Raw genomic sequence first — 72,089 nt, forward strand, 5'->3', positions numbered from 1 at the left:
GCACTACCTTTTTCTCAAAGGCACTAGGGTGAAGAGATCAACGGATTTAGATGAAATCGAAGAAAGAAGGTGAGTTTTAGAGAGAGAGAGACTCAAGATTTAGGTTTTTGAAAAGTTTTAGAGAGAGAGACGAATGAAAAAGGGATTTGAAATCTGATCTTCACGGATTGTTATACACGCGGTCCACTCAAGTGTGGAAAGTGACGCTTGAGCGTCAGAAACAAAGGTCCGCTCGAGTGTAAAAGTGGCGCTCGAGCGTGAGATATGCTTTTCTAGAAGTTTTGCAGATGAATGACCCCGTTCAAGCATGAGACTAGACGCTTGAGCGTCCAATGCACTCTTCCAGTATTTCCAGAACTGCAAAAATGCTGAAAGTTGACAATTCCCGCTCAAGCGCAAGATTTGCTGCTCGAGCAAAGGAGCAAATTTGTGAAGCCCGGTCGAGCGCAAGAATGCCCACTCGAGTGGAAGAGCCAAAATCTGGGCATCACAGGCTTGGAAAAAACACGCAACCAACCTGTTCCAAACACACAACCACAACCTGATAACCAAAATAAAGGGGAGACAAGGGAAACAAGATATGAATCACTATTTAAAACTATACAACCCGAGTTCGGAACACAACAAGTGATGAGCCAAAAACTGGAATCGCTATATCCCCAAAAGCTTTCTATTGTAAGAGAAAGTTCTTACAAATTTCCTCTTTGAAAAAAAAAAAAAATTGTATATATGGATCAATATATTCATCATTTAAAATTTGAACTACGATCAAATTGATTTACTAGCAAGTTAGCAACTTGATGGGAAATTAGGTCTTTATGGTCAGCCAGATCAACCAGCCAAAACGCCACCTGAATTTTTATCATTTATTGAGAAAAATGGGGTCACCTTAATTTATTGGCTAAATTACACTTATCATTTTGGAGATTTATAAAAAAATACGTCAAATTTCATAATTTTAGGGCTATTTTAGAAAGAGGATTAAAAATCAGTTTTTGGCTTTTAACTCATTTTGGGTCATATCATTTCTCACATTTTTTACACGTTTTTTCAAAAAAAGTCGAAAAAAATCAACAAGCCTGTTTTTAATCATCTTTTCAAAACAACCCATATGTTACATTTTTTTAATATTTTAATTCACATGACATTTTACTCTATTTTTTTTTCCAATAATTTGTTAGTCATAATATGATATGTCATCTCTGTTACATTGAATTTTATTTATTTATTTATTATTGTATCTTGCGATGAATTTTTTTTGTTAATCGAGAAAATATATTTATTGATTATTGTATTTTGTGATGAAAATTAAGAAATTTGTGGTGTACGTTATGTCACTCATTTTATGGTAAAAGTTACAAATGGTGAATCTATGATGCGCACACCTAAAGCAAAATTTATAACCATTGTGATTATGTATGTTACAAATAATTTATGATGAGAAATGTTAGAAATAATTTTGGTTATAAAATTACAACATATTATTTAGTGTTTGATTTGAAACGTTATAATTATATTATGCATATTGTAATAGAATACATATGATATGCATCTTGTGAAGGAGGCGCATTGTTGAGAAAATATTATTTTGCCCCCAAAGCTATTACTTAAAAATCAAATCAATTTTTGTTCTTTTAATAAAATCAATTTTACATATAAACAATTTAATTTTGCATCAATTTTATCCTCACTATCAATTGTCGTCTATATTCAAACAGAAGTTGCTGATATGGCCCTTAAACTTCATTTGAAATTTCATTTTATCTTCCAAACTATTTCTAAAATATCAATTAGACCCCTGGACAAAATGAAATTTGAGGGTCTAATTAATATTTTATAGATAATTTGAGGGATAAAATGAGGTTCTAAATGAAACACATGATGCCAAGTCAACAAATTCTGTCTGATCATAGATGACAATTGACAGCAGGGTGAAATTGATCCAAAATTGAATGGTTTATGTGTAAAATTTATACAATCGAAAGAATGGATATTGAATTGATTTTGAGTGATAATATGGGAGCAAAGTAAAACTTCCTCCGCATTGTTTAAAAGAGGGTTGAGCTTCTTGGTGGAATCCATTACAAGTTCCATTTCAATAATCCTAATTATTTATTTTGTAGGGGCTTCACCGTATATTATTTATGGAGAAAAATTAAGTTGAACCGATAATTGTAACATTTTTATTTTATTACTTTTGTTTTCAAAAAATTGAACAATTATATATATATATATATATATATTTAAGATAGACTATTTATTTTTTTTGAATAAAATAAAAATATTACAACTATCTAATCAATTTAAATTTTTTTTATAAATAATATACATAAAAACTTATAAAAACGAACAGAGAGGGCGAGGCAACCGGCCGACATGACTTCTTCAATAAATTCATATTCGACGCCTTTCATTTTCAGAGCAATCTCAACTCTGCGAACAAAAGGGCTTCCCCAAACACCAAACAACTTCACTTGTTTTGCCATTCGAACACTTGTTATTTAGAGCTCTTACTCTCAAGAGTGTGTTTGTATGTGTTTGAAACTTTGAAGTTGATTATGTGTCTGGATTTGATGAGTTCTTATAAAGGAACTTTGCTATTAGTTACTTAGTCAGCAGGCGTATATGTCTATTTTGATGACTTCATTTATTATTTTAAGCAAACTAGTGGTAACCTGTGCTATGCATGGGATTTTATAAATTAAAAAAATTATTATAATTATCTTGAAATAATTTAATATTTGTCTTGTGGTATACATAAAATTTATAAGTTAACTTTTATATTTATAACTTTTTAAATTATTAGTTTAAAAAAATTAAAATATATATATAAGTCTAAAATGTAATTTTGATAATTTGTATTAAAAAAAGGTTAAATCTGATTAAATGAGTTATGAAATACATTTTCTTGTTATGAAAATATATAAATTTGAAAGTTATAATCAAGACAAATATACAATTTTATTATTAAATGTGAAGTGAAATGATATTTAACAATAATTAATATGATGTTTCTATTATTAATCCAATAATTTAAGGTACATTTCTTTTAATTTCAATTTCATAACTAAAAATACTATATGAATATAATACACACATGGATTTCTAGTCTTTAATAATAAGAAGGTTTCAAAATATTTTCAAACTTTTATTATTTTCTTTTAATTTTTTTTTATCTAATTTGATTTTAAATTTGAATAAATTTTTTGATTTTATATGAATTACTCTAACTTTTTCATTAAATTTTTATCATTTTTAAAAAGAATTTCATTCTTATCCCATTTTTTTTTCTTTTCACCAATTTTGATGGAAAAAACAATAATTCTCAACATTTCATCTTTTTAAATTTTTATCGAATTATAATTTGATAAAAAAATATATTAAGGGTTGAAGATTCTCTTAATTGGAATTATAGTGAAATAACATCTTGAAATAGTCAAAGTTTGAGTATGTGGTTGGTTGAAATATATAATTTCATTAATTCTCTTATCATATTTGTATAAAAATTGACACTTATGATTACATCATTATAAGTCAGATTATGAAATTTTTTTTGAGGTGTCAAACATTTTTTATCTGTAAATATCCTACATATTAAAAAAAAAAAGTGTAGCTTTTGGATATGTATTTATTAGTTTTGTTTTACGGACATAAACAATTGATGTTTCAATTTAAAAATTAAGAAGTAAAAAAAATATTAGATTGGGTTTTTTTTAGAGATAAAAGAAGCCATCTAATTTTTCTATATACTATTTAAGATGGACTATTTAATCACATAAAAAAATAAAAATTATATTTAGAGATTATCCCTATATATTATGCTAGTAGATACAACTATAGCTGTAACAAATTAACTATAATATATATGAAAAGTTATATTAAGCTTTTATTTTCAATTAATTGAATTATAATTAACAAACTAACAAATAGCTATAATTGTATAATGGGATAGAAAGAGGATAAAAATAAATAACACAATGATATTTAAAAGTTTTAAATTTACCTAATGTTACAGTAAAATCTTGAATTCTCAATAAATTTTCACATTTTCTATAAAATAAAATGACAATAAAAAATAAAAAATTTTGATACCCATTTTTTTTTATTTCAATTTTATGGTCTTCATTGAAGAAAATAAAATCCGATCAAAATTCTTGGTACAGAACGGACATAGATACTTTGATTCCAACCATAATTACCAATAATTCTTCTCTAATATGCAAACCTGTACACAAACACATAAACCTTACTAAAACCGAAATCGAAACCGAAACTGAAACCGAAACCGAACCAAAACCAAAACCAAAACCAAAACCAAACCAACAGAGAAAAAGAATCACACATGAAAAAAATAAAATTAAAAAAAAATAAATTTATGGAATGAGAGAATGTTACCTCCAACAACTTAAACCTCACCTAACCCAATCCGTTAGCTCATCTGTCAATGCCCGCGAAGTCTAGGAGTTCGGATGACTAATCAGATTATTCTTTAAATAAGACTTAAAAATTGATTAATTTATCCCATTAAGTGATTTAAAATTTGGATAGATATACATAAGAAAAATAGATAATTATATTACTAAATCATAATTCAAATTTAGATATTGTCATATTTTTTTTTGAGATCCGTGTCTAAATTCTTATCTTTTTATTTTTTTTTATTTTTGTGTGGTTTCTATTTGTTTTTTTTTTTTGTTTTTTGTTTTTTGTCTTTTGTTTTAAGATAGAGTTGTGGGTTTCTATTTTTTTCCAATTTAATTTATCTATGGTTTCTATTTATTTTTAATTATTATTATTTATGTAAGTTATGATGTGAGTTAGCTATGTGATCGATATGTGGGTTTTATTGATTTAAAGTATGATGGTGGGAGATATTTTCAAATTAGATTTGTTTAAATAAATTTTAAAGATTTTTACAATTTAAAATTGGATATGGAGATGCAAAAGAAATATTTTAACTGAATAAATAAAAATTAAATTTACTAATTTTATCTATTTGAATATCTGATGTTTAGTTTTGGTTATGTTATAATATAATATATAAGATATAGATAGATATTCACAACTTTTATGATAGTATTATCTGATTTTTTGGGGAAGAGAGAAAGCAGATAAGTTTTAATATTTTTTTTTTCAAAATCGGTGAGAGAGATTAGGATGGAGAGATTATGAAATATTTTTGATATATTTCCATTTGAAATTCATAAATTAAAGGATAATTATTATTTCTAAAATAATGAAATAAATAAATAAGCCAATATTTTTTTAAAAAATCTATTTTATAAATTGAAAAATCAACAATTTTAGAAAATTAATTATTTTGTCCTATTAAGTGATATAAAATTCTGATAGACATACATCAAAAAAAGAGATAATTATATTATTAAATCATAATTCAAATTTATATCTTTTTGAGATCCATATCTAAATTCTTATCTTCTTTATTTTTGTGTGGTTTCTATTTTTTTCTTTCAATTTATTTTAGATGGGGTTGTGGGTTTTTATTTATTTTTTTAAAATTTAATTTATTTGTTGTTTGTTTTTGTTTTTAATTATTGTTATTTAGGTAAGTTATGATGCGAGTTAAATATGTGATAGATATGTGATTTTTAATGATTTAAAGTATAATAGTGAGAGATATTTTCAAATCAAATTTGTTTAGATAGACTTTCTAGATTTTTAAAATTTAAAATTGGATATTGAGAGACAAAAGAAATATTTTAACTGAATAAATAAAAATATAATTTATTAATTTTATCTGTTTGTATATCTGATGTTTAATTTTTTTTTTTGTTATGTTATAATATATAAGATATAGATAGTTACCCACAACTTTCATGAAAAATATTATCTGATTGAGGAGAGAAAAGGAATGCAAGTTTTAATTTTTTTTTTGAAAATTGATGAGAGAGATTATGATGGAGAGATTATAAAATATTTTTAAAATAATTAAATAAATAATTAGCCAATAGGTTATTTTAATCTATTTTATAAATTGAAAGTTCAATAATTTTAAAATGAGAGTTTGGAGTTCTTAGGAGGCTTCTTATTAGAAACCCCATTTTTCTTATATAATACATAGATAGATATAAATATTGATATTTGTTTTAGATATTTTTTTAATATACAAATTATTTTTTAAAGATTTTTTTATAAAAATAATTTAACAATCCCATCACTAACCATAGTGTATGAGAGAAGTTGAAAACGGTGCTGCAGTAACTATGAGAGAAGTCAAGAAGGTTAATAGGTTGGGAGAAGTCAATAAATGCTGAAGTTATTTATTTTTTTAAATTAAAAAGTTAGAAAATTAGGATTGAGATATTAGAGCTCTCACAAAGGTTGTGAATTAAAAACTTTATTTTCCTTGTATAATATACTAGCATATCACTCGTGCTATGCACAGAATTATTTTTTTTTAAAAAAAAACCATTCATAGTTATGTCAAACATATTTTGAAATTATTAGCATAAAATATATGTAATTTTAAAAGAAAATATTGACATTGCATAATTAAAGTAATAAAAATAAGAATTTATTACATTTGTTCGAAATTCATTGAATAAGTAAAACAAAAAATAATTAAAATCTAAATTATTGTGGGCCTTCCATCAGCATTCCTACATTGTCAACATGATAATTAGTATTATAATTAATGAACAACACATATATTATGTATTTATAAAATGTTATAAAGTAAAAATGTTATACTTACATGTTTTTTTTTTTTTTTTTTTTTTTAACTTTATGAAAGGTATAGACATTCTTCAGACCAATCTATATTTAAAACAACGGTTACGCATGGTGTACAATCTAGTTGACGTGGCATTGTTGGTATAGGTATGATAAATGCATAGGCACGGTCTTGGCATGACGCAATATAATCTTTAATCATTCTAACGCCATTATCTTATAAAATTTTGGAATTATAACTTTGTGTTTGAAAAAGTAAGAATAAAGATATTTATAATAAATTTTATAATTTCCTATCTTTGATCTCATATTCTTCAAATATGATGATTGACATCACAAAATAGACTCTGCCCATTTATCTTGAACAGTGAGATTTATTGAACCAGTACTGTCTTTAACCACAAGGTTAACATTGTATCTTATCAACCAAAAAAAAAAAAAGGACACTTGTTAAAAGGAAATATTGTACCTAATAAAAAATTAAAACACTTGTTAAGTTTGAATTATTATTGTACATAGTAATTATTTACCTAAGAAAATTACCTTGTTATAATATCAATATTATCATGTAGGCAGTGACTACAAATAATGTGACCATAATGATATTCAACTTTTTGATAGCAACTTTTGCACAAATCAATCCAAAGGTTGTCAATATCAATTTGTTCGATGTACCTAGTATTTGAAAATATGAAACCTACAAAATATTTGAAAAAACATAAATTAATCTCTCTATAAACAAATTATATACATATCGTTTAATTTTCATTAATTGGGATGATAACAATTATATTAAAAAATTATATTAAAAAAAATCAAATTATAAACAAAATGAGATAACTTCAATCATACAAATCACATTTTTTTTAATGCTATCTAACTACAATCACATTTTTCTCATAATAAAAAAAAAATAATTGAAAAAAAGAACCATTAAAATAGTAAATAAAAAGATTATTTAGAAGCATTGAACAAACTAAAATCACATTTTTTCTTTTTGTGAGTGTTTATATTTATCTAACTTTAATCATATTAAAAAATAAAATTACAAACAAAAGGAGATAACTTCAATCATACAAATCACAATTTTTTTAATGCTATCTAATCATCATTAACAATTAAAAAAATTAATTACAAATTAAGTCAATTGATAATTAAAAAATACAATAATTAATTTTTCAAAAAACATAGTGAGTTAAAAAGATCAATTACAATTTTTTTTTGTCAAAATACAATCTAATCATCATCAATAATTGGTACATTATGTGACCCTAATGAGTACAATCCATTTTGTTTTTCAAAAAACACAGTGAGTGAAAAATCAAATCACAAATTAAGTGAATTGATAGTTAAAAAAGCACAATAATTTTTTTTTCAAAAAACACAATGAGTTAAAAAAATCAATTACAATTTTTTTTTTCTTCAAAATACAATCTAATCATTATCAATAATTGGTACTTTAAAAATCAAATCAGAAAAAAAAAATCAAATCAAATCACACATATTTTTATGCTATCTAACTACAATCATATTTTTTTCATAAATAATTGTAAAGAAAAACCATTAAAACAGTAAATAAAGATTAAATCACATTAAAAAAAGAACCATTGAACAAACTACAACCACATCACATTTTTCCCATAATAAATAAAATAAATAAATGAAAAAAAGAACCATTGACTAACTACAATCACATTAAAAAAAAAAGAATCATTGAACTAACTACAATCACATTTTTTTTCTTTGTGAGTTTTATGTTTATCTAACTTCAATCATATTAAAAATAAAATTAAAATAGTAAATAAAAAGATTAAATAACATTTAAAAAAAAATCATTGAACTAACTACAACAATCATATTAAAAAAAAAAAAGCCATTGAACAAACTACAATCACATCACATTTTTCCATAATAAAATAAATAAATGAAAAAAAAGAACTATTAAACTAACTACAATCACATTAAAAAAAAGAATCATTCAACTAATTATAATCACATTTTTCTCTTTGTGAGGGTTTATATTTATCTAATTTCAATCATATTAAAAAATTAAAAATAAAATTAAAATAACAAATAAAAAGATTAAATAACATTAAAAAAAAAAACTCATTGAACTAACTACAACAATCATATTAAAACAAAAGAATCATTGAACAAACTACAATCACATCACATTTTTCACATAATAAAATAAATAAATGAAAAAAAAGAGCTATTAAACTAACTACAATCACATTAAAAAAAAAGAATCATTCAACTAATTATAATCACATTTTTCTCTTTGTGAGGGTTTATATTTATTTAACTTCAATCATATTAAAAAATCAAATTATAATTTTTTATTCGCTAGACAAATCACAAATATTTTTATGCGCTATCTAACTACAATATTAAAACAGTAAACAAAAGGAAAAGTCAAGAATGAGAAAATAAAAAGAAGACTTACTGTTTGCATATGTGATCACAGAAGTTGAAAGTGTAAAAGTGAGAAGTCAAGACGGAGAAAACAAAAAGGAGACTCATTGTTTGCAATAGGTATGTAAAAAGTTAAAAAGAGTGTAACGCCCTCAAAATAATACATAGAAACCCACATCATTGACATGCATAGACATAAGAGAAATAAACATCTTTCTATTCATCAGAGTATTCATTACAAATGTATTACATGTTGACAACAAAAGTAAATGCCCAACGACTTACAACTTTCCAAGCCAATACTTGGTCACACAATAGAGTACTAACTCAATTACACTTTAAGCCCTTGGCTTGAATTTACATGTAATACAACAAAATATAACACAAAAAGTCTGTCAGCCTCTAGCCTCCCAAGCTACGTCCTTGGAGGTGGTATACCATCTGTACCTGAAAATGATGTCCCATATAGGGTGAGCAACAGCCCAGTAGAAATATACTAAATCAACTATAAGCAATGACTAAAATTATAGCATTTGATGGATGGTCAACACTTATAAACCAATCTATATCATATTACAGTTCCATGACAATCATGTCCATGCTACATTTCACTTTACTTTACTTATCAACTTATTCCATAAACGTGGCTCAGAACCTGGCCAGATAATTTAAATGAGATTATATCTCATATTAATAGTACATCCATTTCAATTGGGATAACAATTCATATTAAACACTTCTTACTTTACAATAGATATACATAATCGCTGTATCAATCTCAAACAAAACACTCCCATACTTCATATATGATATACAGATTTGCTATCTCAATACTACAATAGATACACATATTTGCTGCATCAATGGAGTACATCCCCTATCTTCTCCCAAACAATGTCCGGTTTAGGAGTCCATCCCCTATCTTTTCCTAAACCGTGGAGTACATCCCCTATCTCCTCCCACACAACACAATGTATATAAACACATATCATATACAAGGTCAATCAATACATACATTTGATGTATTATTTCAACCATCATATTCGATGACATATTCAATTGATTAGTTTTAGTTTGTCTAATCATCATGCATTATCTACAACATTCAAGACTATCCTCCACCGATAGCCCAAAGCAGTTATTTCTAAACAGAAAATAAATGCATCAAATGGATATAATATTAACATTTTCACAGGTGAGTGATAAATTGATCCAACTACACCATTCAATCCCATAATTTTCCAATTTCAATATTCTCAACTCAATTTCTTATTTCCCAAAATTAATTATACAAATTAATTTTATCATGGTAATTAGGGCATTTTCCATATTTCACATGTCAACCCTAAGGTTTGATTTCACCAATCTAACAACAATAATTCCATTTTTCAACAACTCACACACACATAGGTTTTAATATTTCACAACCCCTCTTTCATAAATTGCATAACAACCTTAACTTTCTCAATATTACCCAACATCACCAACTATTCAAAATAACCAAAATTAAAGACAAAACTCATAAGATGGAGTAGGGTATCCCTACCTCGAAATGAAGAGCTCAAATGGGGAAGATGGTGAAAAACCAAAGTGCTCCAAATCCAAGATTTTTCAGATTAAAAGGAAGCCCTCAACACCCTCTATCTTTCTTACAAAGAACTTAGGGTAGAAACACACTAAAGATAGATGAAACCCTAGAGAGAAGGTAAGTGTAGAGAGAGGAGCAGCCGGATCTAGGGTTTATACAAAAGAGGACATGAAAAAGTGAAGTGTAATCCCGCTGCTGTCTACTGATATAACACAAGCTTGCTCGAGCGAAGGATTGGTCGCTCGAGCGACTAGACACAAAGAACCCTCGCTCGAGCGAAGAAAGTCTCGCTCGAGCCCACAATTCGACGCTTCAGGTCTGCAACCCAGAAGCACGCTCGAGCGACAGAATGCTCGCTCGAGCGAAGAAACTCAAAACATACACCTTGCTCGCTCGAGCGAAGGAAAGCTTGCTCGAGCCAAGAAATGCAACTCTTAGGTCCAGAACCAGATGCAGATGCAAGATTGAGCGAAGGACTTCTCGCTCGAGCCACCAGATACAAAACTCAACTCTCGCTCGAGCGAACGAACCCTAGCTCGAGCGAAGGATCTAAAACAAAGAGCTCGCTCGAGCGACAAAGTTCTAGCTCGAGTGAAGACACCAAAATCTGGGCAGCAACCATTTGCTCGCAATCACACCCAACCTGTAACAAATCTGCCCAACACATCCTACAACTCAAAAATAAGGAATTTAAGGATGTCAACAAGATATAACCACAACCAGTAGTACGGAACCTAAGTCCAGAACACTGTACACAAAGGGATAAAACCCGGGATCGCTATAAAGAGTGTGTGTATTGGAGAAGTCAAAAAAAATCAAAAAAATTAAGAAATTAAGATTCAGATATTGGAACTCCCACAAAACTTGTGGGTTAGAGATAGATATAAATATATAGATAGATATAGATATAGATATAAATATTTATATTTGTTTTAAATTTTTTTTAATATACAAATTATTTGTTTTGGAAAAAGTACTGCAATAATTATGAGAGAAATTAAAAAGTCTTGTGGGTTGAGAGAAGTTAATAATTTTTTTTAATATACAAATTATTTGTTTTGGAAAAGGTACTACAATAATTATGAGAGAAGTCAAAAAGTCTTGTGAGTTGAGAGAAGTTAATAAATGCTGAGGTTAATTTTTTTTTTAAAAAAATAAAAAATTAGAAAATTAGGATTGGCATATTGAAGCTCCTGCCTTGGGGGTTAAAAATCCCCTTTTGCTTAATATATAGTATAGATAAAAGATAGATATGCAGTTTGTAATTCGAAACCTCTGGTAGACTAGGCAGAGGATATAAAATGATGGAAAAATGGGATAGTTAAAGACTCTCATTTCTGTATTTTCATGTCCATTTACTATATTGATCAAATATGTTGATGATTGGAAACCTCCAGTGGTCTAAGCAGAGGATATAAAAATATGAAAAAATGGGAAAGAGTCAATGAATAGGAATTTTTTTATCAATTTCTTTATGATTTCCGTTACATCCCTATAATTTCTTTATCAATTTCTTTATGATTTCTAGATCGAGATGGTGGCTCGTCATTGGTGGCGAGATCGAGAGAGAGAGAGAGAGAGAGAGCCAGAAAAAGAAGAAGATGAAGGGAAGGAAGGTTCTGCTCTACTGCTCTATTTTATTTTTTTATTTTGAAATTTTGCCCGCAGGAACCGCCGCAGTGAAGGGCGGCAGATGATCCGGAATCCCCGCATCTCATCTCATCAATTGTTGCCTCAGTAAACATCTGTAGTAGGCCACACCCTCTTCCTTATCTTTTCTGCACCTTTTCTTAGTTTCACAGCGTTTCCTCTCTCTCATGATCCATCTCTCTCTTTGAAACAGAAAAAAAGTGTTCACTCTCTCTCATGATCCATTTTTCTCTTTGAAACCCAGGCTAGACCATCAAAGAAAAAATGTGTTCACCCACACTCTCTCTCTCTCTCTCTCAACTCTGGCCAAGACTCCAACACGACCCTGTTTTGGAAGTAGTTCCTTTCAAGGCCATGGACAGTAGTATCTCCCAACCAAATCCACCTAACAACCACCACCACAAAGCTACCACCGCCACAAATAACAATGACAACTACCAGGTTGCATTGCTGGAAAATTTACTTTTAGCGGTGTTTAAAAGCACTAAAAACGGTGCTATTTCTATTTGTGACGTTTAGTACCAAACGCCGACGACGCGGCCGTCGCTATAACTATATGGCGTTTGAAAAACGTCGTTATATTACTATAGGCGGCGTTTTTAAAAACGCCGCCAAATGTCCTTCCTAGCTGGCAATGACGTCACTGTGACATTTAGCGACGTTTTTGAAAACGCCGTCATAGACGTTCATACATTTTAAAAATCTATTCGTTGGGATGGGATATGGTGACGTTTTTTAAACGCCGCCATAGCCTTTTTTTTAATTTTTAAATTGTGCTAATTTTATATGGTTGAACAAAAAAAATACTTTTCAAACAATTATCAAGACCTAATAATTGATATTTATTAAAATAATAAATAACCTAAGCTTGAAAAATACCTGTCAAATAATTATCAAGAACTAATAATTGATGTTTACTAAAATAATAAATAAACTAAGCTTGAAAACAAAATTAAAAATAAGAAACAATGCATTGCATACCTAAGAATATAAACAATTCAAACTTTAAATACATCAATTAAAATCAAAATGGTCAAGAAGTATAATTTCTCCAAAAAAAAATTAAAAAGGAATAGAAAGCACACTAATATGGCTTATAATATTAAAAATACCACTTGTCTTCCAACTATATCCAAAGATGAGCCTAAACTATATGCAACAGATGATACATTTGGAACCATACAGTACGCTATAATCCAATTAAACAAGATAAAAAGAATTAGAGGGAGGGAAAAGTAAAAGAACAAGAACAAATAAAAAAAACTCCATCATATTCCCTCTTTGCCTGAAACATTTTCTTCTTTGCCTGAAACAACCCATCTTCAAATTTATTATTAATTTCTCATAATAGTGTAAAATAAGAAAAATAAAGAAATTAATGTGACTATATAATTAACTTGCCTGTAATGACGTGTGGAGTCTACTTCCAGGTATGAACGGGGCTCCCAGCTGTAAAGGTAGAGACAGACTGATTAGAATATCCAGTGGTGAATACTTAAAACAATGAAAATCCATTCTCTGTTTGATCTTTTCAAGCCAAAATACCTAAAGACAGAAAATAATACTTGAGTTATGTATGGTTAACATTTGCTAAATACCTAAAGACAGAAAACAATGAAAATCCATTCTCTGTTTGGGGATAAGTCCTTCAAAAGTACCAAGCAGAAAATACCTAACATGAGTTGACCATGTCAAGGTCACAACACAATTTGCTTCCTATTTGCACTATTCTCTTGAGTTTCTTGAGTTATGTATGGTTAACATTTTTCCCAAAATTTAAAGTCTAAATGTTCACTTTGTCATTTTTTATATTAGCAACATAGAGTGAAAGAAACAATAACTCTCATCACCAATTTAGTGTAGGCCCCATATTTCGAATTGTGCAAACTGGATCACAAATCGCTTGCTAGCAGATGATAACACGGATAAACCTTTTAGAATGGACAATTATGTATCTTATCTTCCTAACCTCTCAGTTTGTTTTTATATAATTCATAACTAATCTTCATTCATTAAGCAAAATTATAGGGCAAACTTACACATTTTAGCTAACAAGAGTCAATATTGATTAAATATGAAGAAAACAAAATCAAGTTATAAAAATTCATCCTACCTGTTCTGTAGCTTTGCTCTTGAAAGGTCCATATAAAGCTGAGACCATCTTACGAGATTCAGTAATATGAGATTGAAGATCGGTAATAGAACGCATAAACACTGAATGATCAGTTTCTCGATGCTTCCTATAAGGAGGCTGATTCTGATTTGATGAGTGAATGATATGCAGAAGCACATGAGCCTGTAATTCAAGGTAAAATCATCTTACACAACTATACTAAATTACTGGCAATATAACATAGAATTGAATGCATCCTTAAATCTCGGTCCTGCTCAATAGTCATAACAAAATTCAGTTTAAAATCAAGGGATCTATAAATGTAGAGCTGCAGCAGGTTGTGCTATCTACATGACGCATACCAAGAACAATAGGACTATCTTTCGACCATGGAAAACTAAATATATTTTCCATTCTATTTCCCTCTTGTAGTGTTGGAACTCTCCCTGCAAAACAATACATAGCACAATTAAGCCACTAGTTATTAAATGGAAGGCCGACAAAATGAAACAAGTTCCTCAATGAGAAAATATATTTAGCATATAATAAGAAACAAGCACTTTATGGACAAAGTCAAAGACTCCACAAAAAGACTCCACAAAAAGAAAGAAACAAGTTCCTGAATGAGAAAATATATATCAGTGAACGAAAAATATTGCTGTAATTTAATAAATGACCAGAAATGAGAATAATAATTAGTTCCAAACAAAAATAATTCAACAATACTCATAAGAGAGAGAGAGAGAGAGAGAGTTCAATGATAAAAGAAAAAAGCATCAAGAGCTCTACACAGACAAAATGACCATGGTTTACTAAAGCTATTTCCAAAGTTCACAATGATTTGGGGAAGCAGACACAAAAAATACGTGTCACTAACCATATTTGCAAATTGACCCCTGACCTATTACTTAATGGACAAAGTCAGACCAGACAGTTTATTGAACATCAAATATGTAATACTGACAAGGGGCCATTGTTGGGTGCAATGGTAGAAGTTTGGGCTGCCAAGTGTGAGATTGCAGGTTTAAGTTTGAGGGCAGCCACCTTTTTTTTTTTTTTTTTTTTTTTGTTGCAAATTATAACTAAGGTTAGGAGGTATGTACTTCTACCCCTTGTGGTTTGCCCTTTAAGCAATTCGTTCCTGATTCTTAAATAAAGTTACCCTCATACTCTTGGATTAAATTGTAGATGTTATACTTTCTATCCAAATTGACAGGAAGGCACGCGACATGCCTATTGTTCACATCATTTTAACTTAGTGCTCCCAAAGTTAGCCATATAAAAGGGTAAATCTTCAAGAGAACCAAGAGCATTCCAGAAAATTCAACTTTTAAGAAACTTCATAGTTCATACCTCACTATGTAGAGCAGAAGCTGCAAAACCACGATCAGCAGGATCTATGGAAAGTAGGGTCTCCATAAGCTCTAAGGCTTGTGCAGGGAAGTCCTTAAATGTATCTGCAACACAGCGTCTATAAGGCTGTTGGGGCTTGAAAATGGTAGCATGAGGCAACTTTGACTTTCTCCAGTATTCCTCAGGGGGTGAGCCACAAAGCTTAAAAATTTTATGCAACTACTCAACCTACAAGGCAGAAACTACAAACTTACAAACAACATTCAATTCATATAAATGACAAAAAAGAAAAGACGTAATAAACAAAAAGGAGCACATAGGTAATGCATCCAATGGTGTTTAAACACATTGTAGGACACCTTTACAAGCCCAAGTCACCATGAGGCCAAGAGTCCGACCTTAATAATATTGCCAAGTATCATTTAAGAAGATGATATGTAAGTTAATTCCATGCCTAGTGATCATATTAAAAATTATATTTCTTCAAAACAAGTTAAAGCTTCCAATGCTTTTGAAACTATGGCTCATTAACACGCAAAGATTTTTTGTTGCCCTATAACAATAGATACACAAAAACTATCATGTAATATACCTTATGATGAAGAATAGACTCATTATTCAATGATTAACAGACTTGTGATTCCAAAGGGGTGGTCTCATCACCCACCCATAGAATCGTGATGTTGCCAAGGAAGTTTCCTTTGTTTGGGAAGGATAACGAAGGCTAAAGTATCTTCTAGTGAATAGAATATTGTGTACTTCCACAAAAATTAGGAGGTATAGGAGAGATGTTTAGCAACCACAAACAAAGACCAATTGTGAAAATAATTATGAAGAAGTAGCACATTGAAAGTCTCAAGGGATCGCTTATTGAAGCCAAATAAGGTGCTTTTCTTTGAGCTTCAACACAATATGCAAGAGGACCTCATGGGAGGCGTATGTCAATTTCAATGATATAGTCACAAAAAGAGTCAAACTTTAGGCACAGTCACAAAATTCAAATATGCTACAGATGAATTCTTTCCCTGGAGATAAACTGCTCAAAATGGTCTTAGTTAACCCACTCCTGGTGACAATGGAGTAGACAGAACTCTTTGCCAAACAAAACTTGTTTTTTTGCTTCCAGGTTTCAGTATTAGGCTTAACTCAATTGATAGAATGGTTTCATGAAATGGCAAATTGATAGAACTATTCTTAGTTGTTGGGTTGTTACATGACATGCCAAATGGAGAGAAGACAAACTAGAGGTATTTATCAACCGAAAAAAGAAAAAGAAAAAACCCTACTAGAAGTATAACCAACTGGCAGTTAATTAGCTATGAATTGTAATGTGAGACAAAATCTGCTATAAAAAGGGGTGTGAGAGAGATGAGAAAATCAAGAAATATATTATGTGAAGTTGTGATGTATTGAATCTGCAGAAAATAAGAATTATTTCTCATCTTCTTCTTTGAAGCTCTGTTTTCTTTCTTTTTCTTCACTTGATCTGCTCATATATACACATTCCACTACTCAACCATTTCTTCTTCATTTCTCAGCAAATTCTCATTGTTATATAATACACTGTGTGCATCAGTTTCAAGTCCAACAAATTATATAAATTTCACTTTGGCATTTTATCAAACACTTTGTGTGAAAGAAAGAGACAGTGAGGAAAAACAAATAATCACAAAGAAAGGTATAAAGAACTAGATGATCACCAAATTACAAGTTGAAGAACAAACACTGTCAAAATTCACCAATTTGTGTCTATACAAAAAAATAAAAAAATAAAATAAACACATATATACATATACACTTAATTAAGGAACACAAATTCAGATGTGGAAATCATCAGTAACCCATTGAACTCTACTTTAATAACATCTCATATTCTACATGGTAAGCTGTAAAGACTAAAGATCAACATAATCAACAAATACATATACAGATACATGGACATATCTAAGTAGAGAGAGAGAGAGAGAGAGGACTCACCGAAAGTGTACCGAGTCGAGCGGCTTGGGAAAGGAAGAATTGGGTCGAAATGTGCATATTACTTGAAATGCGAGTAATCGAGGGGTCAGAGTTCAGATCTGGAGCTTCGATGGAGCTTCGAAATCGGTTCGATCTGGAGCTTCGATGGAGCTTCGAAACTACTTCGATGGAGCTTCGAATATCTGAATCTTCGATGGAAATCTCTGAATCTTCGACGGAGCTTCGAAATCGGTTCGATCTGGAGCTTCGATGGAGCTCCGAAATTGCTTCGATGGAGCTTTGAATATCTGAATCTTCGATGGAGCTCAGAGAGGGTTGAGAGAGAGAGAGAGAGAGAGGGGGCTCAGATTCAAAATGATGTATGCGTATGGGTTGAGAAAGGGTCAGATACAAAATAAGGATCAAAAAGGCGTGTGTGGTATACCGCATTCGGAGGCGTTTTTCAACGCCTCCTATTATAAAACGGTGCCGTTTTGGTTACAATAATATGCGGCGTTTATAAAACGTCGTTAAAAAAACGCCACCATAACCCTTTTTTCCTGTAGTGTTGGAGATCCTGATCTCACTAACATGATTGGTCTAGATCTTAATTTCATGAAAGAGACCATGACAGAGATTCAGAAGTTTGTAGATCATATGAATGTGCAAATCAAACAGGCTTGTGAGAAATTTGAGGAGCTCAAAACAAGAGGAGGGAGCGATACTAACGAACTTGACCAACTGAAAATGTATGTCAAGAAGTTGAAATCCTAGATTCCCTCCAATCTTAAAATCCATTATGATGATGATTCAAAACCGCATCGGAAACCATGGTTTGATGGATCCATTAACAGTAGCAGCGGCAACTACCAAGTCGATGTAAGCAAGGCCGGCAATTTGCACAGTTTCCACAATGATCCCAACGTCATCGGGGTAGCTCTCCTTGGCCTCTCCTTGGAACTAGATGATTGTTTGGATGTTTTCTTGATTTTCCCAGCAATGGCTACTATAAAGAAAAGGATTATGATTTACTGGTGGATTGGGTGACATAAAGAAGAAGAAATTGTGTTGCAGAAGACGGCAGAGGATTTTGTCAACGAGATCTTGGATGAGCTTACTGCAAAGGGCTTCATCGAGCCTATCTACAAAAATTGTGGATTGGTTGTGCATAGCTACATGATGCCCCCTTACATTCGTTTTGCTTTAGAAATTAAACGAAATTGGTGTACTTTTGATTATTTTCAACATAGATGCCTCACCTGTTGGAATAGATGCATTGTCAATGTTGATGCGGCTATTATTGATGGAAGACATGAAATTATTTTCAAAAGGGGCACCAATTTGAAAGTTGTTTACTTGGGTAGGTGGCAGAAGTCGGTCACGCATCACATTGAAGTCCCAGACATCAAAATTCTCAATGCACTAAAAAATGTGAAACAATTGAGGTTTCTTAGCCTTCGAGGAATTTCTTTGATTACAAAGTTTCCTCATTCATTTCACAACTGACTAATCTTATGATTCTGGATCTCAAAGCGTGTCACAATCTTGAGGTGGTTCCAAATTGGATTGGCTTGCTTAAGAATTTGGCACACTTGGACATATCTAAGTGTTACCTTTTAGATCACATGCCCAAGGGGCTTGGTGCATTATTTAAACTCCAAGTCCTTAAGGGATTTATTATTGGAGATTCCAAGGACAAAAAGTCATGTACTATCAATGATTTGACAAAATTGCCAAAGCTGCGAATATTGAGCATATCCACGAGTATGAAAGAATTTCCAACAGATCTGCAACTTCGTCATTTATAAAGATTAAAATCCCTATAGAAGTTGAAAATATCTTGGTCAGGACGCATTTTACGAGGTAAAACTGATGATTTACCTAAGCAAGTACAACTATTTTCCAAGCGAACAACACTGACAAGATCATTCACTGAGCAGCATGATCCAGAACTTCCACTCTTATTGGAACTTCCTTCATCGTTGCAAAAACTAGAGCTTGAGTGTTTTCCTGAAATAGATACACCCAGCTGGTTGAGGTTTGCCAATTTGAAGAACTTGAAGAAACTTTACATCAGAGGAGGACTATTGTGTAAGCTGGATGAAATAGTAGCTACCACAGTTGAAATGTTGCAATTGAAGTACTTGAGTGACTTCCAGATGCATTGGGTGGACCTTAGGAGATTATTTCCCAAGTTGATTTACTTGGAGAAAGTAGAATGTCGCGACCTCAATTCCTTCCTGTGTGATCAGAATGGTGTTTGGATGAGGAAATACGAAATTGGCAATGGCATCGATGAGAAATGCGGTGGAAGAAGCTACTGAAGGAGGAAGGGAAACCTTTTTCTATTGTCTTCCATTTCTACTTCAAGGCTGGCATATTAATGTCTTGAGAGATAGTATATAGTAATTTTCATCTCTCATGAAAAACTAGCTGTATGTATTTATTTATTGAATCAAATGTATATGTCTTCAAGGTCATTCATCAAGGTTTCTTTACAAGTTTTCAATAAATTTGCATTTGGGTAAGGTAGAGCATGTCTTTATTGGTAATTTTGTTTTGGGGGAGAAATTACAAAAAAAAAAAAGTTAGAGATGAATTTTGTAAAAAAAACAAACTTTAGTTTTTAGTTTTATCAAATTTAATTTTAATTTTTTAATTTGTTTTCAATCTAAACCATCCACTTACTTCCTTTTAAGTAAAATTGACAGAAAAATAGTGTTTTAGTTATTAAACTCAATGTAGTTTTGCGAAAAATATCTAAAATATCTGTTTTTATTGAGTTTAATGATTAAAATATACTTTTTTCGAAAGTTTAAATTAATAAAAATAGGCAAATGATTTAAGTTGAAAACAAGCTAAAAGATCATAATTTAAATTGACAAAATTAAAAATTCATATTTATTTTTTTATAAGGCTCAAATCTTAGGATTTTTTTCTATAATTTTTTATTTTTTATTTTAGTTTTCTTGTATGTTACCTGAGGGGGGGGGGGTTATATTACATGAGTTCAAGTTCAAAATTTACCGTTGCTCTAATCAATGCACTTGGGAAACTTGCAATGAATTACATGAGAAAAATTTTTATTATTTACTTTATTTTGAGAAAGGTAAAAAGGGGGCACAAAGCTGTTTTGGAATGAGTATATCTACATTATCTTGAAAACTTTCATATTAACTTTCTTTATATTTAAATTACCTTTATGTAAGTGTAACTGTAGATTTTAAGCATGTCTTTGGATTCTAAAATTACTGTTTTGAATGCACACTTTCTAGTATATATATATATATATATTATAAAATGTATACTTGAGTTGGTGTGAACAATTGTCATGTTTTTTTCACTTTTTTCAAGAATACACTTTTCACCTAATAATTGTCACTCCTTCTTACTTAGCTAGTAGCTATCACAGAAGTGTAAAAATGATTTTTCTTTCTTTCATTGAGCAATTTAAAACTACTGAGCCTTTGTTTGACAACTTGGGTTGGGTTGGGTTTGAGACTATTTTAGCCACAAAAAGACAAAATAGGCTTTTTAGCTCAATAAGATAAAATGTCACATTCAACCCATAATCATTACATTCTTTCTCTCACAAAAAGTCAAAAAAGCCAAAAAGCCTATCCCAAATGAGAATTTTTAGCCCTAGGCTAACCAAAAAGTCAAAAAGCCAAAAAGCCAACCCACTTCCCAAACGAGCTCTAATAAGTTTTCCTTAATTATCAAGCTATACAAAAATTTAAATATAAAATGATCTCCTCAATTGTGACACCCTAAATGTTTAATTAAATATCACAAATATATATATATATATATATATGGTGTGTATATTGAATGGTTGATAAGTGAAATGTTAAAAAAAAAAAGAAAAAAAAGGGATATACACAGCCTGTCACCACCCTAGTACATAAGGTGGTGAATATGCATATTTAGCTAGGATAAGCACCTGGATAAGTCATCTAGGGAAGAAGCAGATGGCAAATGATTTGAGTGACACGTGGTGGCAAAATTTACCACATGACCGTGCACATTACCCCTATAAATAGTGAGTCGCTGAGCCTCGAAAAGAAACAAGAAAGACATACATAGATTCAAAACAAGTACTCCATACTAGTAAGCAATAACAAGGAAGTAAAGGCTAAGGGTCGATAATAAGGTGAGTAATATTATACCTTGAGTCACCATAATATATTTTACGAATATTTTGAGTTATCATGAATTATTTTATATAATTCATGTTTTATGGTTATATTAATGTTTCAATTACGTGGATTATTTTCTGAACTCTATTGGCTTAAATTGAAACCCATAGATATGTTTGTTTAAATTTTAGAAAATATTTGACAATGATTTTATAAACATTTGTTTTGAATAAGTACCACCACGGAGGTCTCATGCCGTGGGGACTTAAATAATTACTAGCCTTCTGAATTGTCACTTTAGTGACCCTTTGACAGTCCCATGCCTTGGGGGACTTAAATAACCTTTGGTCCTTTGATTAGTCACTTCATGACCCTCTGTCTATCATGGATCCATTGACCCTCTGTTCTCTTTTGTATCGTGGTTATAATTATTTTGTTTATATGATTTTGTGTTATATGTCTGTTGTTAAAAATAATTTATTTGAACCAAACTATTCATCGTTTAGCCTAAATAATTATCCATGGTGATTTTATACCCTCATGCTCTCAGTATAATATTTCTCACTCTGCCATATGCTTATAGTTGTTAAAACCCCTTTTAGGTGAAGAAATTTAAAGAATGATGGTTTTACCCTGTGGATAAGAACCTCAAATTTGATATGGATATCATGTTTCTTTTCTTGTAATCATTATCTGACTAATATTACATCATTACATAAATAATAATTTCTATGTACGCTTCAGATATTTATCTACATCTTTTATTTTAACCCGTTGCATTATTTAATTTAATTACTTGGAATTAATCTAAGAAATTTTAGAATTTGCTAGTTGCGAATCTAGCCTTGTCACTAGGATGGGTCCTGACAAAGTGGTATTAGAGCAATGGTTAAAATAAATAAATAATGAAATTAAATTTATTAAATAAAAATAAATAAATAAATAAAATAACCTTATGGTTATAGTGTTACTATAGTCCTTATAGTGATAAGTCTTTTCTTAGTTCTATAGCTAAGTTGGGCATCCTGTGGTGTAGGTAATGTCAGAACTTAACTTTGGTGACTCTTTTTGGTACGGGCCTGATCCCTTGGGCGTTGAAGGAATTTTTGAAAACAAGATTTACGTTCCAAACTTACCAGAGGAAATAGGCGATGTAACGCCCTCAAAATAATACATATAAACCAATCATTCATGACATTCTTAGACATAGGAGAAATAGACATGTATTCATTTATCAAAGTGCTCATTACAAAAAGTATTACATGTTGACAACAAAAGTAAATGCCCTACGGGCTTACAACTTTCCAAGTCAACACTTGGTCTCAACAAAAGAGAGTTCTAACTCTTAACATATTAAGTCCCTGGCTTGAATTACATGTAATACCAAAAGATAACTACAAAAATAAGCCTTCAGCTTCTAAACCTCCCAAGCTACGTCCTTGGAGGCGGCATATCACCTGTACCTGAAAATGATGTCCCATATAGGGTGAGCCAAAGCCCAGTAGAGATATGCAAAACCAAACATGAGAAATAACTAAAACATTAGCATTTGATAAATGTTTAACTCATATTATTAACCAACGTATATCTCTTCCATAACCAAACCATATTCACAATCATGTTTCAATCCTTTTCCGTTTCATTATCCAAATCAATTCATTGATACGGTTCATTGTTTATTGAACAGTTTCAAATGAGATTACAACTCATACTATCAACACTCCAATCATAGTCAATTTAAAATGAGACTACAACTCATATTGTTAATACTTCAATACTTCGATTCAAAATGAGACTACAACTCATATTATTAATATTTCAATACTTCAATTCATCTACAATATGCAAACGTAATCAAGATTTTGGGACTTTCACCCTGGACACTCCGGCCAACTTAGTTATCAATGGAGTCCATCCCTTATCTCCTCCCCAAACCATGGAGTTCATTCCCTTTCTCCTCCCAAACACGATACATATGCAATGTATTTAAACACTTTATCATATACAATGATCAATCAAGACACATAATCAATGTGTTAATTCAACCGTCATATTCAATGACATATTCTAGATGATTAGTTTCAATTTCCCTAATCAACATGCAGTGTCTACAACAATCAAGACTATCCTTCACTGATAGCCCCAAACAATTATTTCTACACAGATAATAAATTATCAAATTGATAAATTATCTATAATTTCAAAGGTGAGTGATTAGTCAATCCAACTCCACCATTCAATTTCATAATTTTCCAATTTCATGATTTTCAACTGAATTTCATATTTCCATATTTCCCAAATTAATTATACAAATTAATCAATCACGTTAAATTAGGGCTTTTTCCCCCCTTTTCAAATATTGCACCCAAGGCCAAATCTCATCAATCATACACAATAACATCATTTTAGGGACCACTCATACACTTGGAACCCCAAAAATAGAAAACCCCTCTTTTATAATTTCAACTTCAAACCCTAACTTTTCCAAAACTCCCAAACAACACCATCTATACAAAATACATAACATTTATGTTAAAACTCACGGAAAGGAGTAGGTTATCCCTACCTTAAATTTCGGAGCTCAAAGGAGAAGATGAACCAAGCAAGTGGTGAACTCCAAAGGTGGTGAAATCAACTTCTATTTGGATGGAAATGGAGGTCTTGAGAAGCTCCAACACTTTAATGAAGGCACAAGGGTTGGGTCTCACTAAATCAAGATCAAAATGTAGAGAGAGAGAGTATTCTAGAGTGAGAAACTCTCAACCTAGGGTTTTGGAATGCTTTAGAGAGAGAGAGTAGAAAAAGTGATTCAAAATGGCTTCTTCTCGGACTGAAATACACACAGTCTGCTCGAGTATGGAACGCCCTGCTCGAGCGTCAGACACAGACTCCCACTTGAGCTTGAAAACGGACGCTCGAGCGTCGAAAGCACACTTCCAGTTTCTGCAGACCTGCGAAAAAATATTGAAGGCTGAAGAATCCCGCTCGAGCATCAAACTTGCCGCTTGAGTGGTGGAGCAAATGCAAAAGGGCCAGCTCGAGCGTGAAAAGTCCCGCTCGAGCGGGGAGACCAAAATCTGGGCAGTTGCTATTTGTTTCTAAACACAACCAACCTGTTTCAAACCTGCCCAACACATCCCAAAACTCAAATACAAGGAATCAAAGGGTGAAAATGAGAATAAGACAATAACACACATCCACGAAACCAAGTCCGGAATACAATAAACAATGGATTTAAAAACCGGGATCACTATAGGCGATTCAAAAACAATAGTTAAGCAGGCAGACTCGACCATTAACCGACTTATGGACCGACTAGTATACTTAAGGGCCACCCCCACAAAAGTAGATATGCAGTGGTGAAGGGTTGACACTATGAATACCTTAGACAGGTTTTTGGGGCCTACACGGGTAGTAGGCACGGTCCCGAGTGTAACGACCCCAAAATGCGTATAAGAAATTATCGTTATTTAATTATGGGTTAATGTGCTTTAATTTAATGATATCTGTTTGAATTGAAGAATTATCTGTTGAGTTATGACTTTAAAACTGAAATTGACGACCTTTATGGGTTTAGAAATCAAAATTGAGTACATGGATGTGCTAATGGGAATTTTTAGAGCCATTTGGGAAAGTTAATTGAAAATCTATTTCGTCTGATTTGTTAAGGTGTGTTTGGGTGGTTAACCTTGCACTACAAATTGAAGGCCTTAGAGGCTTTAGAAACCAGAACGGAGTACATAGTTATGATCAACATGATTTTTAGAGTCATCTGGGAAGTCTAATTGAAATTTGACTTCGTTTGATTCGTAAGGATGCGTTTGGCTCTCCTTAATTGTGTTAAGCTTATATATATATATATATGATATATGAGTTGAACTCATCACTTTTGAGCCCAAAAATATCTGAGGAAGAGGGAGAGAACCGAGAGAGAGAGAGAGAGAGAGAGAGAGAGAGAGAGAGAGAGAGAGAAAGAGAGAGACAGAGAGAGAAGGAGCTCAACATTCATGGGATTTGAAGACAAAATTGAAGAAGAAGAACGTGAAGAGATTTAAGAGAAAGGAAGAAGGTCAACCATGAAAGCTTGGGAAAATTGAAGAGATTTAAGGGAAAAGAAAAGATTGAACTAAGGTATGGAAATCTATAGCGATCCTGGTTTTGCCCCGACCTTTATTATGTTCCGGACTTGGGTTCCGTGGTTGTGTATTGTTGTCCATGTCTCGTTTTCCTCCTTTAACTCTTTGAATTTGAGCTTTGGAATATGTTGGGCGTGTTTGGGATAGGTTGGTTGTTAGTTGGTCTAGATTGTTGTTGTCCAGATTTTGGCTTCTTCGCTTGAGCGAGGCTTCTTGCGCTCGAGCGAGCCTTGGGAAATTTACTTCTTCGCTCGAGCGAGGTTTCTTGTGCTCGAGCGTGTAGACACCCCATTTTTGACCGTCCTCAAGACTTGGACGTCATCGTTTGAACACTCGATGATTACCCTTGTTTGTGTTCGTCTTGAGTTCTCGGAGGTTTCGGTTACGCGCCTTACCTCAAGACCTCTCGACTTGTTTGTTTTGTGTTTGGTTTTGCATCAAACACTTATGGTTTTGCTTCTGAGGGTGGGAAGTAGCTTGTAGGCCATCCCCACATCTCACCGGCCATGGCTTGAGGCCACCGGCCTTGTTTCCTTGCCACCGGCCATTGGTGATGGCTGGTCGGCACTATTGATGGTCGGTCGGCATTGTGTTTGGTCGGCCGGCCACTGTTTTTGATCAATCGGCCATTTTTCCTGGCCGAGACCTTTTCTTGAGGGAGCTTGACCCTTTTGAACCTTTTTTTAGCTTCTTGAGGAAGCTTGAACCTTTTTAGCTTCTCCAAGAAGCTTGATCCTTTTTTTAGCTTCTCCAAGAAGCTTGAACCTTTTGACCCTTTTTTAGTTTCTCCAAGAAGCTTGACCCTTTTTAGCTTCTTGAGGAAGCTTGACCCTTTTGAACCTTTTTTTAGCTTCTTGAGGAAGCTTGAACCTTTTTAGCTTCTCCAAGAAGCTTGACCCTTTTTTTAGCTTCTCCAAGAAGCTTGAACCCTTCTAAGCTTCCAAGAGATGCTTGCACCTTTTGCACCCTTGTTCTAGCTTCTCCAAGAAGCTTGAACTCTTTGCTCCAAGCTTCTAAGAGAAGCTTGAACCCTTGTCTAGCTTCTCCAAGAAGCTTGGCCCTTTTGTCTAGCTTCTCCAAGAAGCTTGGCCTTCTTGGCCCTTTTGCTCCAAGCTTCTAAGGGAAGCTTGACCCCCTTGACCCTTTTTTTTGTTAGCTTCTCTAAGAAGCTTGGCACCTTGTCTTGCTCTATAAATATAGAGCCTATCCTTCCATTCAAGAGGTTCCAAGAATTGGTCTAAGGCTCTATACATAAATCTCTCTCCATATCTCCTCCATTTTGGCTCCAAATTGCTTGGTTCTTGGCTCCTTTGCACACCAACCCCTAGCCTAACACCTCCATCATCAACCTAAGGAGCTTGGAGGCCATTTTCAGAGGCTAAGGGACTGGTTTTTTTGTCCAAGAAGCTGCTGGTTTCGTTGGTCTACAAGGGTGAGCCTTTAACCCTCTTTTATCCCCCATTTTTGCACACACTTTTAGCCTATCTTGCTTTCTGTTTTGAGCTTAGTGTATAACTGAAAAAAGTCTTGTTTTTAGCTCCTTTTCAAGTTTTTTTAAGAACACTTTTGTGTTTGGGGTTGTCTACCCCCTCTTAGGCCTTGTTTGGCCTCATTTTTATGCATTTTTTGTGAGCTCCGGGACCACCTTGTTTAGGCCTCCTCACTACTGAAATATTAAGGGATTTCAGTGGTGGGGAGGGTGTCTTAAGGTCCTAAGAAGGAGAGGGCCATTCCCTCTCCTTATTGTCTTCATTACTTGCATTTTTGGCCTTACAAAGGGGCCTATATTTGCACACTTCTTGAGCTCGGTTCAGGCATTTTTCAGTGGGCTTTAGGACCCCCATAAGCCATTTCCAGAGTTGTTTTGGTTATATTGAGTGTCCCTCTTGCATGTGTATAACAACCCCTTGCATGGCCTTCCAAAGGAGCACCTCATTCTAACATGTGTTGGCTCTATTTCAGTAGGTATTTGGTGTTTATTTAGCATGTTTTACCTCTGTCCCATGTTGGTTTGTTGACCCTTGGCATGCATCATACACTTGCTTTGTATTCCTCTATTTTGCCTAGGAATGCATCTTGCCTTTGGACCACCATGCTTGCATATTTTGGCTTAGCTTTGTGAAGTTTTTGGTCATGTTTTAACATGCTTAAGGTCTGTCTTAGGTCTTTGGATTCATGTTTTCCATGCTTTGTATAGCTTCTTTGCATTCTAGCTTACTAGCCTTAGGTGTGTAGGTCACTAGTATGCTTTACTTGGCTTGTTCTCATGATTTGGCATCATTGGGGACCACATTTCAGTCCATGTTCCATGCTTGCATACTTGCATTTTCCATCCCTTTCATGCTTTGAAGAGTTGATGGCTTATGCTCCATGTTTAAGGCCTTGTGCATGCATGCTTGTGTGTGTTTTCATGCCTTTGTTGCATCATTTTGGCCACTGTTTTGGACCTAGTAGAGAGCTGTCCAAGTTAGTGTAAGACCATCCTTTGCATGTTGATGCATGCTCACCTTGTGTGTTGTGGCATACTTGTGTGTTGTTGCATGTTTAGGTTGCTTAATATGATGCATGCCTTGCACACTTGCATGCTTAGATCACATCTTGTATGCTTGTCACTCCCATTATTATTCCATATCTTGCATGCTTGCTCATTTAGGTTGTGCGCCTAACATGCATTGTGCATTACTTGCTCGCATGCCCATGTTGCATACTTAGTTAACATGCCTAGGTCGCATTGCATGAGCATACATGCCTTGCCTCTTGAATTAAGTATGATAGAGGTTGGGTTTCACTTGTTTGTTTGATGTGCATCTCATTTGAAATCAAAGTGCATACTTGGTTTCTTGGGCCATCACGCATTGAAATGCGCGATTGGTGGTCCGAGAATTGAGTACCACCCCCCTTTGAGTCATAAACATGATAGGGAGTGTGGTTGGGGCATGCATTTGCTTGAAATACATTGCCATGCCTTGTCTACCCTCTGTTGCTGTCAAACAGGTTTCAGCAGGAAGAATTGGCCGACCGGCAGTGTTTGGTGCCGACCGGCAAAACAGGTTTGGCCGAGAGCATAATGTTTAGCCGATGACCATTCTAAATGGCCGGTGATGATCTCACTTAGCCGGTAGTGTCCCACAACACTCAGAGAAGCAACCTTGGAAGTTGTGCAATTTTCAGAGAAGCAGAACAGTCAAAGCAGAGGCAAACTTATGCATGGCAGTGACTTTCTGAGCGGAGCCGAGCATACATTGCATGGGGCCCTCTTCCCAAGGTTGTTTACTATTTTCCTAGATTAGTTAATTTGCTTAACTAGTTAACGGACTGTAATAATTAGTTAGCTCGTAGTTAATTAATTGTATTATTCTTTTGGTCTCTCCGAGCGAGGGCGAATTTGTAATAAGTGTGGGTGCGTGTGTGCATGTCTTCCAATCCCCACTTCTTTCTCCCTTTTACTTACCTGCTTTCAATGGTTAGTGTTAGGGCATATTTAATTTAGCATACCTTATGCTATGCATGCGTGCATCCATACATTTGTCTTGCATGTATCGGGCTCGACGCATCATACTAACTGCATTGTACTTCAATTCCAAGTTGAATACGTGTTAGTTGTATCATCATCATATGCCATCTTAGAATAGCCGAGCCTGTCTAGATTGCATCTTTGCATGTGTTGCACTAGCCATTTTTTTTAACATGAACTAGGATCATGCATGTGATTACTAACTAATTTCTGTTTTGGCTTGGAGTACTCTGTAAGTTTTATGCTTTAGCATACCGCATGCGTGTGAGTGTTGCCATAACAGCATGATTACCATGAGGCTAGCTGCTTATGTGATATAACTGCTTGAATGCCTATGGATGGAGGTTGAATTGCCTAAATTGGAATAATGCATTAAAACTGTGAGTTTTAAGCCCACTAGATAGTGGCAAAACCATCTTTTCTAAAGCCCACTTAAGGGTGGCAAAACTGGAATAATGCATTAAAACTGTGAGTTTTAAGCCCACTAGATAGTGGCAAAACCATCTTTTCTAAAGCCCACTTAAGGGTGGCAAAACCTGCATTTTAGCCTACTTGCGAGTAGCAAGCCATCTTCAAAACGAGCATGAAATGTTTTGTTCCAATTTAAGCAATTTGGTCTATACTTGTTTGCTGCGCGCATAACATAGTAATTCTAGGCTAATAAATGGAATAAGAACACATAACGTTTTCAAAAACGGATATCACGGTTAGTAAAGGCCGATCTTCGGATCGGGCGAGAGGGGGTGCTCATAGCTGACCTTCCCCAATCATACCCTAGCTCCCGAGCCGAGGCAACTTTGGTGATGACGGACACGTGGCCTTTGGCACCGAGTCAGGGTTTCCTAAATTCCCCCATAAAAAATATTTAGGTGGCGACTCTGTATCTGGCAAAGCAGTCCATGTTTGGCACTTCTTTTTCTAAAAATCTATTTTCTCAAAACGATTTGCCAGATTTGGACTCTTTGGTTCAGACTTAGAACCGTGACACAAATCGAGTCTGAACTGTAGCGGGGTCCCTCGCGGACGTGTTACAGAGCGAGAATTGAGAGTCTTCAGGTTCCTTTCCCAGATACAGAATTTCTGGGAAGGTGAAGTGCTTCGCTCGAGCGAGGCTTCTTGCACTCGAGCGAGCGTGTATGTCTGTAAAACTTCTGAAGCTTCGCATTTTACGCTTGAGCGACGCTTCTTGTGCTCGAGCGAGGTCACTTGTTGTGTCTGGTCGCTCGAGCAACAACTTCTTCGCTTGAGTGAAGATCACGTATATCAGTTCGTAACAGAACTTTTCTGCATCACTTTTTATATCTCTTTCACTCAAAACCCTAACCCAGCTCCTTCTCTTTCTAAAATACTCTCTCTCTATAAATACACCTTGATTTGGAGATCTCTCAACCCTAGTCCCTTTATTAAAAAGGTAAAGCACCTTGAGGGCTCCATGTTGATTTGAATAGATCGTGGTGTTGGCTTGTTTGAAGTGTCTCCATCTTCTACTATGCTCTCCTAACATTGAGGTAGGGATATTCTATTCTTTGATACGGTTTTTAACCTAGGTATTGGTCATTTTGTATAAATGGTGGAGTTGAGAGGCTTTGGGTAAAGCTAGGGTATGGGTTTTAATTTTGAAAGAGGCATTTTCTATATTTGACTCCATATATGTAGGTGAGGACTTGATTATGACGTTATATGAAAATAAATGGTGAGATTGGGCCTTGGGGATGATATTGGAAAAAGGGAAAGATTTTTCCCTAAGTTGTATAAAAGAATTATTTTGAATAAATAATGAAATTGATGTGGGAATGTGAAATTGGAAGGGTGTATAATTAAATGGTGCAGTTGGATTTGTTAAACCACTCACCTATGGAAATTTGATAAATTATCTATTTGATGGAGTGTATATCTGTTTAGAAATATCTGTTTTGGACTATCGGTGGAGGATAGCTATAATTGTTGTAGAAACTGCATGAGGATTAGGTAAATTGAAACTAATCATTTGAATTATGTCATTGAACATGACGGTTTGATTAAACCATTGAATATGTGATTTGGTTAGTTATTGTTTATGACAACGCTTTTAAATACATTGCATATGTATCAATTGTTTGGGAGAAGATAGGGGATTTACTCCATTGTTTGGGAGGAGATAGGGGATGGACTCCATTGAAAAGTAAGTTGGCCGGAGTGTCCAGGGTGAAAGTCCCGAAACCTTATATATATATATATATATGGGTGCCTATGGAGAAGTGGTTTGGAAATACTCTTTGGATCCAATGGGGGGCTCGAGGCCCTCAGCTAGTCACCTGAAAAAGAATGAACACTCCGATCGGGGGTGCCGGAATTAGCACTTCGACGGATAAGTCAGTATATACTCTTTTGGTTGTTTATATCTTAAGTTAAACTTACTTGTTTTCAGATATCTTTCTCTGGCTGATGCTCCTCTATTTATATTATTTCCTTTGGGCCTTAGGGTCGGGCCCACCCTTGATCCATTGCACGTCTATCTATTCGGCTCTTGTTCTGCTGGATAGAATGCCGATTATCCTATTCGGCTATGTGGTCGACTACAACCAATGCCGAATACAAATTCTGTCCTTGACTGATCTCATACCCGCATCCGGCCTTATTGCCCCCCTGGAATATTCGGCTCCCATAATTGCCCCCCAAACATCCTATTAACGCCAATTATTCGGCATGTTTGGTTTTGAATTTGGGAAGTCAAAGAAAGAATGGCGGCTAACCACATCCCAACGTATGTCAGAGTAGACACTTTTTAGGCATTATTACATTTTCCCACCTCTTCGTACGCGTCCTTCATTTAATGCGGTTTGAAACTAGGTTGTCCATTCGTGTGTAAGTTCTTTTTGAATACTTAAAGTTTCTAGTTTGCCTTTCGATATACCCCCATTTCGCAACTTCAGCAACTTCCTCCTGTCTCATTATTTCTTCTGATTCTTGTAAGTTTTCTTCTCCTTCACTTTGAACCCTATTCCCCCATTTATTTTTAGCTTCGTATAGTTCTTAGGCTGGCTAGGATGGCAAAACATTTGAAAGAACTCCTTTCTGCGAGTCGAATTTCCAGTTTCTGACGCCATTATTCCATCCCTGACGATGTCCATCTGTCGCTCGTGGCAGACAGCACCACTGATATAAAGAGGACTGATGAGAGTACACTTATCTTTCCTCTCCTATCGATTGCTGAGGGCGGAGTCCGCTTTCCTCTTCACCCATTTTTAAGGGCCGTCCTTTGACACTGGGGTCTAATCCCTTTCCAGCCTAACGTAAATTTTTTACGAATCATAATGGAGATTATAGAGTTGAATCGACGCCTTAGGATTAACCTAGGTATACCTGCTATTCAGCATTATTATGCCTTAGCCAAGTCTACTGGCCGGCTGGGATGCTATTTTCTCAGGGCCACGGATACCAATCATCACTTGTGACTATGCTTGCCAGCTCTGGTAAACGTGTCGATGATGTAATGGTTATTGTCCAAGATAACTGGGAATTCGACGAGGGTGAAGATCACCTAGATCCCATGCCTAGGCGAAAAGGTGAACCAGGTGGCCGTATAGCTCATTTTTGTTATTTATGTTTTTTATTATCGTACATGTATTCGGCTTTTCTTCCATGTACTAACCGTTTTGTTCATGCAGGCAACGATTTGAAGAAAGTGTTGGCTTCAGCCGACGACGCTGTGCTTGCTGAAATTAAAATCGTACTACAGTTCATTGGCTGTCCAAGCCTTCAGAAACAAGGGAGGACGGACCACGTTCTCCTACGGTATGAGCCGACTTATCCAACGTTTTCGGCGGCAGACCACATTCCAATTCCCAGAGGCGAAGAGCATCTTACGGTCCTTATCTTTCCCAATTTCAAAAACCTAAGGCAAATTGGTTTGGAAGACTCCGATTCGGAGCATGTGGAAGAACAAGTAGCCGAGGAGGTCACCGAGGACTCGAACCAGTTGGAAGCCGAGGTAGACCAGGTTCTTAACTCGGCCTTTGAGGTAGTCGGACTTAATTCGTCCACATCGGGTTGAGGGGACGTCTCATTCGAAAACATTTTTACAGACTTAGGAGACCTTCTCGACGCCTATCCTGAGAATATGGCTGGGGAGTCGCTCACTTAACTTGCCAGGAGAAAAAACGCCGAAAGGATGGCCACCTGGAGGAGTGCCGAGGCCGCCCTATCGGAAACTCCACCCACCGCGATCGCTGAATCCTCTCAGCCTGTTATTACCGAAGAAACGGCTTAGACCAAAACGGCCGCGACAGAGCAGGAAGAACGAGGGGATGAGGCTGAGCATAGGGGGGAAAAGCGCCCCGTCGAGCAAGAAGCCGTCCAGGGTGAGGACCAAAGCGACAAACGGCCGCTCATTGAGGAATCGGACTTGGTTGTTCCGTTCACTGTTCAACCAAGGATAAGGAATATGCCGATTGCCTCTGATGCATCAGCTTTGAAGGACCTCGCTGTGGCCTTGAGCATGGCCTCCTCAATATCCCTGCCGATTGACAGAGCCACATTTCGGGCGGAGCCAGACCTAATGCTGATTGCTTTAGCCGCTTAGTCAGCCTTATTGGTACATCACTTGTCTTATCTGCAGTCTTCCAACTGAATACATATATATATATTATTCTTATTTGTTTGCTGTAACTCTATTTCCTTGTTTTGCAGATGGTGGGCAGGCGTACACGCGCCCAAACGTCCCGGGCTCCGTGCGCGAAAATGGGCTCGAAATCCCATTTTGTTCATTAGCTTACTACAGTTCGGACTCAATGTCACAGTTCTGAATCTAATCTCGCAAAGTGCAATGCAAGACCGATAAATCACCAAAGAGTCCAAATCTGGCAAATTGTTTTGGAAAACTGATTTTTGTAAAGAAGTGTCAAACATGGACTGCTTTGCCAGATACAGAGTTGCCACCTAAATATTTATTTTGGGGGAATTTAGGAAACCCTGACTCGTTGCCTAAGGCCACGTGTCGATCATCACCAAAGTTGCCTCAGCTCGGGAACTTGGGTACGAGAGGGGAAGGTCATGCAATGAGTACCCTCGCTCGCCCGATCAAAGATCTGCCTGTACTAAGCATGATATCTTATTTTTGAAAACATATGCATTCTTATTCTAGTTATTAGCTAGAATTACTATATGATGTGCACAACACACAAGTATAGACTAGATCGCCTAATTTGGAACAAAGCATTGCATATTTGTTGTTTGAAAAACAGTTTGAAGTTTGCTACTCGCAAGTAGGCTAAATCAAGGGTTCAATGAATTGTTCCAATTCAAGCAATCTAACCTTCACCTACAGGCATTCAGGTAGTTATGCCACATAAGCAAATAGCCTCATGGCAAGCATGCTATCATGGCAACACTTACACAAATGCAAGATGCTAAAGCATAAACACTCACAGTGTACTCCGAGCCAAAATAAAGAACTAGTAAGTAATCAATGCATGATCCTAGTTCATGTTAAGATGGCTAATGCAACACATGCAAAATGCAACTAGAAATAGGCTCGGCTATTCTAAGATGGCATATGAGATGCGACAACTCAATACATGTAATCAAGTAGGAATTGAAATACAATGCAGTTAGTATGATACGCCGAGCCCGGTGCATACAATACAGGTGAATGATGCAAACATGCATAGCATAAGGATGCTAAATGAAATATGCCCTAAAACTAACCATCGTAAGCGGTTAAGTAAAATGGAGAAAGACGTGGGGTTGGAAAACATGCATCACACACACGCACACTTATTACAACAATTGCCCCTCTCGACGGAGGGTCCGAAAGAATAATATAAATCAACTAATTAATCAACTAACAAGCTAATTAATTATTACACAACTCTTAACTAATTAAACAAATTAATTAAGCTACAAAAACAGTAAAGAGGCCTTGATAAGAGGGACAAATGCATGCTCGATCGGCTTCGCTCGGAAATTCGTTGCCATGCCTCCTGTTGCCTCTGTTTGCACTGTTTTGCACCTCTGAAAATTGTGAAAAGTCCTGTGATGCTCTAGAACCACTTCATGGACATGTTGAGAGGCCATCTGCCAAATGGTGAAGCCATCGGCCAAAGGAAAGGTGTCATCGACCATTTATGAGGTCATCGGCCAAACACTTTTAGCCGATCGGCACACCAGATAGCCGATCGGCCATCTTTTCCTGCAAAAAGCTGTTTTGCTGCAGCAGAGGACAAACAGAGGTATGGCAATACATTTGCAAGACGATGTTCGCAACTACACCCCTTATCATGTTTAAGGCTCAAAGGTGTGTAGTTCTCGACCCTCAGGCCACCAATCACGCATTCCAATGCATGATGGCCAAAGGAGCCAAGTGTGCAATTCAATGTGGAATGAATGCACAAAACACATAAGGGGGCCTCAACCTCCATCATGTTTGATAAAGAGGCAAGGCATGCACACACAATGCTATGCAAACATGCAAGTGTGATGCAATGATGCAACAACATGTAATGGAATTAGCATGTAACAACATGGAATGTAACAAGTATGCAACAAGCATGCGACAACATGCAAGGCAAGCATGCAACAACATGCGAAGATGGACTTAAACTAAAATGGACAGCTCTCAAACATGTCCAAATCAGTGGCCAAAAGTGCTAAAATGATGGTACCAAAATGCAAAACAAACAAGTATGCTAATTGGCCCACAAGCTAGGCAACAAGACACAACTCTCAAACATGAGCAAGGTGTGACAAACATGAGAATGTGGCAATGCAATAAGCTCTGAAAATATGCGAGGAATGATGCCAAATCAACCAAACAAAGCAAGTATAGCATGCAAGAAAGCCTAAAGCTTAAAGCTAGCCAAGGGACTCAAACCATGGCTATGCAAGGCAAGCCCCAAAGGGCCAAGGGCACCCAAAACAGTCCCAAGGTAGGTCAATATGAGACCAAAAATATGCTCGAAACTAGCCAACACAAGCTAGAACATAACACCAAAAACATGTGGCATGCAAGGCTACAAAAAGGTCACAACCACATATGGCATGACTTAACCAATGAAAAACAGAGTTATGGCATGGTAAAACAAGACCAAAAACCCACTTAGATAACATCCCAAAGACCTAAGCATGGGGGGGCATGCATAATGATCCATTCATGAGGCATAAAACATCAACTCTTTAAAGCATTAAAGGAGTGATAAGTGCAAGCATTTGAGCATGAAACATGGACTGAAAACACATATGAAATGATGCCGAATCATGAAAATGGTCCAAGTAATGCATGCTAGAGGATTCAATACTCAAAGCTAACAAGCTAGATTGAACCAAGGCTATACAAAGCAAGTCATGCATGACCAAGACAACCAAAATCAGAGCTTAAACATGGTAAAACAAGGCTAAAAGCTTCTTTGGGTCAAGCCAAAATCATGCTAAAAACATGGCTTAAAGCACAAAGCATGTTAAGGCAATTGAGAGGATTGCACTACAAGTACATGAGGCATGCATGGTATGGTCAAACCAAGTCAAAACAGTGTTATATCATGGCAAAACAAAGCCTAATACATACTGAAATGAGGCCACAAAGAGGTATAAAAACATGCTAACTTAGTAAGCCAATACCACAAGCACACAAGAGAAGGGGAGGGGGAACAACCCCCTCCTATTTGAGGCCTCAAAACCTCACTTCCATAGTGGTGAAGAGGCCAAACAAAGACTAAACAAAAGCCTAAAGGAGGTGGCCCAAAACAAGGCCAAATAAGGCACAAAGGGGGTAGACCACCCCTCAACACCAATGAGCCCTCAAACAAACATTGTTAAGAAACTCAAAACAAAGCTATTTTCAGTTTAAAGCTAAGCCAAAAGAAGCATGCAAATATGGCTAAGTACTTAAGCAAAACAAAGCTTAAAAGAGGATGGGAGGCTCACCCTTGTAGAACAACAAAACCAGTAACTCTCCTATGCCAAAAATAACTCTAGGATGTTAAAACAAGTCCTATGGAACCTCAGCTCCAAGGTCAAGAGGTTTGGCTAAGGGGTTCTAGGCAAAATGCAAGAAGAATTCTCACTTTAGGGCACAAACAAGGGCCAATATAGAGAGAGAGAGGGACATCACTTCTCTAATGCAATTTTTCAGAACCCTTGGGAAGGGAGAGGGGTCTCCCTTCTTATAGGAATTCAATTCCAAAGCTTCCTAAGCAAGCTAAGCTTGGTTGAAATCCCTCCATACACGTATATGGAGGAGACAAAAAGTGGCCAACAGCTGGCACCAGCTGGAAGCACAATCTCTACAAAAAGCAAAGAAAAGGTCTCGGCCAAAAGAAATGGCCGATCGACCAACATAAGTGCCAACCGACCAAAAGGAGTGCCGATCGGCCAACATTTTTGGCTGATGGCAAGAAAACAAGGCCGATGGCATCAAGCCTTGGCCGATGGGTTGAGGGAATGGCAAACAAACCACCGTCTTCCCTCAAAAGCAAAAACACAAGTGTTTGGCCCACAACCAAGCACAAAACAAACAAGTTGAGAGATCCTAAGGCGAGGCACGTGGCCGAGACCTCCGAGAACTCAAAACGAACATGAGCATGGATGATCATTGAGTGTTCAAACGATGACGTCCAAGTCTTGAGGACGATCAAAAATGGGGTGTCTACAGCAGGATACCCGAAATCAGCCGCCGTCAATATGACGCCATAGAACAGATCGGCTTCTTGAAAGCCAAAATTGACAATGAAAAGAACAAGTCTGTGGTAGCCTCTCAAAGGGCCGATTCTGAGGCATCGTGAGCAGCGAAGGAACTTACAAGAGCCGACTCTGAGGCCGAGCGAGCGAGGAATTTCGACCAGCTAAGGCTTGCCGCCGAAGAGAGGGCAAAAGCGAGCGAGGATGCCTTGAAGTTAGTCAAGGAGATGATCGCCAAGCTAGAAGCTGACTTGAACAAATCAAGGAAGGCAAATGAAGTAGCTGACTCTGAGATTTCCAAAGCGTTCCAAGCTAGGAAGGACACCGCCTTAGACAACTATGTGGAAGAAGTCCCCAAGTTCAAGAATCGGGGCTTCAAACACGGCTGGCTCAAAGCCCTCATTGCTGCGAATGTGACATTGGCACAGCCGATTCCATACGAGCAAGTGGACGTTAAGCCCCTGGCGTCTGACCCTAAAGATTGATTAGGGGATATTTTTGTTTTTGGTAGGCATCTTAGATGCATAGTTTTTGTAGGTTTTCGTTAGTAGATTTTCATTTCTCTGAATGTAAGCTAATTTTCATGTGTAAAATGACTGTTGTTTGTGCTCAATTTATTACTGAAAATTTTCTGTGCTTACCAGTTTACTGCATATACTATCTGTCATCTATCTTTAACTTATTAATGACAATTCCTTATGCTTTTCTGTTTTCTACATGAGTAAATTAAACATCTAATAAATTAATCGAATCAGTTAAGCATCCTTTGCCTCTTTGCTATTTAGCCGAATGTCTAAAATAATCGGTAGTTAATAACTTGGAAAGGCATGAATATTCAATAGACTAACAAGTAAAATGGCTCGAGGCCCCGACGTGTGGCCGATTAGCTTAATGAATCTGCTTTTTCCCCAGCTGCATGAACTGGCAGGCCTAATGACATTAGCTTGTTCATTGGCTGGGGCATATGAGATGTTCGGCACCAGGTCTGGGCATTCGCCGATTAGATTTGATTAGATTAATGAATCTGCCCTTGCTTCAGCTGGTGCATGAACTAGAAGGCTGAATGATATTAGCTCATGGAGCAGCTGGGGCACATGAGATGATCGGCACCAGGTCGGGCATTTGCCGATTAGATTAATAAATCTACCCTTGCCCCAGCTGGTGCATGAACTGGAAGGCCGAATGATATTAGCACGCGGAGCGGCTGGGGCACATGAGATGATCGGCACCAGGTTGGGAATTTGCCGATTAGATTAATGAATCTGCCCTTGTCCCAGCTGGTGCATGAACTGGAAGGTCGAATGATATTAGCTCGTGGAGCAGGTGGGGCACATGAGATGATCGGCACTAGGTGTCAAAATTCAGCATTGATGAGGTCGCCTTGGGGATTCTACACCCGTAGTTAATAAATGGGGTGGATTTTGCGTGCGCGTAGGTGCCATTTTTGCGTTTAAATCCAATAAATTGTGAGAGGGAAAAAGCATTGTGTCGAACTAAGCTGGACGACTGTTGTGGATGGAAAGAAGAGTATTCTTCAACAGCAGAGGAGAAGGGAGGACACTCATGGAGTTGGACGCAGAGATGAATCGAGGGGGCGAGCCAATGCGCACGAGGAGCAGGACGTCAGGGAACGTGAAAAATGCCAGTCCCCGCGTCGTCGAAGTAGGTCTCCCAGAAGAGAGAAATAGCAACGGGGGAGCTCTCCTCAACTACGTTCGAGGGGAGAAACTAGTGCGACTCCGCACCCGTTGAGTTTTGCGATCTTTGTGGGGAACAAACTGATGATGGAAACAGATTCAATTGTGCACAACCTAAATGTGGTAGTCGAGTTTGCTCAACACATTTTTTCACCAGAAGCCTAATAGTCGGTGGTCGGTCGACTTGATTTCAAAGTGTTTTAGGAGGGTATCCATGGAGCTGTGAAAGGGCTGTATATCGCCTATGAAATCAGCATGCGTCTTCGCGCCACGTGAGCAGAAGATAGAGCAGAAGGATGAACGCATTTGAAGCTTAGAAGCTTGTGCAGAGAAGGCTGAGCGCGAACTAAGGTTGGTCAAAACCACCGGGACACAATCGGCCTCTAGCTAACTTGATCGTAGAAGAAAGAGTGACCCAACAGCTTATAAGTCATGCGATTGCCGATCATGATACGGCAAGCATGTTTGCAATAGAGGCCTTAAAGACCAGGTCTTATGAACAAGGCTTCCACGATGGTCGGAAAGTCGAGATACAGATGACTAAGGAAAAGCTCGCCGAAGAGGTCAGCCGATGTGAGAATCGTGGATTTAAGCACGGGTGGGTCAAGGCTCTCCAGGCCGTAGAGGCTCTTCGAGTAGCAAGCGTGGAGTCGGCATCGCCGTTATACCAGACTTGTCATTTTCCCTTTGCGGTTTTCAAAATCGAGAAAAGTGACGACAATGGCGACGCCAAATAAAACTGAAGATAAAACATATCATACCGCTCTTCGGGGCAATTGTGTATTATCGATTAATTCAATAAAACATTATTTTAAATGTTTTCATGTTATTTTAATTTCTCTCAATTCATATATTTGGTGTGCCAAAAATATTCTTGAATTACATGCTGCTAGTTACTGTTGCGTACGTAATCCCCTGATTTCAAGCTCATTTGTAACTTGTGGGCAATAACGCCTAATAAAACTGAAGATAAAACATTTTGATTTGCCACCACTTTTTGTCAACTGCGTTTATGCTTGTTTATAATATTCATGAAAAGCATGCCGAATTGGGAGGCATTTTGCCTCGACCAAACGTGGTGTTTGGTGAGGGGCGCCACGAAAGGCGCTTCGAATTCGGAGTCTTACTCGGCCCAAATGTTTAATTAGCTGATGGGGCTCTGAATTCGGAGGCTTTTAACTTGGCCAATCATGAATTCAACAAAAGGCGTTTTGAATTCGGAGGCTTACTCAGCCCAAAAGTGTCACTGATGGGGCTCCGAATTCGGAGGTTTATTCAGCCCAAAAGTGTCATTCATTGATGGGGCTTCTAATTCGGAGGCTTTTAACTTGGCCAATCATAAATCACGAAGGGCGCTTCAAATCCGGAGGCTTACTCGGCCCAAAAGTGTCACACTGATGGGGCTCCGAACTCGGAGGCTTTTAACTTGGCCAATCGTGAATTCCACGAAGGGCGTTTCGAATCCGGAGGCTTACTCGGCCCAAAAGTGTCATTCGTTGATGGGGCTCCGAATTCGGAGGCTTTTAACTTAGCCAATCGTGAATTCCACGAAGGGCGCTCCGAATCTGGAGGCTTACTCGCCCAAAAGTGTCACTGATGGGGCTCTGAATTCGGAGGCTTATTCGGCCCAAAAGTGTCATTCACTGATGGGGCTCCGAATTCGGAGGCTTTTAACTTGGCCAATCGTGAATTCCATGAAGGGCACTCAGAATCCGGAGGCTTACTTGGCCCAAAAGTGTCACTGATGGGGCTTCAAATTTGGAGGCTTATTCGGCCCAAAAGTGTCATTCACTGATGGGGCTTCGAATTCGGAGGCTTTTAACTTGGCTAATCGTGAATTCCACGAAGGGCGCTCCGAATTCGAAGGTTTACTCGGCCCAAAAGTGTCACTGATGGGGCTCGAAATTCGGAGGCTTATTCGGCCCAAAAGTGTCATTCACTGATGTGGCTCCGAATTTGGAGGCTTTTAACTTGGCCAATCGTGAATTCCACGAAGGGCGCTCCGAATCCGGAGGCTTACTTGACCAAAAAGTGTCACACTGATGGAGCTCTGAACTCGGAGGCTTTTAACTTAACCAATCGTGAATTCCACGAGGGGCGCTCCGAATCTGGAGGCTTACTCGGCCCAAAAGTGTCATTCACTGATGGGGCTCCAAATTCGGAGGCTTTTAACTTGGCCAATCGTGAATTCCACGAAGGGCACTCCAAATCTAGAGGCTTACTCAGCCCAAAAGAGTCACTGATAGGGCTCTGAATTGGGAGGCTAATTCAGCCCAAAAGTGTCATTCACTAATGGGGCTCCGAATTCGGACGCTTTTAGCTTGGCCAATCGTGAATTCCACGAAGAGCGCTCCGAATCTGGAGGCTTATTCGGCCCAAAAGTGTCATTCACTGATGGGGCTCCGAATTCGGAGGCTTTTAACTTGGCCAATCGTGAATTCCACGAAGGGCGCTCTGAATCCGGAGGCTTACTTGGCCCAAAAGTGTCACTGATGGGGCTCCGAATTTGGAGGCTTATTCAGCCCAAAAGTGTCATTCACTGATGGGGCTCCGAATTCAGAGGCTTTTAACTTGCCCAATCATGAATTCCACGAAGAGCGCTCCGAATCCGGAGGTTTACTCGGCCCAAAAGTGTCACTGATGGGGCTCCGAATTCGGAGGCTTATTCGGTCCGAAAGTGTCATTCACTGATAGGGCTCCGAATTTGGAGACTTTTAACTTGGCCAATCGTGAATTCCATGAAGGTCGCTTCGAATCCGGAGGCTTATTTGGCCCAAAAGTGTCATTCACTAATGGTGCTCTGAATTCGGAGGCTTTTAACTTGGCCAATCGTGAATTCCACGAAGGGCGCTCCGAATTCGGAGGCTTACTCAGTTCAAAAGTGTCATTCACTAATGGGGCTCCGAATTCGGAGGCTTTTTAACTTGGCCAATTGTGAATTCCATGAAGGGTGCTCCAAATCTGGAGGCTTATAACATCAAACTAAACTTCATATAGTAAGATAAGTAATCTTGCATTATAAAAATGAAAGTTTGTGCATGGCGAACATTCAAAATAAATCATCATGCCCCACAAGTCGGGTTAATGATAGAATTTACACAAATGCGTAGAATTCCAAGGACGCGGCTGACTTCTTCCGAACATGTCTTTGAGTTGATATGCCCTTGTTCCCGCGATTGAATTGATTTGATAGGGGCCGTCCCAGTTAGGACCCAGTTTTTCGTCAGCCGGATTCCTGGCAGCTGGGAGTACTTTTTTGAGGACCAATTCTCCTAGTGTATAATGGCGTAGATGAACATGTTGATTATACGACTTAGCAAGTTGTTGCTGGTACCGTGCCATGGATGCAAGGGCACGATTTCGTCGTTCCTCAATCAGAGTCAAATCCAAGGCTAATATCATGTCATTTCGGCCCATGTCAAAAAATTTCGATTTCAAGGTTGGGAGGCCGATCTCTAGAGGGATGATTGCTTGGGTTCCAAAGCACAAAGCAAACGGCATTTCGCCAATGGATCGCCTCGGCGTAGTGCGATGAGCCCCCAACACACTTGGCAATTCTTCGACCCATCTGCCTTTGGCTTTCTCCAGCCTCTTCTTGATGCCGTCTGCGATGGCCTTGTTGGAGGCTTCGGCTTGGCCAATGCTCTATGGATAAGTCGGTGTCGAGAAATAAGGTCGAATATTGTACGTGCTGCATAGTTCCTGGTAGACGCCATAATCAAACTGGGTGCCGTTGTTTGAAATAAGAGCTCTTGGAATGCCGAATCATGTGATGATATTTCTCTATACAAAATGGTTAACATCGGTATCTCGAATGTGTGTTAGCGCCTTCGCTTCGACTCATTTTGTGAAGTAATCTGTCGCAACAATCAAAAATCGCTTGTTGCCCGGGGCATGAGGTAATGGTTCGACGATGTCAAGTCCCCATTGGGTGAACGACCAAGGACTGGTGATGGAGCTTAACTCTTCAGCAGGCAAATGGGTTAAAGGGGAAAACTTCTGGCACTGTTCATATTTCTTGATGTAACACTCGGCATTAGCTCTCATTGTCGGCCAATAATACCCTTGTGTCACAGCTCGATGAACCAAAGAGCGCCTGCTAGAATGGGCACCACAACTACCTTGATGTATTTCAGTTAGGAGTTCTTCGACTTTCTCCAGATGAACACATTCTAGATATGGACTAGAAATGGATTTTTTATAGAGTTTTCCTTGTGGATCCAAGTAATATTGCAGGGCTTTGTTTTACAGTTTGTGTGCTTCTTTCTTATCCGCTGGGAGCTGTTTAGAAGATAGGAATGTAGTGATAGGGTCCATCCAACTTGGACCTGATTTTATGACATCAATTTGAATTGACTTTGAGGGGGCAATGCTCGGCTCAGGGATGAATCCTACTTCAATTATCCGTTTGATTTCTTAGTTGATGGCGGAGGCTAGGTAGGCCAGGGCATCTACATGTGTGTTCTGATCCCGGGTTATTTGATTTAGTTCATAATGGTCAAATTTTGCCAGCAAGGAATTCGCCGTTTTCATGTAAGTTGCCATACGGTCGTTTTTGGCTGCGTATTCCCCTTTCAATTGGTTGATGACTAGCTTTGAATCGTAGAAAATAAGAAGACGCCGAGCACCAAGGAGATGCACATTCTGTGAGCCGGTTATCAATGCTTCGTATTCGGCCTCATTGTTCGATGCATCGAAGCCTGGTTTGACAGCCTGCTCAATTATTGCCCCGTCGGGAGCCATGATCACTACGTCTGCCCCACTGCCGTGTTAATTGGATGATCCATCACAGTACAACTGCCAAATGTCCCCAACATAAATTCTCCGGTTCGGCTTAGGTTGAATTTGATCAGACTTGAAGTCGGCGAGGCTCCCAGTGAATTCGCCCACAAAGTCGGCGAGCACTTGCCCCTTGATTGAGGTTCTATGCAGAAACTAAATATTGTACTGGCTGAGTTCGAGAGCCCACTTTAAAACGCGCCCCGATGCTTCTGCACTACGGAGTAGTGACCGGAGGGGGTAGTCCGTTAGTACCCCGATGGTATGCCGCTGAAAGTAATGCATCAGTTTTCTTGCTACCACGACGAGGGCTAGGATGAGTTTTTCCAATGGAAGGAAACGCGTTTCGGCGTCAGCCATTGCTTTGCTCACATAATACACTAGCCGCTGCTCCCCAAACTCTTCCTTTAACAGTACGGCGCTGACGGACCGGTCGAAAACTACCAAATATAAAATGAGTGGATCACCTGCCGAAGGTGTTGTTAAGAGTGGAACTGATTGGAGGTAAGTCTTGAGACCGTTGAGGGCGGCTTCACACTCACAGGTGTAGACACCCCATTTTTGACCGATCTTAAGACTCAGGCATCATCGATTGAGCACTCGGTGATAGAGCATGTTGTGCTTGTTTCGAGGTTTCGGAGTTTTGGCTGAGAGCCTTGCCTCCGGGCCTCTGAACTCTTTGTGCTTTAGCTCAGTTTGTGGACTGAATCTTGTTTTCTCTTCCTGGAGGGAGGGAGAGGTCTTGTAGATCATTCTTTGTGGTCGTAGACCATTTTTTGTGGTTATAGGCCACTTTTCCCGTTTGGAGACTAGTTTCCAGTTTTCGGAGCCTTCGGCCGCACGCCTTGTCTCGGGACCGCTTAACGTTCTCCATTTGGTGTGGTTTTTGAACCACACCTTGTTTCCTTGGCCTAGAGGGCCATTGTGGTTTGGGAGACCAATTTTGTGGTCGTAAACCACTTTTGGTGCTCGACAGCTAATTTTTGAGGCTCCCGGCTGCGCGCTTTGCCTCCCGAACTTTCGTCTTACATCCGTTTTGGTTTGTTTTTGGTACAAACCTTGTTTTCCTTGTTTGGAAGGTGGTACAAGGGTGGGAGACTAATATTTCCCCTTGGAGACCACTTTTCCTCCTTCCAGCCAATTTTTTGGTCTGACAACTGGTCTCCTTGGTCTTTGGACCATCAAAAGTGGTCGGCCACCACACCATTTTGCTTGTTTTCATCCTCTGGACTCTCTCCCACCATGGCCGACCAGTTGTTGTTCTGGAAGACCACTTAAAGTGGTCGGCCGACCACTTTAAGTGGTCGGTTTCTTTTTGTCACCTTTTTGGAGATATTTTCCTCCAGCTGGCATAGCTGGAGGGCACCAGAGCCATCCTCCATACACGTGTATGGAGGAATTGCCTTGGCCCTTAGCTTCTTGGAGAAGCTTTGCCTTTTGTTCTCTATAAGAGGGAGGCTCCTCCTTCCTCCTCTAGGTTCAGAAAATTAGGGTTTGAGAGTTATAGATACAAGCTTGTATCTATCTTTACTTCATTTTTGTGCTTCAAAAGTGTAGTTTTGTCTTACTTTAACACACAAACACACACTCAAACACCATCCCTTAGTTGCTGAGGTTCTTAGGAGTTGTTTTTGGTGCTCTTGGGTTGGTTTGAGCTTGAAGAAGCTGCTGGAGTTGCAGCTTTAAAGGTGGTCTTCAAGGGTGAGTTTCTAACCCTTAAATCCCCTATTTTTTCTTAAGCTTTTGAGCCTATTTGCATGCTGATTTAGGACTAACTCTTAACTACAAAAAGTTATGATTTTTAGTCCTTAAGATCTTTGTTTGAGGTCACTTTTGTGTTTGGGGTTGTTTACCCCCTCTTAGGTCTTGTTTGGCCTTGCTTTTGTGCCTTCTTTTTAAGCTTTGGGATCACCTTTGCATGACCTTTCAACCACTGAAATCCAAAGGATTTTCAGTGGTGGAGAGGAGGTTTTGAGGTCCCAAAAAGGAGAGGGTCATCCCCTCTCCTTGTATTTTGAATACTTGCTTCATATGCCTCATGTGTGAGCATGTTTGTTAAGCTTGTGTTGGCTTGTTCTTAGCATGTATTTGGGGTTATTTCAGCATGCCTTAGATCTGTTTTGCGTTGGTTTCATTGGCTCTTGCATGCCTTATGCACTTGTAGTGTAAATTTCATAAGCTAGTCTTGTATGTTTCATGAAGTAGCATGTCTTTCTAGCTTATGTTGACTTCATTTCAGCATGTTTTTGGTGTTGTTCTACCATGTCATACCTCTGTTAAGGTTTGGTTTGGTTGGCCTTTGCATGCTCCATGCACTTGTAGTGCAATTCCATGAATTAGCCTAATGTGTCTTATGCTTTGACATGTCATTCTAGTATGTTTTTGGCTTAACTTCAAGAAGCTTTTGTCCATGTTTTAACATGCTTTAGCTCTGATTTGTGTTGTTTTGGTCATGCATGCCATGCTTTGTATAGCTATAGTGCATTCTAACTTGTTTGCTTTGTGTATCAAGTCCACCAGCATGCTTTACTTGGACTATTTGAATGATTTGACATCATTTATTATGTGATTTCAGTCCATGTTTCATGCTCATGTACTTGCAATTATCACTCATTCAATGCGTTGGAGGGTTTGCCCGCTTTATGCGTTAACATGAATCATTGTGTATGCCTTCATGCCTAAGCTTGCGAGCCATCATTTCAGTGCTTATTTGGGGTTATTTTGCCATGATATAACTATAATTTTTGTTGGTTAAGTCATCCCATGCTTGGTCTTAATAGGTGTAGTGTAATCCACCTTATTTACCTTGTATGCATCATTCCTTATGACCTTCATGCTAGCTTGTTTGGCTTCCTTCCGTACATGTTTTAGTATCATTTTGACATGTTCTAGGACTATTTTGGGTTGCCTTTGCCATATGCTTCATGCTTTGTATAGCTATAGTGCAATTGGCCTTGCTAGTCTTGTGTTTTGTTGACTCATGCATGCTATCTTTGAGCTATTTAGATGATTTGGCATCATTTAATACTTCATTTCAGAGCTTTTAGCATTGCCATGTTCCCACTTCTTTCATGCTTTGAATGCCTTTAAGTGTTGTGCATTGTTGCCTTACTTATGGCCTAGCATGTATGCCATCTTGCGTAGGTCTTTGAGCCTCCATCTTAGCATGTTTTGGTCATTGTTGTGACCTATGTCAGCTCTGTCCATGCTTAGTTCATGCATATTTGCTATGTATTACATGCCTCTTTAGTAGTCCTCTTTATTAGCTTTCATGCTTTAGGACCTTTGCATGCTATACTTGCTTTGTTTGAATGATTTGGCATCATTTCATACTTAATTTCAGCGCACTTAGTGTTGTTACACTTTCACATTGGTCACACTTTGAGCACTCTTGAGAGTTATGCTCTTAGGCCTCTTTGATGGGCCATTGCATGTGCATGCTTGTATATGCTTCATGTGCCTTAATTTATCACCAATGGTCACTGATTTGGGCATGACTGAGGTCTACCCCTTTTGGTTTAAGTCCATTTAACATGTTTATTTGCATGTTGTTTGAATGCTTATTTTGCCTTGCATGGGGTATGCATGTCCCTAACATTGATAAGTTGCCCTTGTTGCATTGCATTGTGTATGCATGCATTAGCATTATTTGCGTGTCATTAGCTTTGTTAAGTTGATCATGTCACATTGCATCGAGTATGCCATGTTATTCTGTGCATTGTGTATGCCATGTAGTTCATTTGCATTGTGTATGCTAAGTTACATCGCATTGCATGTTTGCATGATTGTCCCTCGCATGTTTGCATTAGATGTTTGCATGCTTAAGTTACATAGCTTTGTGCATGCTATGTTATGTGTTGCATTGTTGTTTGGAATAGGTATTAGTCCAAACACGGGAAATGAGGGACATTTCATACTTAAAGTGATGAAACGTGCCTCAAATTCCAGTCGCCGACGCTCTTGATCCTACACGATAGAGTTCTAGGCCTTATGTGTTTACTTGTGCATTCATTTTTACATTGAATTGTGCAACTTTGCCTCTCGGCCATCATGCATTGAAATGCGCGATTGGTGGCCTGAGGGTCAAGAACCACACTCTCTTAAGCTCATGACATAATAGGGAGGATGGTTGTGCACACATATCTTGCAAATACATTGCCATGCCCTTTCTTGCTCTCTGTTGCAGCAAATTGCAGTTCAGCAGCAACAACTGGTCGGCTAGCTAGTTTTTCTAGCTGGCCGACCAATTTTTCTAGCTTTCTACAAGAAAAGTGGTCGGCAGGTGGCTGGAGAGACCAAAAGTGGTCGGCCACCCTCCCACAGGTCCCCCAAGGTGGAGTTTCAGCTTTCTGGAGCTTGGTGCAAGTTTCTGAGGACAATTGAAAACAGAGGCAAATCGGGGCATCGCCTTGGATTTCCAAACGAGGTGACCGGGCTTGCATGCATTCCTCTCCCTCTGAGGCTCCTGATTTACTGCTTTCCTTAGCTGCCATGCTTAGATAGCTAGCTTTTGCTTTGTTTTGTACCTTAATAGTTAATGCGTTTAGCTATTTCAATTTGTTCTGTAATAATTAGTTTAATTAGCTTAGATTAGCTAGTTAGCTTCTTATTTGGTCTCTCCCTCGAGAGGGCGTAATGTTGTAATAAGCGTGCATGTGTGTGATGCATGTCTTCCAATCCCCATTTCTTGCTCCCTTTTACTTAACCGCTTACGATGGTTAGTTTTAGGGCATGTTTCATTCAGCATACCTTATGCTCGCATGCGTGCATTCATTCATCTATATTGCATACGCCGGGCTCGACGCATCATACTAATTGCATTGTACTCTCAATATATTTACTTGAATACGTGTTCAACAGCATGTTACCAAGTTGCATTTCATATGCCATCTTAGAATAGCCGAACCTATTTTAGTTGCATTTTCGCATGTGTTGCATTAGCCATCTTAACATGAACTAGGATCATGCATGATTTCTAACTAGTTCTTTGTTTTGGCTCGGAGTACACTGTGAGTGTTTACGCTTTAGCATACTGAATGTATGTTAATGTTTCCATGAGGCTAACTGCTTATTTGCTATAACTGCCTGAATGCCTGTGGGTGAAGGTTGGATTACTTGAATTGGAACAATTCATCAAAATCCGTGTTTTAGCCTACTTGCGAGTAGCAAACTTCAAATCATTTTCACAAACAAACATGCAATGTTTTGTTCCAAATTAGGTGATCTAGTCTATACTTGTATGTTGTGCGCATCACATAGTAATTCTAGCTAATTAACTGGAATAAGAGCACATGTGTTTTTAAAAACAAAATATCATGCTTAGTACAGGCCGATCTTTGATCGGGCGAGCAGGGGTGCTCATTGCATGACCTTTCCCTCTCGTACCCAAGTTCCCGAGCTGAGACAACTTTGGTGATGATGGACACGTGGCCTTCGGATGAGTCAGGGTTTCCTAAATTTCCTCCAAAATAAAATATTTAGGTGGCGACTCTGTATCTGGCAAAGCAGTCCATGTTTGGCATTTCTTTCTAAAAATCAGTTTTCCAAAACGATTTGCTGGATTTGGACTCTTTGGTGATTTATCGGTCTTACATCGCACATTGTAAGATTAGATTCAGAACCGTGACTTTGAGTCCAAACTATAGTAGCTCGGAACAAAATGAGATCCTCGCCTCACCCTCGCAGGCACCCGCGGATGTCGGAGAGTTCCCCTGGAGCGCGTTTACAACAAGTCTATTCAAAAGCTTTACCCTGCCGTAGGGTATGAAAGAATTGTTGTAGACGTCCCCAGACATCTTGGGAGGGAAATCCTGTTCCGTTTGTTTGGGCTTACTATAGTTCGGACTCAAATTGTCACGGTTCTTAATCTGAAACAAAGAGTCCAAATCTGGCAAATCGTTTTGGAAAATAGATTTTTGTAAAGAAGTGTCAAACATGGATTGCTTTGCCAGATACAAAGTCGCCACCTAAATATTTTATTTTGGGGGAATTTAGGAAACCCTGACTCGTTTGCCTTAGGCCACGTGTCCGTCATCACCAGAGTTGTCTCGGCTCGGGAACTTAGGTACTATTGGGGAAGGTCAGCTATGAGCACCCCCTCTCACCCGATCCGAAGATCGGCTTCTACTAACCATGATATCTTGTTTTGAAAACATTATGCGTTCTTATTCCGGTTATTAGCCTAGATTTACTATGTGATGCGCACAGCATGACAAGTATAGACTGAGTCGCCTGAATTGGGATAAAGTATCGCATATCCATTTGTTTGGAAATCGGTTTGAAATTTGCTACTCGCAAGTAGGCTAAAACATGGATTTCGACGAGTTGTTCTAACTCAAACAATCCAACCTTCACCTACAGGCATTCAGGCAGTAATATCACATAAGCACATAGCCACATGGTAAGCATGTTGTCATGTTAACATTCACACTCATGCGAGATGCTAAAGCATAAATACTTATATCGTACTCCGTGCCAAAGCAATGAACTAGTTAGTAATCATGCATGATCCTAGTTCAAGTTAACAAATGGCTAATGCATCGCATACCGAATGTCATTAGAACACGCTCAGTTAATCTAAGGATGACATGTGAAATGCGACAACTCGATGCACGTATTCAAGTTTGGAATTGAAATACTATGCGGTTAGCATGATGCGCCGAGCCCGGTGCATGCAAGACTGATGAATGATGCACGCATGCGTAGCATAAGGTATGCTAAATTAAACATGCCCTAATACTAACCATCAAAGTAGGTAAGGAAAAGGGAGAAAGAAGTGGGGGTTGGAAGACATGCACACACGCACCCACACTTATTACAAATTCGCCCTCGCTCAGAGGGACCAAAAGAATAATACACTTTAATTAACCTACAACCTAATTAAATAATTTACAGACCACCTAATTAACTAACAAATCAATTAAGCTAAGGAAAGAATTAAAAGGCCTCGGGAAGAGGGATGCACGCGTGCTCGGATTGGCTTCACCCGGAAATCCAATGCCATGCACAAGCTGCCTCTGTTTTCCCTGCTCTGCTCCTCTGAAAATGGCACAATTCCCAATGTATACCTTATGAACACTAGGGAATGCCACCGGCCATGAGGAATGGTCACCGGCCAAATAGAAGTGGTCATCGACCATATATGGAGTTATCGGCCATCAATAATTGGTCGGTTGGCACTTGGTGTAGTCGACCGGCCAAAGCTTCCTGCAGAACTTGTTTTGACAGCAGCAAAGGGCAAAACAAGGCATGACGATGCATTTTCAAGCAAATGTGTGCACCAATACACCCCTTATCATGTTTATGAGTCAAAGGGGGATAGTACTCGATTCTCGGACCACCAATCGCGCATTTCAATGCGTGATGGCCCAAGAAACCAAGTTGTGCACTTTCATGTCAAATGAAATGCAAACCAAATAAGCACATAAAGACCCAACCTCTATCACTTGATTTCAAGAGGCAAGGCATGCATGTTCAATGCAATGCACCCTAGGCGTGGAAACTAAGTAGGCAACATGAACATGTGGCAAGCATGTAAAGCATATAACAAGTATGCAAGCTAATTGAGCATGCAAGATGCAATGCCAACATGCAAATATGCAAAACATGTGGCATGTTAAGCAATCAAAACAAAGATGAGAATGCATGCCAAATGCACTATGATTCAAGCATGCAACACATGCGGCAGGCCAAGTATTCAACAACACACAAGGCGAGCATGAAACAACACGCGAACAATGGACTCATAGTAATTTGGGCAGCTCTCAAATATGCCCAAAACAATGGCCAAATGCCAAGGAAATGAAGGCAAAAATGACATACAAACATGCATGCACACATGGTTCAACACTTAGGCATTAAAGAGCGACTTTTAAGCACACTTAAAAGAGGACAATCATGGACTAATGGCATGCATACTAAGCTCTGAAATCATGTTATAAAAGGTGCCAAACCAAGTAAACAAGACAAGCTGAGCATTCAACGATGTCCAAAACTCAAGGTAAGCCAAGGGGCTTAAACCATGGCCATGCCAACCAAACCTCACAAGACTAAGAGGACTTAGAATAGTCCCAAGGCAGACCTAAACAAAGCTAAGGACACACCTAGATAGCATCTAAGTGGCCTACACATGGAAGTATACAAAAGAGGCCAAACATGGAGCACAAGACTACAACCTTTTAAAACATTAAAGGAGCATCAAATGCAAGCATACAAGCATACCATGGGGACTGAAATGATGCTATAAGTGGTGCCAAACCACTGAAACGAGGCAAGCAATGTATGTTCAACACTCATACACCCGAGGCTAGCAAGCCAAAATGCAAGGTGGCTATACAAAGCATGTCAAGCATGACCAAAGCAATTAAAAACAGAGCTAAAGCATACTAAAACATGCATAAAAGCTTCACAAGGCTTGGCCAAAATCATGCTAGAACAAGGCTCAAAGCACAAAGCATGTTAAGGTAAATTCATGGCATTACAAGACAAGTATGCTAAGCATGCATGGTGTGTCCAAACCAACTAAAAACAGTACTATATCATAACAAAATGAGGACAAATAACACTTAAGACATGGCCAACATGAACTTAAAAATGGTGCTCACACATGAGGCTAAAATGGCACTTTTTGAAGGCAACAAGGAGAGGGAATGACCCTCTCCTTCTTAGGACCTTAAAGCACCATTCCCACCACTGAAATCCCTCAAGATTTTAGTGGTGAGGAGGGCCAAACAAGATGGTCCCGGAGCTCACCAAAATAGCACAAAATGGGGGCCAAACAAGGCCTAAGAGGGGCCAAATAACCCCAAAGCTCAAAGCAACCTTAAACAACTATTTTAAGCAAGTAAAAACAAGACTTTTATATGTTATACACTAAGCTCAAAAATAGATGCAAGGTAGGCAAAAAGACTATGCAAAAATGGGGTATTTAAAGGTAAAGTTCTTACCCTTGTAGACTTCTTCAAGAACAGCACTCCAACTGCTTTCCTTAGCTCAAAACCAGCTCAAAACTTCAAGAACAACCTAATGGCTCCTCAGTAACCATGGTAAGGTGTAAAACTAGGTGTTTGTGCACAAAAGTAAGGACAAACACACATTTATACACAAAGAGAGGGAGATATAGAGATAGAATAGATACATTATGGCTAACCCTAATCCAGACCTCTGGAACTCAACTCTCTAACCATTGAGGAGGGAGGAGAAGCCCTCATCTTATAGAGGATCACTCTTGCAAAGCTTACAAGACAAACTAAGCAAGAGTGAAATCCCTCCATACACGTGTATGGAGGGGGTGCAAAGTGTATGCCAGCTAGCACAGCTGGAATAAAAATATCTGCAAAAGCTGATACACAGTGGTCGGCCAGCCAAAAATGACAAAATGGCAAAATACATGGTCGACCGACCACAAAGAGTGCCGATCGACCAAACATATGGCCGATGGCAACAAAACAATGGCCGGTGGCCTCAAGCCATGGCCGATGAGGTGTAGGGGTGGCCCACAAGCCACTCTCTGCCCCTCAAAAGCAAAACATAAATGTTTGGTACAAAACTAAACACAAAACAGTCGAGTTGAGAGATCCTGAGGCAAGGCGCGTGGCCGAGACCTCCGGGAACTCAAGACGAACACAAACATGGATGATCACCGAGTGTTCAAATAGTGATGTCCAAGTCTTGAGGACGGTCAAAAATGGGGTGTCTACAGTTGCCCCTCTTTGACAGAACTCGAAAGTCATAACAATGACGGGAGTGAGTGTCAAAGCCCAGAGATGACCCATTTTTGACAAGGCCGAAGACTTAGACAAAGCATACAAGACAATAAAGATATGCGCCCGAAGGCAGGGGAAAAATGCAACTGACAATGCAAGAAGCCGAGCATAACTTATGATCATGCAAAGAAAGCTGTAACGAAGCATATACATACAATAAATGCAACAGTTTAAGCAATGTAACATAAATCCAACTACACTACAATGCAGAAAGGATGTACGAGAATTATGTAATTCTTGCTACGTTTCATGCGGAGAATACAATACCTGTCTGATTCGTCTGGTTGCACTAGCTTCAAATGAACCGTACATACAATATCGCGCCTATAAAAGAGAGAAACTTAACAGGTATAATATTGTTAGTAACATGCACAACAATGCAATCGAAAGCTGTGTGACAACGCAATGCACTAACAAGTGCGAATGAGGTGGGCAAAATAGCGCAATTGAAATGCACGCGAAATGCGAGCAAGGTGCACAAAACAGTGCGATGACATGCAAATGATATGCAAAATTACAAAACAATGTAAAAACAATGCAAATGATATGCAATGCGTTTGAAACATAATCAAACCATAAGCGGTTCAAAACCACACAAATGTCATAAGGATGATGGAGATACAAAGTCCATCTACTATAGAAAAGGTGCCGCAACCTTCAAACCACAATACCAGCAGTGGAATAGACGCGTACATATGCAACACTATGAGTAATGTAGACGGACAAAAGAACAAGTAATTGGGTGGAATGACATAAGTGAGGCATGCTCTGCTGAGGAAAGACCATGATCCTAAATGCAGGACGCAACAAATTACACTACAATGTAATATATACAATGGATAAGGCCTACGGCCAAAACATATCTTGCTTAGGAAAGGCATGGACACATACAAACCGCGTCTAACACAGCAACGGTGCCATCACCCTCAAACCACAATACCAGCAGTGGAATAGGCCCGTACACATAATATCATAACTATGCTTCGACGTGAAAAATATGGACACATACCAAACCAAGCTCAACATAGAAAGGCGTAAGCCGTGGATGGAGGTGATGCAATGAATGGATGTAAGTTACAATGCAATATTTACAATATGCAATGGAATGTATGTAAATGCAATATTTACAGTGAATGCATGCAATATGCACTATATACAAGGGATGCATGACATATGCACTATTTACAATGATGCATGACAATGCAATATATACAATGATGCATGACATATGCAATATCTACAATGATGCATGACATATGCAATATATACAATGATGCATGACATATGCAAAGTTTTTTTTTGTTTTGTTTTGTTTTTTGAAAATGTACGAAAAGTGCATGATGATGCATGTATATATTTTTACTTTTTTCTCTTTTTCTGAAATGCATGAAAAGTGCATGATGATGTATGTGATCTTGAATGCACGACAACGCGCGTCTTTTGAAAGGCATGACAATGCACATGACCTTGAATGCGCGACAACGCGCGTCTCTTGAAATGCATGACAATGCATGTAAACTTGAATGTGTGACGACACGAGTCGCTCGAAATGCATGACAATGCATGTGAAGTGCGCATGACAATGCGATATAAAGAAGATGCATACTAATGCAAGCATGGCATGCGCATGACAATGCGAGTGGAATGACGTATAACTCAACGCGCGTTTACGACAAAGCGTTGTAGCGTATGCACGTGGGGCAACTTTCGAATCTCTCAGGAGACAAAAGGATACAAAAAGGATACACCGCGCACATATTCGAGTGCTATGCATAGAAAACACAGTCCGGGGTCAAAACAGAGTCCGATTGAGCTTCAGACTCTCTTGCACTGTGTTGAGCAATGGGGACCCCAAATCACATCAAAGACCCAAACAAAGGTGTAGGAGGTTCATTGGCCATCGGAGGAGGTCACCGGCCATCCATCGGCCACCAAAAAAGTATATCTGCCAAATATTTGGCCGACCGGCCAACAGTGTGGCCGACCGGCCAAATCTGCCTGAATCGGGGCAGTTTGGACATTTTGGCACGGGTCTTTTAAAATAGGGGTTTAAACCCTATTTTGTTCACTTCCACTTGCTCGAAATTTCTTCCCCTCTCCCTCTAGGTGTTTTTTCAACCTTCGATCCACGCTTTTGTCGCGTTTTAGAGCCCGTTTCGTCGTTCGATTTGCGAACTCCTTCGCGTTTCGAATACTTTGAACCGAACAAATCTCTGTTTCGGTGTACTTTTCTTGATTTCCACCACTTGGGGTTTGTTTCCCCCAAGTTTTCCTTGGTCTTCGTGCCTTTTCCATACCCCGGCTTTTTCGGCCATTTTCACCCTCCCGGGGTTGACTTTTCGGTTGACTTTTCATATTCTTGCCTGGTTTTCACGCTTCCGGCCATTTTCGCACCATTCTTGAGATGGCGGACGACATTCCAGGCGGTGGGGCTCCCCCGAAGATAGATATGGACCCAGAGGCTAAGCTCTTGCCGCTTCATGTCCAGCCGTTCGATTCGGCGGCCTACAGATCGGCGATTCATGTGCTGCCTCCTAACGGACTTCGCTAGTTCAGGAGTTTTGACAGGAGGGTGCCACTAGAGCTGCTTCTGCGCGAGCCAGAGACGCACCTTTCATACGGTGCTTCCGAGGTATATTCTTTACCGTTTTATTTTCTGCAAAGTAGAATACCTAACTGCCATAGTCGATTCTGCCTTTAACTGTTTGATCCGGATACACTGATATACTATATGCTGTAGTTGACTGTGAACACACTTGCATTCGATATCTGTTTGAATTGGAACACGCGCATACACACTGTATTTGCCCTAAGCCACTCAAACACCCTGACACATCATACACTGTAGTTCACTGCGAGAACACCGGCACTCGATTTCTGTTTGAATCTGAACACATGCACAAACGCTATATCTGCATCAATTTTGACTGTTCTTCAAAACTATATATTGAGTATTGCTTCGCAACTGTTTTCTTTTGAATACAGGGGGATTCCCATGCCTTCCGGGGGTATGGGAACGTCGCCGCCCGAGATTGGTACATGGAGCTACCGGACGCGGTCTGCCGTATTGTTGATCAGGCCGGCTTCGGCACCTTCTGCAGAGGACTCTCGTGCCTTACTGTGAGCAGGCCTTTGCTTGCCGCTCTGGTGGAGAGGTGGTGGGACACCACCGATTCCTTCCACTTCTCTACCACGGGAGACATAACGATGACTCCCTTCGACTTCTCGATGCTCACCGGCATCGGGGTAGGGGGTGATCCGATCCCCTTTGACACGGACATGGATGAGTGGGACGCTACCCAGTTATACTTGCTCAGCACTCAGCCGCCTCTCGCTCGGGCAGGGTTCGTCAGATATTCGTGGTTCGAGGACCATTTCAAGATTCAGCCGGCCTTAGCCGAGGAGGCACAGATGACTTAGGAGGAGGTGGAGCGGTATGCACGCGGCTTTCTTATGTTCTTGCTGGGGACGACCCTCTTCGCCGACCGGGCGAATACCGTGCCTCTCTGTTTGCTGAGCGCTTTGGTGGATGTCACACGGATCCGCCTTTATGACTGGGGTGGCGCCGGCTTGGCCACCCTGTACGGCTATATGAATTCATCCTCTCGCCTCAGCGAACAGTTGCTCGGAGGCTACTGGCGGGCTTGGAAGGTACGTTCTCTTTCTCTGTTTTACATTTCTACTCTACATTATCTGTATTCTGTACACGGCACACACTGCGGTCTGCCTCACGCTGACTGTATACTGCATACATGACACACACATAATCTGCTTTACACTGACTGTATACTGCATAATACTTCATATACTGCACAATCTGATGCCAACTGCCTATATACCGCACACATTGCAAACATGCAATGCTTTACACTGACTGTATACTGCGCACAATGTACACTCTGCACAATACACTACACAATACACGGTTCTGCCATTTCTGCTTTATTCTGCATTCTGCTTTATCTGATAAGCACACTGGTATTTGCTCTGCAGTTGTGGGTCTATGCCTACTTCCCGAGGCTTGCCCCAATGCCGGATGAGGAGACCCCCCTCGGCGTTCCATTCTCCTGCCGCTTTGACGTGAGATGCGTGCGGAGACCCCGGGAGTCTTTCATATTCTTCCGCCGCTATTTCGACACCATCACCGCCGTAGAGGTATGTTCAACTTTAGAGTTTATTTCAAGCTTCGCTTTGCATTGTTCCTTCGATAACGGTAGATAACTGACTGCATATCACTTTCAGATCACCTGGCAGCCCTGGGCTCCATTGCTAGCTGTGGTTCAGGAGCGGTTTGCCGGTGCTGAGGAGACTGCCTGGTTCAAGATCTTACTGGAGGGCCCGGTCTGTCGGGCTTGGTACCTGGGCGAGCACTTCCTGCGCCAGACCCTGGGTTTACCAGAGCAGATAGTTCCAGGTCTGCCCCCTGTCCATATGAGGGACACAGAGAGGTACACCCTGGAGGAGATGGCCGATTACACGATCGGCTAGGATGCTGAGGGCTTTAGGGGCGAGGGTGACTACACAGAGTACGTCCAGACCTACATGCGGCCTTTGAGCAGTGGCCGTCGAGCTGAGAGAGAGAGAGGCCAGCGGCACCGGTGGCTAGGGCAGGAGCGGGAGCAGGAGCGCCGAGGGTGGCTCGGGTTCGTGGCAGGAGTGGGGCCCGGAGAGGACGGGGGGCTAGTTGGCCAGCACTGCCCACGATGATGACATGCCGAGGGCAGGGTGGGGAGACCTCTCAGATCCCCTTCGCTCCCCCTCCGGTTGATCACGAGCTAGTCGGTTTCTACGACTTGCCTCCGGTATGTACTACTGCATTTTGTACAGTCATTTCATTTCATTCCATTTGATATTTTGCAGAATACTGATGCACACTTTTGCAGGCTTCCTCCGAGTATACTCGCCAGTCCCTAGAGTTGAACGCCTCCATGATGGGGATGCTACAGCGGATCTTCGACCTGCTGGCCATTTATAGTATCCCGGTACATTCTTTCGACCATCATCTCAAACTTTGCATAATCTGATACATCGCACCATCAACACAGTACTTGATATACGGCCCTCACGGCATTCGATACACTGTAACCTGTAGACTGTTCACAGCATTACTCACAGCATTCATACACTACACTCGGTCACTGTATTTTGTATTCGTACACTGCTCACAGTATTCACACACTATACTCACACATTGCATTCTGTACTGATACACTGCTCACAGTATTCATACTCTGTATTGCGTAGCATACTGATGCATTTGCCATTTGTGCTTTTTAGCCTCCATTCCAGATTCCGGTTGCTGGAGGTGCTCCAGCTGGACCTTCTGTTCCCGCTCGAGGGAGGGTCGAGGTGGCGCAGTATATCCCCGCACCAAAGCGGGGCGCACTCATGTTGGGAGAAGCTCTCGAGCACCAGTCCCAGATGATGATGATGAGTCCGAGGAGGAGGCGAAGGCAGAGTCGTCCGATGAGGAGACTAGCGATGGCTCGGACTCAGGCTCGGGCTCGGGCTCGGGCTCAGATGGTGGTGCTGATGACGATGCTCCTGGACCCTCGTCCAAGAAGAGGAGGAGGGCAGATCCTCAGGCCTGAGACCACTGATGCTGATCCAGATTTTTACTGCTTTTCTTCTTTTGTTTTGCTTTACTTTTTGTTGGTAGCTTGAGTACCTTGTACTGCCGCAGACAGGTTTTTATTTTCTCCAAAGCTATGTACTTGAAAAATGATGAAATAAAACAAACTTTTTGTCTGAAAAAAAGTGTTACATTTGTAAATTTCATACTTCGTATTGCATTGCATCATATTACACCTCATTGTAAATAAGATTGATCTCTTGTCTGAAAATCAAACACTTGAATCGTAATAATCAAACGACGGACTGGCCAACGGCAAAACGACTCATACAACAAAACTGCTCATTCTGAACACTCAGCTTGTAACACAGTACTCGGTTTACTCAGCACACAGCCTATACACATAGTTCATACAACGCACTGCTTGTTCTGAAAACTACTCATTCTGAACTCACAGCCCATAACACAGTATTCTGTTTATTTGCACATAGCCCATTCTGAACAAACAATTGACTCTTGAAGAGATGGGAAGTTCACTATTTTCAAGTGATTGGGGGGTCGAACCCTTGTAGTTTTTACAAAAGAAACAAATCTATTTTGCACAAATGTAGAGAATGGCACAGCACTCTGAGCACAAAACAATTTGAAAATAGGGTTTTCAACCGGGTGTTGAGCCTACGACTGAACACAGCGAAAACGATTCAACAACGGAAAAAAAGGTAAACGACCTAAACATGATGAGAAACGCTCGGAACGACTCAAAACAAGAGTTGAGGTAAAGAAAAAAAAACAAAAAACACGACACACAGACGTGTTGCAAAGACAAGAGACCTCAGATCATGAGGAGCCAGTTTCTTCAGGTATTATTTCCCACCCTTTTCTCATTTGTGATTCTCACATCACTCGGCCCTCAGGCTCGGTTTTTCTCTCAAAACCCCTTTTTGCTCACTTTTGTCTCGACTTACACCTCTCTATTCTTCACTCTCTTATTTTTCATCCCTCTCCAGGTATGGTCGGTGGATAAACAAGAGGTTGTGGGTTCATGCCCAACACTGTTAGCTCGCGGCTATTTCCTCCGGTGATGTCTCGCCGATGTTCTTGATAAGGGAGTGGAGTATCTTGATCCATTCCGATTCGTGCTTCGCACTTGGCTTGATACCTCGTTGCTTGGAGGTTAAGAGAGCTTTCAGCCCTTTAATGACAGCTTCAGTTGTGCCCTTTTTGGCAAGTATGCTGGCGATGGGGGAAAGACAAGAAGCCTGACTCAACTGTGCCCCTTAGTTCATTATTTTGACCATTTTTTGCTTTGGTTTTCTACTAAAACAATTTTGACCAAAATGAGAGTTAGATTAAAATGCTTGTTCGATTTTCTGATTTAAAATCATGCAAGTCAGGCTACGAACACTGAAAATTTTCTTTTTTTGGGTCCAAAAAAATGGTCCAGTTTTGGAAAAGATGGAATAATTTTTGAGAAAATAGTCAACCTCAGTAAAAAAATTCTCAAAAACTATTTTCGTAGATAGTCACTGCTCAACGAGCACGAAACTTACTCTCGAGATGCATAACCTCGGATCGAAGGCAATGGAAAATTGCCCCTTGTCCCAAAGGGCACAGCACGGCAACGGAAAGTTGCCCCTGGTTTGGATGGCAACTCATGGCAACGGAAAGTTGTCCCTTGTCTGGATAACGCCGCAACATACTGTAGTTAGTCCTCATTAGTGATGATCGCAACCGAACTCTCGAATACAGAGAAGACAAAGATGGTCAAAACCAATATTTGGACACAGTCACTTTGAAAGTGTTGGTGGCTGGACTTCAGGATGAAGTTGCCTACATATCCCAAACATGGGAATCAAGCCTTACGTAGTTCCAGTTGTGTCACAACCGAACTATCGGATTTAGAGAAGACAAGAATGATCAAAACCATTACATGGACACACTTGATTTGGAAGTGTTTATGGCTGGACTTCAGGATGAAGTTGCCTACGTATCCCAAACATGGGAATCAAGCCGTACGTAGTTCCGGTTTAGGTACACTCGTGTATTAACCCTCACCTTTTGCGCTCTAACTTTTGCCAAGGCCGCCCTTTTTGGGTTTTCAACCTTGCGAGCTCTGTTTTTCTTTTCTTTTCATTTCTTTTCTTTTTCTTTTTCATTCTTTTCTTTTCATTTTCTTCATTTTCTTTTTCTCTCTTTTTTTGTTCTTTTCCTTTTTTTTCTTGCTCTAACTTTTGCTTGGGTCGCCCTTCCGGGTTTTTGGCCCAATGAGCCTCTCAAAGGGTAAAAGTGTAACAAGTCCATGCCAAATGGTTTTAGGATCTCGAAGCCATCCGTATCCGGGAGGGTGGCTGTTGTATTGACTTGCAGAAGGATCCATCTTCAGCTCTTCCAGCACATCGGACATTTTTGCCCCTAGTTCGAGGGGTGCTACTGTTCTAGCTTCGCAAGCTTCTTCTAATGAGGTCTGATCTTCTTGATCTGACTTTCTTGGCCTCTTGTTCGAGGGCTGCTTCGAATTTGGCCACGCAGGTCTCATGTTGTAGTTGACCGTTGAACATTCTGAACTAAGGTCCAAGGTTTGAAAGCAAGGGTTCAAGTCTCGAGGCTGAGAGCGATCCTAAGCTACATAATCTCAAGAGCGGTTCCACACCGGTCTTCGCAGGACTATGCAAAACATTTTTTTGAAAATTTTTAAGAAAGCGACTAATCGCTTATGCTGAAGACAGTGCAGAACCAATCTGGATCAAGCTAGGGTCCTTCTCAGTACTCACATTAACAAACATGATTTCAATCATTAAGGGCTTAGCATGCCTCTCTTTCTCTCAAATGATCAAAGTTTTGCAAATCCCGAGGAATTCCTTCCTCTTCGTTTTCATCACCACAGTGTTAAAAAAATTGAAAACTTAGGTCAATGTAATGAATTCGAGGTGCAGAAGAGTAAGTGAGATGCTCCGCCGTTTCATTCAAATGCTTTGGCACAACTAGCTCAAAGTAGCAATAAGCACGGAAACATGATAGCTGCAGCTGTTTCATTCAGATTTCCTGGTTACAACTGGCTCCACAGTAGAGACAGACTCAAAAGAAAGCAAAAAAATAATTACAAAACAAAATAATGATATCCGAGGCAACAGCCCTGGAATCACCTGATTTCTATACAATGGGACTGACCTGACACGACAAGACAGATCCTTAAGCAAAAAGACTGACTCAAGACAAAGAGACAGACTCAAAACAAAAACAAAGAACTGACTCGACACCCAAGCCAGAAGTTACAAAACTGCATTTGCAAATGCTCCCAACAGTGCGTGCCAAACGCCACATCTGAAATACACCGAGCGCCGCCTGTAGGTGGTCCAACCCCTGATCACATACTTGCAGTATCCTCGATGTCCAACAACTCAGCGGTGACAGACTTTGCTGAGGTAAGTGGGAGGATGACCTCATTGTCGATCAAATCTTGCACTTCGTGGCGAAGGCGGAAACAACCGTCGGTGCTGTGACCGGTTTGCTGGTGGTACGCGCAATACAAGGCAGCATCATGTGTGAGAGGGAGATTCTTCGGGAGAGGTCGAGGCTCGAGGGGTTTAAGATGCCCATTTTTAGCCAAAATTTGAAATGCCCTAGACAAAGGCATGGAGAGGCCATGAAAGACTCTCACCCTCGAGGCAGGCACTTCGAAGTCTGAGGATTCTTGCTAGACGCACTAGCGAAAGGGTCGGTAGCCACTGCCTTGGCTTTCTGATCTTCCCAGGGGTAGGGTTGGGAGTGGAAGGAACTGTTCTGGCATAACGGGGCCTATCCCGATTTTCCGCCTGGCTTGAACTGCCCTCGACTGGAGTGGGGAAAGCATCATCCACAGTTTTAGTCATAACTGCGAATACTTGCTGCTTATTGAACCCCCCGGCTTTCAAAGCCTCGACTGCCCATAGTAGTTGTTGAACGGGATCAGTATCTATTCCCACTTTGTTCTTACCTCTAGCCTCAGCCTGATCGAGGGTTTGGGTTACTATATCAGAGCGAAACCCGGTTGTTGTTGACATGTCATTGCTGTAGCTTGAGATAGCCTCAGGTTGGCTGAGCTCGATCACAATTTGCCCTAGTAGTGGGGGCTCCTGCGGTACAAAATTCCTGGCATACGATGTGGCTGGTGGCGAGGCCGACATTCCATAAGCGAGATCAGCCATGGACCTCTGGAGGTCACCAATCATTCCCATCAACTCGAACGTGGTAGGCTCACGAGCTTGATACAACTGGGGTGTCCAAATTGGGTGCGCAACAGGCGACCTGGGTGGATGTGGTACATCAACATTGGCCTCATCCTGCAAGATGATTCCTTGGTCTAATGCGGCTGCCATAACCACAATTTCCTCTGAACTTTGGGTCATCATAAGTCTGCTGAACTTGAACAGTGATTGACAGATCAGATATCTGTCTTGCCTCAGCGGAGGAGAACACTGGCTATTCTGAACTAACTCTCTGAACTGAAAGCGAAAACATGCAGCGTTTCAGCCCAATCAGAACAGACACAAGCATAGCTGAATAACTGTACTCTACTACTAATCATTGTTCCCCAAAATCACTGCCCCAAAACTGAGTCTGATACCCGTGGATATAACTGATTCTTAGAATACCGATACTGGTGCCCTCGGGCCTGGTATTCAAACTTGTAAACTGACATGCGCATTCCTTGTAGACATACACTCTAAAAGCACATAGCAAGTAAATAAGAGCCAAAACACCCCTATGTTGGGGTAGGGTTTCCCTGTCCTATTTTGTCAGGAGCTAGGGTTTCACTACGCACGCAGCGGTTTCAAACAACCTAACATCGGGTAAGCAACCTGTCCTAGTTTGGAATAGTTACTATGGATTTCGAATATGCACTAGGTCGAATGGTCAAAAGGGTGCCCCGGTAAAATCGGGGTTTGTGTTCCTATACTGGCAGAGCCTGTAACCGATCAACCTTATGGCACACAGCCTTAGGCTAACCACTCAGGAATAGCAGATGGCAAACACGCTGTCCTAGGGGCACCAATGCACATGCAATGCAAAAAAATACATAATTGTAGTCAAAACAAGATATCATGAGTTCGAGTCAAGTTCTTTAACTCCCCAGCAGAGTCGCCAGAAACTGTAGACGTCCCCAGACGTCCCGGGAGGGAAATCCCGTTCCGTTTGTTTGGGCTTACTACAGTTCAGAATCAAATTGTCACAGTTCTTAATCTGAACCAAAGAGTCTAAATCCGACAAATCGTTTTGGAAAACAGATTTTTGTAAAGAAGTGCCAAACATGGACTGCTTTGCCAGATATAGAGTCGCCACCTAAATATTTTATTTTGGGAGAATTTAGAAAACCCTGACTCGTTTGCCTAAGACCACGTGTCCGTCATCACCAGAGTTGTCTCGGCTTGAGAACTCAGGTACGATTGGGGAAGGTCAGCTATGAGCACCCCCTCTCACCCGATCCAAAGATCGGCTTCTACTAACCATGATATCTTGTTTTGAAAACATTATGCGTTCTTATTCCGGTTATTAGCCTAGATTTACTATGTGATGCGCACAGCATGACAAGTATAGACTGAGTCGCCTGAATTGGGACAAAGCATTGCATATCCGTTTGTTTGGAAATCGGTTTGAAATTTGCTACTCGCAAGTAGGCTAAAACATGGATTTCGACGAGTTGTTCCAACTCAAACAATCCAACCTTCACCTACAGGCATTCAGGCAGTAATATCACATAAGCACATAGCCACATGGTAAGCATGCTGTCATGTTAACATTCACACTCATGCGAGATGCTAAAGCATAAATACTTACATCGTACTCCGTGCCAAAGCAATGAACTAGTTAGTAATCATGCATGATCCTAGTTCAAGTTAACAAATGGCTAATGCATCGCATACCGAATGTCATTAGAACAGGCTCGGCTAATCTAAGGATGACATGTGAAATGCGACAACTCGATGCACGTATTCAAGTTTGGAATTGAAATACTATGCGGTTAGCATGATGCGCCGAGCCCAGTGCATACAAGACTGATGAATGATGCACGCATGCGTAGCATAAGGTATGCTAAATTAAACATGCCCTAATACTAACCATCAAAGCAGATAAGTAAAAGGGAGAAAGAAGTGGGGGTTGGAAGACATGCACACACGCACCCACACTTATTACAAATTCGCCCTCGCTCAGAGGGACCAAAAGAATAATACACTTTAATTAACCTACAACCTAATTAAATAATTTACAGACCACCTAATTAACTAACAAATCAATTAAGCTAAGGAAAGCATTAAAAGGCCTCGGGAAGAGGGATGCACGCGTGCTTGGATTGGCTTCACCCGGAAATCCAATGCCATGCACAAGCTACCTCTGTTTTCCCTGCTCTGCTCCTCTGAAAATGGCACAATTCCCAAGGTATACCTTATGAACACTAGGGAATGCCACCAGCCACGAGGAATGGTCACCGGCCAAATAGAAGTGGTCATCGACCATATATGGAGTTATCGGCAATTAATAATTGGTCGGTCGGCACTTGATGTAGTCGACCGGCCAAAGCTTCCTGCAGAACTTGTTTTGACAGCAGCAGAGGGCAAAACAAGGCATGACGATGCATTTTCAAGCAAATGTGTGCACCAATACATCCCTTATCATGTTTATGAGTCAAAGGGGGATAGTACTTGATTCTCGGACCACCAATCGCGCATTTCAATGCGTGATGGCCCAAGAAACCAAGTTGTGCACTTTCATGTCAAATGAAATGCAAACCAAATAAGCACATAAAGGCCCAACCTCTATCACTTGATTTTAAGAGGCAAGGCATGCATGTTCAATGCAATGCACCCTAGGCGTGGAAACTAAGTAGGCAACATGAACATGTGGCAAGCATGGAAAGCATATAACAAGTATGCAAGCTAATCGAGCATGCAAGATGCAATGCCAACATGCAAATATGCAAAACATGTGGCATGTTAAGCAATCAAAACAAAGATGAGAATGCATGCCAAATGCACTATGATTCAAGCATGCAACACATACGGTAGGCCAAATATTCAACAACACACAAGGCGAGCATGAAACAACACGCAAACAATGGACTCATACCAATTTGGGCAGCTCTCAAATATGCCCAAAACAGTGGCCAAATGCCAAGGAAATGAAGGCAAAAATGACATACAAACATGCATGCACACATGGTTCAACACCTAGGCATTAAAGAGTGACTTTTAAGCACACTTAAAAGAGGACAATCATGGACTAATGGCATGCATACTAAGCTCTGAAATCATGTTATAAAAGGTGCCAAACCAAGTAAACAAGACAAGCTGAGCATTCAACGATATCCAAAACTCAAGGTAAGCCAAGGGGCTTAAACCATGGCCATGCCAACCAAGCCTCACAAGGCTAAGAGGACTTAAAATAGTCCCAAGGCAGACCTAAACAAAGCTAAGGACACACCTAGATAGCATCTAAGTGGCCTACACATGGAAGCATACAAAAGAGGCCAAACATGGAGCACAAGACTACAACCTTTTAAAGCATTAAAGGAGCATCAAATGCAAGTATACAAGCATACCATGGGGACTTAAATGATGCTATAAGTGGTGCCAAACCACTGAAATGAGCCAAGCAATGTATGCTCAACACTCATACACCCGAGGCTAGCAAGCCAAAATGCAAGGTGGCTATACAAAGCATGTCAAGCATGGCCAAAGCAATTAAAAATAGAGTTAAAGCATACTAAAACATGCATAAAAGCTTCACAAGGTTTGGCCAAAATCATGTTAGAACAAGGCTCAAAGCACAAAGCATGTTAAGGCAAATTCATGGCATTACAAGACAAGTATGCTAAGCATGCATGGTGTGTCTAAACCAACTAAAAATAGTGCTATATCATAACAAAATGAGGACAAATAACACTTAAGACATGGCCAACATGAACTTAAAAATGGTGTTCACACATGAGGCTAAAATGACACTTTTTGAAGGCAACAAGGAGAGGGGATGACCCTCTCTTTCATAGGACTTTAAAGCACCATCCCCACCACTGAAATCCCTCAAGATTTCAGTGGTGAGGAGGCCCAAACAAGATGGTCTCGGAGCTCACCAAAATAGCACAAAATGGGGGCCAAACAAGGCCTAAGTGGGGTCAAACAACCCCAAAGCTCAAAGAAACCTCAAACAACTATTTTAAGCAAGTAAAAACAAGACTTTTATATGTTATACACTAAGCTCAAAAATAGATGCAAAGTAGGCAAAAAGACTATGCAAAAATGGGGTATTTAAAGGTAAAGTTCTTACTCTTGTAGACCCCTTCAAGAACAGCACTCCAGCTGCTTTCCTTAGTTCAAAACCAGCTCAAAACTTCAAGAACAACCTAATGACTCCTTAGCAACCAAGGTAAGATGCAAAACTAGGTGTTTGTGCACAAAAGTAAGGACAAACACACGCTTATACACAAAGAGAGGGAGATATAGAGATAGAGTAGATACACTATGGCTAACCCTAATCCAGACCCCTGGAACTCAACCCTCTAACCCTTGAGAAGGGAGGAGAAGCCCTCCTCTTATAGAGGATCACTCTTGCAAAGCTTATAAGACAAGCTAAGAAAGAGTGAAATCCCTCCATATACGTGTATGACGGGGGTGCAAAGTGTATGCCAGCTAGCACAACTGGAATAAAAATATCTGCAAAAGCAGATGCACAGTGGTCGGCCAGCCAAAAATGACAAAATGGAAAAATACATGGTCGATCGACCACAAAGAGTGCCGACTGACCAAACATATGGTCGATGGCAACAAAACAATGGCCGGCGGCCTCAAGCCATGGCCGGTGAGGAGTGGGGGCGCCCCACAAGCCACTCTCTGCCCCTCAACAGCAAAACACAAGTGTTTGTTGCAAAACCAAACACAAACAGTTGAGTCGAGAGATCCTGAGACAAGGCGCGTGGCCGAGACCTCCGAGAACTCAAGACGAACACAAACATGGATGATCACCGAGTGTTCAAATAGTGACGTCCAAGTCTTGAGGACGTTCAAAAATGGGGTGTCTACAATTGTCGGCAGTGATCTGTGGAATGACTGATGAACCTGTTGAGTGTGGCCATTCCCATTAACTTTTGAACCTCCTTGATCGATCGAGGAGAGCCGAGTTCCAAAATTGCTGTGATTTGCCTTGGGTTGGCTTCGATTCCGCGGTGGTTGACAATGTAGCCAAGGAATTTTCCGGATCCGATCCCAAATGCACATTTGGAAGCGTTCAGTTTCATTTTGTACTTGCGTAAAATGCCGAATGTCTCTTCTAGATTGGCTAGACGAGTTCGCTCTTCTTTGGACTTGAGCACCATATCGTCAATGTATACTTTCATAGTACGACCGAGTTGCTCCTTGAACATGGCAGTGACTAGTCTTTGGTAAGTTGCCCTCGTATTCTTCAGCCCAAAAGGCATAACCTTATAGCAATAGGTTCCTCTTGGGGTGAGGAATGCAGTTTTGTCTTGGTCCTCCGGATGTATGGCAATTTGATGGTAGCTGTAGACGTCCCCGAACGCCCCGGGAGGGGATCCCCCCCCCCCCGGTTCTGTTTGTTTTGTGGGTCACTATAGTTCAGGACTCTCAAATTGTCACGGTTCTTAATCTGAACCAAATAGTCCAAATCCGGCAAATCGTTTTGAGAAACAGATTTTTGAAAGAAGTGCCAAACATGGACTGCTTTGCCAGATACAGAGTCGCCACCTAAATATTTTTTATGGGGGAATTTAGGAAACCCTAAATTGGTGCCAAAGGCCACGTGTCCGTCATCACTAAAGTTGCCTCGGCTCAGGAGCTTGGGTACGATTGGGGAAGGTCAGCTATGAGCACCCCCTCTCGCCCGATCCGAAGATCAACCTCTACTAACCATGATATCCGATTTTGAAAACGTTATGTGTTCTTATTCCGGTTATTAGCCTAGAATTACTACGTTATGCGCTCAGCAAACAAGTATAGACCAAATCGCCTGAATTGGAACGAAGCATTGCATATCCGTTTGTTTGAAAGAAAAAAAATAGTTTGAAATTTGCTACTCGCAAGTAGGCTAAAGCACGGACTTCAACGAGTTGTTCCAACTCAAACAATCCAACCTTCACCCACAGGCATTCAAGCAGTTTATATCACATAAGCATCTAGCCTCATGGTAATCATGCTATTATGGCAACACTCACACGCATGCGGTATGCTAAAGCATAAATGCTTACCTAGTACTCCGAGCCAAAACAAAAACATGTTAGCAATCAATGCATGATCCAAGTCCATGTTAAGTGGCTAATGCAACGCATACAGAATGTCACTAGAGTAGGCTCGGCTAGTCTATAAATGATATGTGAAAATGCACAAGTAGCATGTATTCAAGTTAGATTTGAAATACTTATGCAGTTAGTATGATGTACCGAGCCTGGTGCATGCAAGACTAATGAATGATGCACGCATGCTATCATACTGTATGCTAATTGAAACATGCCCTAGGCTAACCATCGAAAGCTAGTAAATAAAAGGGAAGAAAGACGTGGGGTTGGGAGACATACACACACTCACGCACACTTGTTACACAATTGCCCTTGCTCGGAGGGTCCGAATAAATATTACACTCCAAATAAATAATACTAAATTAATTATTACAGAATTTCTAATTAATTAACAAATTAAATGCAGAATTAAAGTGGCCACAGCCCCGCCTCGAAATGCGTGGATGATGCATGCTTAACTCGTCTCGCCCGGAAACTCGCTGCCATAGCACTGTTGCCTCCGTTTACACTGCCTCACCCCTCTGAAATTTATGAAAGTCTCCAGAACTGTTTTGAACTTCATTCTGAGTGCAGTGGAGTGCCACCGGCCAGAGCAAAAGGCCATCGGCCATGGGAATGAGGTTATCGGCTAAATATTGTGCTCTCGGCCAAAGTTCTTTGCCAGTCGGCACTCAAAACTGCCGGTCGGCCAAATCCTCCTGTTGAAACCTGCAGTTGACAGTAGCAGAGGGCAAGCAGTGTATGGCATGGAATTCTCAAGCAAATGTGAGCATGGGCACACTCCCTATCATGCAAGGGACTCAAGGGAGCATGACCCTCGACCCTCGGGCCATCAATTATGCATTTTTGATGCATGATGGCCTAAGAGGCCAAGTTAGCAACGTTGATGTAAATGCATGCAAACAAAACACATGAATGCCAACACCCTATCATGTTGAGGTCAAGGGGGTTGACGACCGAGGGTTGAGACGTGTTACATCACTTGGAGTATGAACACTTCTCAATCCTCATACTTGGTTTGACACCCCAAACCAAGCAAAATGTAATGCATGGATGCAATATACAATGCAAAGTGATGCAACTCATGCAAGTTAACATGAACATGCTAAGCTAATGCAACATGACACTATCTAATCCTACAAGTTAGACTAATGCAATATGGACATATCAAGCATACAACAAGACTATGTAATGCCATTAACTAAACAACATGCAAACATGCGAAAATGATACAATGTAAGCATGCAACCAATGCAATGCAACATGCGAGCATGTAGAATATGCAAAGATGGACTTATACTGAAACGAGAGGACCTGAGCCCTCCCCCAAAACAGTGGCCTAAGAGGATGCACAAGAGCACAAATGATGCATGCAAGCATGCACACATCAAGGTCCATCACCTAAGCATAAAAGGGGACAACTCTAAGCATAGTTAAAGGCGACATATATGGGCATTAAACCAACATGCTAAGCTCTGAAAATGAATAGAGGATGATGCCAAATCAAACAAAACATGCAAGCAAGGCATGCAACAATGACCAACACTTGAAGCCAATAAAGGGGGTCAAACCAGAGCTATGTCAACCAAACCTTAAAGGACCAAAATGACCTAAAATAGTCCCAAGGGACTCCAAAACAAGACTAAAGCATACATAGATCATGGTCAAAACACGCCAAGGAATGAGTCCAAAACAAGGGCATTCAAGGCCACAAAAGGGAGCACTACTCAACACCTCCCCCAAGCAAACATGGCATGAATTTTTCAATACAAAACAAAGTTTTAGCATG

The 72,089-nt window shown here is 39.5% G+C and overlaps 2 protein-coding genes across 2 annotated transcripts; one reads left to right on the forward strand and one right to left on the reverse strand.

Annotated features, from left to right (window-relative positions):
* Window positions 1-13,408: 13,408 nt before the first annotated feature.
* On the reverse strand, window positions 13,409-17,834 carry LOC114263877 (protein root UVB sensitive 6). Its single transcript, XM_082894926.1, has 3 exons — window positions 15,813-17,834; window positions 14,460-14,642; window positions 13,409-13,795 (listed from the first exon to the last, which is right to left on the reverse strand). Exons 1-3 carry the CDS (start codon window positions 15,876-15,878, stop codon window positions 13,739-13,741), a joined length of 306 nt encoding a protein of 101 aa, XP_082751052.1. The 5' UTR covers window positions 15,879-17,834; the 3' UTR covers window positions 13,409-13,738.
* A 1,448-nt stretch (window positions 17,835-19,282) lies between these two features.
* On the forward strand, window positions 19,283-20,092 carry LOC145802641 (disease resistance RPP13-like protein 4). Its single transcript, XM_082895398.1, has 2 exons — window positions 19,283-19,532; window positions 19,617-20,092. The coding sequence occupies exons 1-2, from the start codon at window positions 19,283-19,285 to the stop codon at window positions 20,090-20,092; spliced, it is 726 nt and encodes a 241-aa protein (XP_082751524.1).
* The last annotated feature ends 51,997 nt before the right edge of the window (window positions 20,093-72,089 follow it).

This window comes from Camellia sinensis, chromosome 11 (genome assembly GCF_055761805.1).
Source record: "Camellia sinensis isolate YWXY chromosome 11, ASM5576180v1, whole genome shotgun sequence".
NCBI classification, from domain to species: domain Eukaryota; kingdom Viridiplantae; phylum Streptophyta; class Magnoliopsida; order Ericales; family Theaceae; genus Camellia; species Camellia sinensis.

Bases quoted from the DNA above. Each gene is read 5' to 3' on its own strand.
- LOC145802641 (XM_082895398.1), top strand. From the start codon at position 19,283: ATGATTCTGGATCTCAAAGCGTGTCACAATCTTGAGGTGGTTCCAAAT. The intron at 19,533-19,616 runs GTATGAAAGAAT...TATCTTGGTCAG, and splicing joins AATATTGAGCATATCCACGA to GACGCATTTTACGAGGTAAA.
- LOC114263877 (XM_082894926.1), bottom strand. From the start codon at position 15,878: ATGGAGACCCTACTTTCCATAGATCCTGCTGATCGTGGTTTTGCAGCT. The intron at 14,643-15,812 runs GTATGAACTATG...CTTGAATTACAG, and splicing joins CTTCTGCTCTACATAGTGAG to GCTCATGTGCTTCTGCATAT. The intron at 13,796-14,459 runs GTAGGATGAATT...CTACCTTTACAG, and splicing joins AGAGCAAAGCTACAGAACAG to CTGGGAGCCCCGTTCATACC.